The sequence below is a fragment of the Coregonus clupeaformis genome, chromosome 17, assembly GCF_020615455.1.
Source record: "Coregonus clupeaformis isolate EN_2021a chromosome 17, ASM2061545v1, whole genome shotgun sequence".
NCBI classification, from domain to species: domain Eukaryota; kingdom Metazoa; phylum Chordata; class Actinopteri; order Salmoniformes; family Salmonidae; genus Coregonus; species Coregonus clupeaformis.
The window spans coordinates 62,638,547-62,710,635 of NC_059208.1; the positions used below are offsets into that span (position 1 = coordinate 62,638,547).

The following is a 72,089-nucleotide window of genomic DNA, read 5'->3' on the forward strand; positions in this document are numbered from 1 at the left end:
CGACTTAGTTAGTGAGTGCATACATTTTCATACTGCCCCCCCGTGGGAATTACAGAGCGAATGCGGCATATGAAGTGGCTCTGTTGAGTGTAAAAGGGATCATTTGAAACAGGTCCTATACGCTAGATTTAGAGTTATTTGTTAACTTTAGTTGTGAATGATACAGACCTTAGAATGTGTTAGAAATCAAAAGATATATGGGCTGCATGATGCGGCTATAAGCTGTAATCTAAAGATATATGAGCTGCATGATGCGGCTATAAACTGTAATCTAAAGATATATGGGCTGCATGATGCGGCTATAAGCTGTAATCTAAAGATATATGGGCTGCATGATGCGGCTATAAGCTGTAATCTAAAGATATATGGGCTGCATGATGCGGCTATAAGCTGTAATCTAAAGATATATGGGCTGCATGATGCGGCTATAAGCTGTAATCTAAAGATATATGAGCTGCATGATGCGGCTATAAACTGTAATCTAAAGATATATGAGCTGCATGATGCGGCTATAAACTGTAATCTAAAGATATATGAGCTGCATGATGCGGCTATAAACTGTAATCTAAAGATATATGGGCTGCATGATGCGGCTATAAACTGTAATCTAAAGATATATGGGCTGCATGATGCGGCTATAAGCTGTAATCTAAAGATATATGGGCTGCATGATGCGGCTATAAGCTGTAATCTAAAGATATATGGGCTGCATGATGCGGCTATAAGCTGTAATCTAAAGATATATGGGCTGCATGATGCGGCTATAAATTGTAATCTAAAGATATATGGGCTGCATGATGCGGCTATAAATTGTAATCTAAAGATATATGGGCTGCATGATGCGGCTATAAACTGTAATCTAAAGATATATGGGCTGCATGATGCGGCTATAAGCTGTAATCTAAAGATATATGGGCTGCATGATGCGGCTATAAGCTGTAATCTAAAGATATATGAGCTGCATGATGCGGCTATAAGCTGTAATCTAAAGATATATGAGCTGCATGATGCGGCTATAAGCTGTAATCTAAAGATATATGAGCTGCATGATGCGGCTATAAACTGTAATCTAAAGATATATGGGCTGCATGATGCGGCTATAAGGTGTAATCTAAAGATATATGGGCTGCATGATGCGGCTATAAACTGTAATCTAAAGATATATGGGCTGCATGATGCGGCTATAAACTGTAATCTAAAGATATATGGGCTGCATGATGCGGCTATAAACTGTAATCTAAAGATATATGGGCTGCATGATGCGGCTATAAACTGTAATCTAAAGATATATGGGCTGCATGATGCGGCTATAAATTGTAATCTAAAGATATATGGGCTGCATGATGCGGCTATAAACTGTAATCTAAAGATATATGGGCTGCATGATGCGGCTATAAGCTGTAATCTAAAGATATATGGGCTGCATGATGCGGCTATAAGCTGTAATCTAAAGATATATGGGCTGCATGATGCGGCTATAAGCTGTAATCTAAAGATATATGGGCTGCATGATGCGGCTATAAGCTGTAATCTAAAGATATATGGGCTGCATGATGCGGCTATAAGCTGTTGATGATTTGAGAAAGTCGCAAAAAAAAATTCTTGTTCTCTGTTCCTCGCCTCCGGCTGCACAGCTGTTCTCTCATCAAGTGATCATACAGTGGGGGAAAAAAGTATTTAGTCAGCCACCAATTGTGCAAGTTCTCCCACTTAAAAAGATGAGAGAGGCCTGTAATTTTCATCATAGGTACACGTCAACTATGACAGACAAAATGAGAAAAAAATATCCAGAAAATCACATTGTAGGATTTTTTATGAATGTATTTGCAAATTATGGTGGTCCGTTTTTTCAATGATGCCTGGTAGGCTACTTCGGTTTTGTAGCAGAGCTGTGCTTAATATGAGCAGCTGAGAAATAAATATCAGATCACTTATTTTGCTCCACGCATTAACCACTGTTTGAGGGCACCCGAGTGGCACATCGGTCTAAGGCACTGCATCTCAATGCTTGAGGCGTCACTACAGACCCCCTGGTTCGATTCCAGGCTGTATCACAACCGGCCGTGACAGCTCACCCAGTACTCTGTATGCCATGGGCTCTCCAACCCTGTTCCTGCAGCTACCCAGTACTATGTATGCCATGGGCTCTCCAACCCTGTTCCTGCAGCTACCCAGTACTATGTATGCCATGGGCTCTCCAACCCTGTTCCTGCAGCTACCCAGTACTATGTATGCCATGGGCTCTCCAACCCTGTTCCTGCAGCTACCCAGTACTCTGTATGCCATGGGCTCTCCAACCCTGTTCCTCCAGCTACCCAGTACTCTGTATGCCATGGGCTCTCCAACCCTGTTCCTCCAGCTACCCAGTACTCTGTATGCCATGGGCTCTCCAACCCTGTTCCTCCAGCTACCCAGTACTCTGTATACCATGGGCTCTCCAACCCTGTTCCTGCAGCTACCCAGTACTCTGTATACCATGGGCTCTCCAACCCTGTTCCTGCAGCTACCCAGTACTCTGTATGCCATGGGCTCTCCAACCCTGTTCCTGTAGATACCCAGTACTCTGTATGCCATGGGCTCTCCAACCCTGTTCCTGCAGCTACCCAGTACTCTGTATGCCATGGGCTCTCCAACCCTGTTCCTCCAGCTACCCAGTACTCTGTATACCATGGGCTCTCCAACCCTGTTCCTCCAGCTACCCAGTACTCTGTATGCCATGGGCTCTCCAACCCTGTTCCTCCAGCTACCCAGTACTCTGTATGCCATGGGCTCTCCAACCCTATTCCTCCAGCTACCCAGTACTCTGCATGCCATGGGCTCTCCAACCCTGTTCCTCCAGCTACCCAGTACTCTGTATGCCATGGGCTCTCCAACCCTGTCCCTCCAGCTACCCAGTACTCTGTATGCCATGGGCTCTCAACCCTGTTCCCCCAGCTACCCAGTACTCTGCATGCCATGGGCTCTCCAACCCTGTTCCTCCAGCTACCCAGTACTCTGTATGCCATGGGCTCTCCAACCCTGTTCCCCCAGCTACCCAGTACTCTGTATACCATGGGCTCTCCAACCCTGTTCCTCCAGCTACCCAGTACTCTGTATGCCATGGGCTCTCCAACCCTGTTCCTGTATATACCCAGTACTCTGTATGCCATGGGCTCTCCAACCCTGTTCCTGCAGCTACCCAGTACTCTGTATGCCATGGGCTCTCCAACCCTGTTCCTCCAGCTACCCAGTACTCTGTATGCCATGGGCTCTCCAACCCTGTTCCTGTAGCTACCCAGTACTCTGTATGCCATGGGCTCTCCAACCCTGTCCCTCCAGCTACCCAGTACTCTGTATGCCATGGGCTCTCCAACCCTGTTCCTCCAGCTACCCAGTACTCTGTATGCCATGGGCTCTCCAACCCTGTTCCTCCAGCTACCCAGTACTCTGTATGTCATGGGCTCTCCAACCCTGTTCCTCCAGCTACCCAGTACTCTGTATGCCATGGGCTCTCCAACCCTGTTCCTGTAGCTACCCAGTACTCTGTATGCCATGGGCTCTCCAACCCTGTTCCTCCAGCTACCCAGTACTCTGTATGCCATGGGCTCTCCAACCCTGTTCCTCCAGCTACCCAGTACTCTGTATGCCATGGGCTCTCCAACCCTGTTCCTGCAGCTACCCAGTGCTTCATTTGGGAAACCGAGTGAAATCTGTTCGGGAACATCGATAGTAACATGTTTTCGCAATGAAACATACTGTCTTTGACTAAACTGTTGACAGCCTGTCTGCGCGCTAGATAAATAAATAAATAAGGGAGGGGAGGAGATGGAAACGCACAGTGGTGAGATATTCTGTATAGCTAAAGGTAATGTGTCACCCAGTTAATTATGAAAATATTAAAAATATCCCTATTACTAGGCTATTCAAAATCAAATACACATTCACTAACTGTAGCCGAACTGTAAGCTGCCCTGCACGATCAATGAACCAACATCATGGCCTAGGGCTATACGTTCTCTCTCAAGACCCATAGTTAGACATGTTGAAGAGTAGCATGAGGTATCCAGTCTATCCAGTATGCATAATAATACAGTCCACACTCAAAGGCTATTACTCGAATTTGTTTAATTTTGGAGTATAGGCTAGACCAATTATGTACCAAAGACATCTTGAATCAGTTTTGTTTTGTGTATTTCTGCCATGAGTAATATGTGGTAGGCTATGTATTGTATAACAGCACAATCATCATTTTAATTCAGTGTTTGTTTGTTTTCAGGCTTGGGCTCATAACCCTATGAATATGCATAGGGGTGTTTTGAATTAGTCATCACCTGAGAAAGCGCTGTGTCCATTTCGATGTGTTAGGCTTTGAAACAACATTCACTGTTTCAACCCGCTGTTGAACTTCTTCTTTCTTCAAATTAATAAATCACAGTGAAGTGTTTGATGTGATTTTTTGATGGTATTTGCATTGATGTCAGAGTGGTTAGAGGGACAATAGAGCCCTGAGTACCAGGCCATTAGGACCTGATGGTTAGAGGGACAATAGAGCCCTGAGCACCAGGCCATTAGGACCTGATGGTTAGAGGGACAATAGAGCCCTGAGTACCAGGCCATTAGGACCTGATGGTAGTTAGAGAGTTGGATACTACCAATGTATGTCCAGAGTGCATAACAGGAGATTACCGTTTTGCTATAGGAGGCTTTTAAAACTGAGATTGGGTTTGCCTGGGTTACAACAAGGTCGGTGTACTTAGAAATCAGATTTTCCTTTTTTCTCGCAGCCGAGCTAACATGCTTGATGGTGGTGTATTTAGGGCAGACAAATCCCTGTCCATTTTCCGGTTCCTCCTTATCTTCATCTTGTGGTTGTGTGGAAATCATCTCACACATCAAGCATTTGTGCCCAGCCGTGGATAAAAACACAGGTGGGATAGCACTGCTAGCGTTAGCCTGCTCCGTTTTCATGATGGCTAGCACTGCTAGCGTTAGCCTGCTCCGTTTTCATGATGGCTAGCACTGCTAGCGTTAGCCTGCTCCGTTTTCATGATGGCTAACACTGCTAGCGTTAGCCTGCTCCGTTTTCATGATGGCTAGCACTGCTAGCATTAGCCTGCTCCGTTTTCATGATGGCTACCACTGCTAGCGTTAGCCTGTTCCGTTGTCATGATGGTTAGCACTGCTAGCATTAGCCTGCTCCGTTTTCATGATGGCTAGCACTGCTAGCGTTAGCCTGCTCCGTTGTCATGATGGGCTAGCACTGCTAGTATTAGCCTGCTCCGTTTTTTCATGATGGGCTAGCAGCTAACTGCTACTTAACAGGAATCCGGGATACAAACTTGCGGTCCCAGCCGTAAAGGCTGACCGTGTCGCAGAACCAGTGGCAATACAAACTTTAGCTAGGATTTAAAAACAATTTAATGACAGCTATTTAATAAAAATAACAAACGGAGTGTAGACAGTACACTGTTCTGTTCAGTACCCCGTTCTGATTCAGGCTACAATCGATGGTTACCAGTCTCCAGACACAAAATAAACTTTTATTTTTTGTAATTTTATTTTACATTTTACATTTTAGTCATTTAGCAGACGCTCTTATCCAGAGCGACTTACAGTTAGTGAGTGCATACATTTTCATACTTTTACCCCCTTTTTCTCCCCAATTTTGATCTTGTCTCATCGCTGCAACTCCCCAACGGCCTTGGGTGGCGAAGGTCGAATCATGCGTCCTCCGAAACGCTTCTTAACACCCGTCTGCTTAACCCGGAAGCCAGCCGCACCAATGTGTCGGAGGAAACACCGTTCAACTGATGACCGAGGTCAGCCTGCAGGCGCCCGGCCCGCCACAAGGAGTTGCTAGAGCGTGATGAGCCAAGTAAAGCCCCCCAGCCAAACCCTTCTCTAACCCGGACGACGCTGGGCCAATTGTGCGCCGCCCTATGGAACTCCCGATCACGGCCGGTTGTGATACAACCTGGGATCGAACCCAGGTCTGTAGTGACGCCGATGCAGTGCCTTAGACCGCTGCGCCACTCGGGAGGCCCGTACAGAGAGAACCTTGATGAAAACCTGGTCCAGAGCGCTCATGACCTCAGACTGGGAAGAAGGTTTACCTTCCAACAGGACAACAACACTTAGCACACAGCCAAGTCAACGCAGGAGTGGCTTCGGGACAAGTCTCTGAATGTCCTTGAGTGGCCCAGCCAGAGCCCGGACTTGAACCCGATCGAACATCTCTGGAGAGACCTGAAAATAGCTGTGCAGCGACGCTCCCCATCCAACCTGACAGAGCTTGAGAGGATCTGCAGAGAGGAATGGGAGAAACTCCCCAAATACAGGTGTGCCAAGCTTGTAGCGTCATACACAAGAAGACTAGAGGTTTGAACCGCTGCCGAAGGTGCTTCAACAAAGTACTGAGTAAAGGGTCTGAATATTTATGTAAATGTTATATATCAATTGTTTGTTTTTTAAATACATTTGCAAAAATGTCTAAACAGTTTTTGCATTGTCATTATTGTATATTGATGACTACATTAAAAAAAATCAATTTTAGAAAAAGGCTGTAATGTAACAAAATGTAGAAAAAGTGAAGGGATCTGAATACTTTCCGAAGGCACTTTGTGTGTGTGAAGACTGCTAAGGTATTTCTGTTTTTTATTTATAATACATTAGCAAACATTTCTAAAAACCTATTTTCGCTTTGTCATTATGGGGTAGTGTGTGTATATTGCTAAGGATTTTTATTTATTTAATACATTTTAGAATAAGGCTGTAACGTAACAATGTGGAAAAATTCAAGGGGGTCTGAATAATTTCCGAAGGCACTTTGTGTATGTGTGTGTTTATACAGCTGTGGGAAAAAATTAAGAGACCACTTCACATTTTTCTTAAATCAGCATCTCTACATGTATGACAGCCATTCCATTCCAGTGTCTGTTGAATTCCAACACAGGCACACCTCATTCTACTGAATTAGGTACTGATTACGTGATCACCTGAACCAAATGTTATTTAACGAGGAAAAGTATAAAAACCACTGCTGTGGTCATCACTATCCTCTTGCAATAGGACCAGCTGGATGGCAAAAACAGTGCAGAGTATAAAAGGAACGTTTTGAGTGAGGAAAAGAAGGGTTCAATTCTGGCTTTACTGGCAGAGGGATACAGTGAGTGTCAGGTTGCTTCCATCCTTAAAATTTAAAAGACGGCGGTTCATAAGAACAAGGTCAAGCAGCAGACATTGGAGACAACAAAGCTACAGACCTACAGAGGGCGAAAACGACTCTCTACTGACCGGGATGACCGCCAATTCATTCGAATGTCACTCAACAACCGTAGGATGACATCAAGTGACCTACACAAAGAATGGCAAACGGCAGCTGGGGTGAAGTGCACGGCGAGGACGGTTCGAAACAGGCTCCAAGGGGCAGGGCTGAAGTCGTGCAAAGCTAGAAAAAAGCCCTTCATCAATGAGAAGCAAAGAAGAGCCAGGCTGAGGTTTGCAAAAGACCATAAGGATTGGACCGTAGAGGACTGGAGTAAGGTTGTCTTCTCTGATGAGTCCAATTTTCAGCTTTGCCCAACACCTGGTCGTCTAATGGTTAGAAGGAGACCTGGAGAGGCCTACAAGCCACAGTGTCTCGCACCCACTGTGAAATTTGGTGGAGGATCGGTGATGATCTGGGGTGCTTCAGCAAGGCTGGAATCGGGCAGATTTGTCTTTGTGAAGGACGCATGAATCAAGCCACATACAAGGTTGTCCTTGAATAAAACTTGCTTCCTTTTGCTCTGACATTGTTCCCCAACTCTGAGGATTGGTTTTTCCAGCAGGACAATGCGCCATGCCACACAGCCAGGTCAATCAAGGTGTGGATGGAGGACCACCAGATCAAGACTCTGTCATGGCCAGCCCAATCTCCAGACCTGAACCCCATTGAAAACTTCTGGAATGTGATCAAGAGGAAGATGGATGGTCACAAGCCATCAAACAAAGCTGAGCTGCTTGAATTTTTGCGCCAGGAGTGGCATAAAGTCACCCAACATCAATGTGAAAGACTGGTGGAGAGCATGCCAAGACATATGAAAGCTGTGATTGAAAATCAGGGTTATTCCACCAAATATTGATTTCTGAACTCTTCCTAAGTTAAAACATTATTATTGTGTTGTTTAAAAATGAACATGAACTTATTTTCTTTGCATTATTCGAGGTCTGACAACACTGTATCTTTTTTGTTATTTTGACCAGTTGTCATTTTCTGCAAATAAATGCTCTAAAAGACAATATTTGTATTTGGAATTTGGGGGAAATGTTGTCAGTAGTTTATAGAATAAAACAAAAATGTTATTTTTACCCAAACACATACCTATAAATAGTAAAACCAGAGAAACTGATAATTTTGCAGTGGTCTCTTAATTTCTTCCACAGCTGTGTTATATATATATATATATATATATATATATATATATATATATATATATATATATATATATATATATACAGTACCAGTCAAAAGTTTGGACACACCTACTCATTCCAGGGTTTTTCTTTATTTTTACTATTTTCTACATTTTAGAAAATATAGTGAAGACATCAAAACTATGAAATAGCACATATGGAATCATGTAGTAACCAAAATGTGTTAAACAAATCAAAATATATTTGATATTCTTCAAAGTAGCCACCCTTTGGCTTGATGACAGCTTTGCACACTCTTGGCATTCTCTCAACCAGCTTCATGAGGTAGTCACCTGGAATGCATTTCAATTAACAGGTGTGCCTTGTAAAAAGTTAATTTGTGGAATTTCTTTCCTTCTTAATGCGTTTGAGCCAATCAGTTGTGTTGTGACAAGGTAGGGGTGGAATACAGAAGATAGCCCTATTTAGTAAAAGACCAAGTCCATATTTTTTACATTTTTTTAAACATTTTAGTTATTTAGCAGACGCTCTTATCCAGAGTGACTTACTGTCACACCCTGGCTCGGGGACTCATTATGTTGAGCCAGGGTGTGTTCATTCTATGTTTTCTGTTTCTTTGGTGGGTGTTCTAGGTTGTCTATTTTCTATGTTTGCCGGTGTGACTCCCAATCAGAGGCAACGAGTGTCAGCTGTCGGCTGGTTGTCTCTGATTGGGAGCCATATTTAATCCGTCTGTTTTTCTTTCGGGTTGTGGGATTTTGTTCGTGTGTGTTCGTGTTGTACCATAGACGTCACGCATTCGTTGTTTATTGTTTTGTTCGTGTGAACATTTAATAAATAGAATATGTTCACTCGCAACGCTGCGCCTTGGTCTCCCTCATTAGACGATCGTGACAGAAAATCCCACCTAAACCAGACCAAGCAGCGTGAAGAGGAGAGAGGAAGGACCTGGGATCAGTGGAGTAGGAGTTTCGGCTGGGCCCCGCTAAGTGAAGAGAAGAGAGGCTGGTCTATGGAGCAATGGATCAAGAGTTTCGACTGGGTCAAGCCAATTGAGGAGCTGAATAGCGGGAGTTGGAAGCAGAAGAGTGAGAGTCTGGCGAGAGCTAGGGAGGCCTGGTCCACGGGGAGGGAGAGAACCCCAGAAATTTTTTAGGGGGGGCTCACGACGTGGGACGACGGGGCAGCAGGAGGCCGCGAGGGAGCGGTCCAGCGGGTGTGAAGAGGAGGCCGCCAGGTTAAGGGGGCCACTGGTCACAGAGGAGAGGGAAAGTATGGAGGCACGGCGAGAGGTACTGGGGTGTGTTACCAGTCCGGTCCGGCCCGTTCCTGATCCCTGCGTAGGGCCAGTGGTGTGTGTCCCCAGTACGGTCCGGCCTGTTCCTGCTCCCCGCACCAAACCTGTGGTGCGCGTCGCCAGCCCGGCCCGGCCTGTTCCTGCTCCCCGCACCAAACCTGTGGTGCGCGTCGCCAGCCCGGTCCGGCCCGTTCCTGCTCTCCGCACCAAGTCTGTGGTGCGCGTCGCCAGCCCGGCCCGGCCTGTTCCTGCTCCCCGCACCAAACCTGTGGTGCGCGTCGCCAGCCCGGTCCGGCCCGTTCCTGCTCTCCGCACCAAGTCTGTGGTGCGCGTCGCCAGCCCGGCCCGGCCTGTTCCTGCTCCCCGCACCAAACCTGTGGTGCGCGTCGCCAGCCCGGCCCGGCCTGTTCCTGCTCCCCGCACCAAGTCTGTGGTGCGTTTCGTCAGCCCTGTCCGGCCTGCTTCCTGCTCTCCGCACCAAGTCTGTGGTGCGCGTGCCAGCCCATTCCGGTCCATTCCTGCTCCACGCACCAAGCCAGGGGTGTGTATCGTCAGCCCGGTCCGGTCCGTTCCTGTTCCACGCACCAGCCAGGGCGCGTGTCGTCAGTCCGGCTCCGGCCAGCGGGCTAGACAGGACCAGGGGTACTTTGGGGGGTTGGAGAGGAAGTGGGGGATCAAGCCCGAGCCGGAGCCGCCGCCGAGGAGGAATGCCCACCCAGCCCTCCCCCTGTTTTTGCTCCGTATTTAGGCGCGGTCGCAGTCCGCGCCTTTAGGGAGTACTGTCACACCCTGGCTCGGGGACTCATTATGTTGAGCCAGGGTGTGTTCATTCTATGTTTTCTGTTTCTTTGGTGGGTGTTCTAGGTTGTCTATTTTCTATGTTTGCCGGTGTGACTCCCAATCAGAGGCAATGAGTGTCAGCTGTCGGCTGGTTGTCTCTGATTGGGAGCCATATTTAATCTGTCTGTTTTTCTTTCGGGTTGTGGGATTTTGTTCGTGTGTGTTCGTGTTGTACCATAGACGTCACGCATTCGTTGTTTATTGTTTTGTTCGTGTGAGCATTTAATAAATAGAATATGTTCACTCGCAACGCTGCGCCTTGGTCTCCCTCATTAGACGATCGTGACACTTACATTATTTATTTTTTCATACTCGCCCCCCGTGGGCAAGAAAAGCTCAAAAAAACAGAAAACGACAGTCCATCATGACTTTAAGACATGAAGGTCAGTCAATCTGGAACATTTCAAGTGCAGTTGCAAAAACCATCAAGTGCTATGATGAAACTGACTCACATGAGGACCGCCACAGGAAAGGAAGACCCAGAGTTACCTCTGATGCAGAGGATAAGTTGATTAGAGTTAACTGCACCTCAGATTGCAGCCCAAATAAATGCTTCACAGAGTTCAAGTAACAGACACATCTCAACATCAACTGTTCAGAGGGGACTGTGTGAATCAGGCCTTCATGGTCGAATTACTGCAATGAAACCACTACTAAAGGACACCAACAATATGAAGAGACTTGCTTGGGCCAAGAAACATTAACAATGGACATTAGACCGGTGGAAATCTGTCCTTTGGTCTGATGAGTCCAAATCTGAGATTTTTGGTTCCAACTGCCATGTCTTTGTGAGACGCGGAGTAGGTGAACGGATGATCTCCGCATGTGTGGTCCCACCGTGAAGCATGGAGGAGGAGGTGTGATGGTGCTTTGCTGGTGACACTGTCTGTGATTTATTTAGAATTCAAGGCACACTTAACCAACATGGCTACCACAGCATTCTGCAGCGATACGCCATCCAATCTGGTTTGCTTTTAGTGGGACAATCATTTGTTTTTCAACAGGACAATGACCCAACACACCTCCAGGCTGTGTTAGGGCTATTTGACCAATAAGGAGAGTGATGGAGTGCTGCATCAGATGACCTGGCCTCCACAATCACCCTACCTCAACCCAATTGAGATGGTTTGGGATGAGTTGGACCACAGAATGAAGGAAAAGCAGCCAACAAGTGCTCAGCATATGTGGGAACTCCTTCAAGACTGTTGAAAAAGCATTCCAGGCGAAGCTGGTTGAGAGAATGCCAAGAGTGTGCAAAGCTGTCATCAAGGCAAAGGGTGGCTACTTTTGAAGAATCTAAAATATGTTTTGATTTGTTTAACACTTTTTTTTTTACTACATGATTCCATTATTATTTCATAGTTTTGATGTTTTCACTATAATTCTACAGTGTAGAAAATAGTAAAAATAAAGAAAAACCCTTCAATGAGTAGGTGTATCCAAACTTTTGACTAGTACTGTACATATATATATATATATATATATATATATATATATATATATATATATATGAGAGAAACATACAGTTGAAGTCAGAAGTATACATACACTTAGGTTGGAGTCATTAAAACTAATTTTTCAACCACTCCACAAATTTCTTGTTAACAAACTATAGTTTTGGCAAGTCGGTTAGGACATCTACTTTGTGCGTGACACAAGTAATTTTTCCAACAATTGTTTACAGACAGATTATTTCACTTATAATTCACTGTATCACAATTTCAGTGGGTCAGAAGTTTACATACACTAAGTTGACTGTGCCTTTAAACAGCTTGGAAAATTCCAGAAAATTATGTCATGGCTTTAGAAGCTTCTGATAGGCTAAATTACATCATTTGAGTCAAGTGGAGGTGTACCTGTGGATGTATTTCAAGGCCTACCTTCAAACTCAGTGCCTCTTTGCTTGATATAATGGGAAAATCAAAGGAAATCAGCCAAGACCTCAGAAAAATAATTGTGGACCTCCACAAGTCTGGTTCATCCTTGGGAGCAATTTCCAAACGCCTGAAGGTACCACGTTCATCTGTACAAACAATACTACGCAAGTATAAACACCATGGGACCACGCAGCTGTCATACCGCTCAGGAAGGAGACGCGTTCTGTCTCCTAGAGATGAACGTACTTTGGTGCGAAAAGTGCAAATCAATCCCAGAACAACAGCAAAGGACCTTGTGAAGATGCTGGAGGAAACAGGTACAAAAATATCTATATCCACAGTAAAACGAGTCTTATATCGACATAACCTGAAAGGCCGCTCAGCAAGGAAGAAGCCACTGCTCCAAAACCACCATAAAAAAGCCAGACTACGGTTTGCAACTGCACATGGGGACAAATATCGTACTTTTTTGAGAAATGTCCTCTGGTCTGATGAAACAAAAATAGAACTGTTTGGCCATAATGACCATCGTTATGTTTGGAGGAAAAAGCGGGTACCTTGCAAGCCGAAGAACACCATCCAAACCGTGAAGCACGGGGGTGGCAGCATCATGCTGTGGGGGTGCTTTGCTGCAGGAGGGACTGGTGCACTTCACAAAATAGATGTCATCATTAGAAAGGTAAATTATGTGGATATATTGAAGCAACATCTCAAGACATTAGTCAGGAAGTTAAAGCTTGGTCGCAAATGGGTCTTCCAAATGGACAATGACCCCAAGCATACTTCCAGAGTTGTGGCAAAATGGCTTAAGGACAACAAAGTCAAGGTATTGGAGTGGCTTTCACAAAGCCCTGACCTCAATCCTATAGAACATTTGTGGGCAGAACTGAAAAGGCGTGTGCGAGCAAGGAGGCCTACATACCTGATTCAGTTACACCAGCTCTGTCAGGAGGAATGGGCCAAAATTCACCCAACTTATTGTGGGAAGCTTGTGGAAGGCTACCCAAAACGTTTGACCCAAGTTAAACAATTTAAAGGCAATGCTACCAAATACTAATTGAGTGTATGTAAACTTCTGACCCACTGTGAATGTGATGAAAGTAATATAAGTTGAAATAAATCATTCTCTCTACTATTATTCTGACATTTCACATTCTTAAAATAAAGTGGTGATCCTAACTGACCTAAGACAGTGAATTTTTACTAGGATTAAATGTCAGGAACTGTGAAAAACTGAGTTTAAATGTAGTTTGCCAAGGTGTATGTAAACTTCCAACTTCAACTGTATAACATTTTATTTGTTGCAAGAATTTCGTATAATAATTTAAATTAACGGCCGGTTGTGATACAACCTGGGATCGAACCCAGGTCTGTAGTGACGCCGATGCAGTGCCTTAGACTGCTGCGCCACTCGGGAGGCCCGTACAGAGAGATCCTTGATGAAAACCTGCTCCAGAGCGCTCATGACCTCAGACTGGGGCGAAGGTTCACCTTCCAACAGGACAACAACCCTAAGCACACAGCCAAGACAAAGCAGGAGTGGCTTCGGGACAAGTCTCTGAATGTCCTTGAGTGGCCCAGCCAGAGCCCGGACTTGAACCCGATCGAACATCTCTGGAGAGACCTGAAAATAGCTGTGCAGCGACGCTCCCCATCCAACCTGACAGAGCTTGAGAGGATCTACAGAGAGGAATGGGAGAAACTCCCCAGATACAGGTGTGCCAAGCTTGTAGCGTCATACACAAGAAGACTAGAGGTTTGAACCGCTGCCGAAGGTGCTTCAACAAAGTACTGAGTAAAGGGTCTGAATATTTATGTAAATGTTATATATCAATTGTTTGTTTTTTAAATACATTTGCAAAAATGTCTAAACAGTTTTTGCATTGTCATTATTGTATATTGATGACTACATTAAAAAAATCAATTTTAGAAAAAGGCTGTAACGTAACAAAATATAGAAAAGTGAAGGGATCTGAATACTTTCCGAAGGCACTTTGTGTGTGTGAAGACTGCTAAGGTATTTCTGTTTTTTATTTATAATAAATTAGCAAACATTTCTAAAAACCTATTTTCGCTTTGTCATTATGGGGTAGTGTGTGTATATTGCTAAGGATTTTTATTTATTTAATACATTTTAGAATAAGGCTGTAACGTAACAATGTGGAAAATTCAAGGGGGTCTGAATAATTTCAAGGCACTTTGTGTATGTGTGTGTTTATACAGCTGTGGGAAAAAATTAAGAGACCACTTCACATTTTTCTTAAATCAGCATCTCTACATGTATGACAGCCATTCCATTCCAGTGTCTGTTGAATTCCAACACAGGCACACCTCATTCTACTGAATTAGGTACTGATTACGTGATCACCTGAACCAAATGTTATTTAACGAGGAAAAGTATAAAAACCATTGCTGTGGTCATCACTATCCTCTTGCAATAGGACCAGCTGGATGGCAAAAACAGTGCAGAGTATAAAAGGAACGTTTTGAGTGAGGAAAAGAAGGGTTCAATTCTGGCTTTACTGGCAGAGGGATACAGTGAGTGTCAGGTTGCTTCCATCCTTAAAATTTCAAAGACGGCGGTTCATAAGAACAAGGTCAAGCAGCAGACATTGGAGACAACAAAGCTACAGACCTACAGAGGGCGAAAACGACTCTCTACTGACCGGGATGACCGCCAATTCATTTGAATGTCACTCAACAACCGTAGGATGACATCAAGTGACCTACAAAAAGAATGGCAAACGGCAGCTGGGGTGAAGTGCACGGCGAGGACGGTTCGAAACAGGCTCCAAGGGGCAGGGCTGAAGTCGTGCAAAGCTAGAAAAAAGCCCTTCATCAATGAGAAGCAAAGAAGAGCCAGGCTGAGGTTTGCAAAAGACCATAAGGATTGGACCATAGAGGACTGGAGTAAGGTTGTCTTCTCTGATGAGCCCAATTTTCAGCTTTGCCCAACACCTGGTCGTCTAATGGTTAGAAGGAGACCTGGAGAGGCCTACAAGCCACAGTGTCTCGCACCCACTGTGAAATTTGGTGGAGGATCGGTGATGATCTGGGGTGCTTCAGCAAGGCTGGAATCGGGCAGATTTGTCTTTGTGAAGTCGCATGAATCAAGCCACATACAAGGTTGTCCTTGAATAAAACTTGCTTCCTTTTGCTCTGACATTGTTCCCCAACTCTGAGGATTGGTTTTTCCAGCAGGACAATGCGCCATGCCACACAGCCAGGTCAATCAAGGTGTGGATGGAGGACCACCAGATCAAGACTCTGTCATGGCCAGCCCAATCTCCAGACCTGAACCCCATTAAAAACTTCTGGAATGTGATCAAGAGGAAGATGGATGGTCACAAGCCATCAAACAAAGCTGAGCTGCTTGAATTTTTGCACCAGGAGTGGCATAAAGTCACCCAACATCAATGTAAAAGACTGGTGGAGAGCATGCCAAAACGCATGAAAGCTGTGATTGAAAATCAGGGTTATTCCACCAAATATTGATTTCTGAACTCTTCCTAAGTTAAAACATTAGTATTGTGTTGTTTAAAAATGAACATGAACTTATTTTCTTTGCATTATTCGAGGTCTGACAACACTGTATCTTTTTTGTTATTTTGACCAGTTGTCATTTTCTGCAAATAAATGCTCTAAAAGACAATATTTGTATTTGGAATTTGGGGGAAATGTTGTCAGTAGTTTATAGAATAAAACAAAAATGTTAATTTTACCCAAACACATACCTATAAATAGTAAAACCAGAGAAACTGATAATTTTGCAGTGGTCTCTTAATTTTTTCCACAGCTGTGTGTATATATATATATATATATATATATATATATATATATATATATATATATATATATATCCACTACCAGTCAAAAGTTTGGACACACCTACTCATTCCAGGGTTTTTCTTTATTTTTACTATTTTCTACATTTTAGAAAATATAGTGAAGACATCAAAACTATGAAATAGCACATATGGAATCATGTAGTAACCAAAATGTGTTAAACAAATCAAAATATATTTGATATTCTTCAAAGTAGCCACCCTTTGGCTTGATGACAGCTTTGCACACTCTTGGCATTCTCTCAACCAGCTTCATGAGGTAGTCACCTGGAATGTATTTCAATTAACAGGTGTGCCTTGTAAAAAGTTAATTTGTGGAATTTCTTTCCTTCTTAATGCGTTTGAGCCAATCAGTTGAGTTGTGACAAGGTAGGGGTGGAATACAGAAGATAGCCCTATTTAGTAAAAGACCAAGTCCATATTATTTACATTTTTTTTACATTTTAGTTATTTAGCAGACGCTCTTATCCAGAGTGACTTACATTATTTATTTTTTCATACTCGCCCCCCGTGGGCAAGAAAAGCTCAAATAAGCAGAAAACGACAGTCCATCATGACTTTAAGACATGAAGGTCAGTCAATCTGGAACATTTCAAGTGCAGTTGCAAAAACCATCAAGTGCTATGATGAAACTGACTCACATGAGGACCGCCACAGGAAAGGAAGACCCAGAGTTACCTCTGATGCAGAGGATAAGTTGATTAGAGTTAACTGCACCTCAGATTGCAGCCCAAATAAATGCTTCACAGAGTTCAAGTAACAGACACATCTCAACATCAACTGTTCAGAGGGGACTGTGTGAATCAGGCCTTCATGGTCGAATTACTGCAATGAAACCACTACTAAAGGACACCAACAATATGAAGAGACTTGCTTGGGCCAAGAAACATTAACAATGGACATTAGACCGGTGGAAATCTGTCCTTTGGTCTGATGAGTCCAAATCTGAGATTTTTGGTTCCAACTGCCATGTCTTTGTGAGACGCGGAGTAGGTGAACGGATGATCTCCGCATGTGTGGTTCCCACCGTGAAGCATGGAGGAGGAGGTGTGATGGTGCTATGCTGGTGACACTGTCTGTGATTTATTTAGAATTCAAGGCACACTTAACCAACATGGCTACCACAGCATTCTGCAGCGATACGCCATCCAATCTGGTTTGCTTTTAGTGGGACAATCATTTGTTTTTCAACAGGACAATGACCCAACACACCTCCAGACTGTGTTAGGGCTATTTGACCAAGAAGGAGAGTGATGGAGTGCTGCATCAGATGACCTGGCCTCCACAATCACCCTACCTCAACCCAATTGAGATGGTTTGGGATGAGTTGGACCACAGAATGAAGGAAAAGCAGCCAACAAGTGCTCAGCATATGTGGGAACTCCTTCAAGACTGTTGGAAAAGCATTCCAGGCTAAGCTGGTTGAGAGAATGCCAAGAGTGTGCAAAGCTGTCATCAAGGCAAAGGGTGGCTACTTTTGAAGAATCTAAAATATGTTTTGATTTGTTTAACACTTTTTTTTTACTACATGATTCCATTATTATTTCATAGTTTTGATGTTTTCACTATAATTCTACAGTGTAGAAAATAATAAAAATAAAAATAAACCTTCAATGAGTAGGTGTATCCAAACTTTTGACTAGTACTGTATATATATATATATATATATATATATATATATATATATATATATATATGAGAGAAACATACAGTTGAAGTCAGAAGTATACATACACTTAGGTTGGAGTCATTCAAACTCATTTTTCAACCACTCCACAAATTTCTTGTTAACAAACTGTAGTTTTGGCAAGTCGGTTAGGACATCTACTTTGTGCGTGACACAAGTAATTTTTCCAACAATTGTTTACAGACAGATTATTTCACTTATAATTCACTGTATCACAATTCCAGTGGGTCAGAAGTTTACATCCACTAAGTTGACTGTGCCTTTAAACAGCTTGGAAAATTCCAGAAAATGATGTCATGGCTTTAGAAGCTTCTGATAGGGTAATTGACATCATTTGAGTCAATTGGAGGTGTACCTGTGGATGTATTTCAAGGCCTACCTTCAAACTCAGTGCCTCTTTGCTTGACATCATGGGGAAATCAAAAGAAATCAGCCAAGACCTCAGAAAAAAAATTGTAGACCTCCACAAGTCTGGTTCATCCTTGGGAGCAATTTCCAAACGCCTGATGGTACCACGTTCATCTGTACAAACAATAGTACGCAAGTATAAACACCATGGGACCACACAGCCGTCAGGAAGGAGACGCGTTCTGTCTCCTAGAGATGAACGTACTTTGGTGCGAAAAGTGCAAATCAATCCCAGAACAACAGCAAAGGACCTTGTGAAGATGCTGGAGGAAACACGTACAAAAGTATCTATATCCACAGTAAAACAAGTCCTATATCGACATAACCTGAAAGGCAGCTCAGCAAGGAAGAAGCCACTGCTCCAAAACTGCCATAAAAAAACCTGACTACGGTTTGCAACTGCACATGGGGACAAAGATCGTACTTTTTGGAGAAATGTCCTCTGGTCTGATGAAACAAAAATAGAACTGTTTGGCCATAATGACCATCGTTATGTTTGGAGGAAAAAGCGGGTACCTTGCAAGCCGAAGAACACCATCCAAACCGTGTGGGGGTGCTTTGCTGCAGGAGGGACTGGTGCACTTCACAAAGTAGATGGCATCATGAGGAAGGAAAATTATGTGGATATATTGAAGCAACATCTCAAGATATCAGTCAGGAAGTTAAAGCTTGGTCGCAAATGGGTCTTCCAAATGGACAATGACCCCAAGCATACTTCCAGAGTTGTGGCAAAATGGCTTAAGGACAACAAAGTCAAGGTATTGGAGTGGCCTTCACAAAGCCCTGACCTCAATCCTATAGAAAATGTGTGGGCAGAACTTAAAAAGCGTGTGCGAGCAAGGAGGCCTACAAACCTGACTCAGTTACACCAGCTCTGTCAGGAGGAATGGGCCAAAATTCACCCAACTTATTATGGGAAGCTTGTGGAAACAATTTAAAGCCAATGCTACCAAATATTAATTTAATGTACAGTGAGGGGAAAAAAGTATTTGATCCCCTGCTGATTTTGTACGTTTGCCCACTGACAAAGACATGATCAGTCTATAATTTTAATGGTAGGTTTATTTGAACAGTGAGAGACAGAATAACAACAACAAAATCCAGAAAAATGCATGTCAAAAATGTTATAAATTGATTTGCATTTTAATGAGGGAAATAAGTATTTGACCCCTCTGCAAAACATGACTTAGTACTTGGTGGCAAAACCCTTGTTGGCAATCACAGAGGTCAGACTTTTCTTGTAGTTGGCCACCAGGTTTGCACACATCTCAGGAGGGATTTTGTCCCACTCCTCTTTGCAGATCTTCTCCAAGTCATTAAGGTTTCGAGGCTGACGTTTGGCAACTCGAACCTTCAGCTCCCTCCACAGATTTTCTATGTGATTAAGGTCTGAAGACTGGCTAGGCCACTCCAGGACCTTAATGTGCTTCCTCTTGAGCCACTCCTTTGTTGCCTTGGCCGTGTGTTTTGGGTCATTGTCATACTGGAATACCCATCCACGACCCATTTTCAATGCCCTGGCTGAGGGAAGGAGGTTAACACCCAAGATTTGACGGTACATGGCCCCGTCCTTCGTCCCTTTGATGCGGTGAAGTTGTCCTGTCCCCTTAGCAGAAAAACACCCCCAAAGCATAATGTTTCCACCTCCATGTTTGACGGTGGGGATGGTGTTCTTGGGGTCATAGACAGCATTCCTCCTCCTCCAAACACGGCGAGTTGAGTTGATGCCAAAGAAATCGATTTTAGTCTCATCTGACCACAACACTTTCACCCAGTTCTCCTCTGAATCATTCAGATGTTCATTGGCAAACTTCAGACGGGCCTGTATATGTGCTTTCTTGAGCAGGGGGACCTTGCGGGCGCTGCAGGATTTCAATTGTTTTCTTGGTGACTGTGGTCCCAGCTTCCTTGAGATCATTGACAAGATCCTCCCGTGTAGTTCTGGGCTGATTCCTCACCGTTCTCATGATCATTGCAACTCCACGAGGTGAGATCTTGCATGGAGCGCCAGGCCGAGGGAGATTGACATTTCTTTTGTGTTTCTTCCATTTGCGAATAATCGCACCAACTGTTGTCACCTTCTCACCAAGCTGCTAGGCGATGGTCTTGTAGCCCATTCCAGCCTTGTGTAGGTCTACAATCTTGTCCCTGACATCCTTGGAGAGTTCTTTGGTCTTGGCCATGGTGGAGAGTTTGGAATCTGATTGATTGATTGATTGCTTCTGTGGACAGGTGTCTTTTATACAGGTAACAAACTGAGATTAGGAGCACTCCCTTTAAGAGTGTGCTCCTAATCTCAGCTCGTTACCTGTATAAAAGACACGTGGGAGCCAAAAATCTTTCTGATTGAGAGGGGGTGAAATACTTATTTCCCTCATTAAAATGCAAATCAATTGATAACATTTTTGACATGCGTTTTTCTGGATTTTTTTGTTGTTATTCTGTCTCTGACTGTTCAAATAAACCTACCGTTAAAATGATAGACTGATCATTTTTTTGTCAGTGGGCAAACGAGCAGGGGATCAAATACTTTTTTCCTTCACTGTATGTAAACTTCTGACCCACTGGGAATGTGATGAAAGAAATAAAAGCTGAAAGAAATAATTCTGTCTACTATTATTCTGACATTTCACATTCTTAAAATAAAGTGGTGATCCTAACTCACCTAAGACAGGGAATTTTTACTAGGAATTAAATGTCAGGAATTGTGAAAAACTGAGTTTAAATGTAGTTGGCCAAGGTGTATGTAAACTGCCGACTTCAATTGTAAGCATTTCGCTACACCTGCGATGACATCTACAAAATATGTCTACACGAACAATAAACTTTGATTTGGGACGTCCCTAACCTTAACCTTAAACTTAAACCCTACCCTAACCATAACACTTACCCAAACCTAACCTTAAACCTTACTTTAACTGTTTTAAATGTAAACTTCAATGGGGTTGGGACGTCCCAAGGACCCCATTTAGACTTTTCACATTTGATGTCAACAGGGTTAGGGAGTTTTGCGTAATCCAAAAGTTACATTACTGATTACAATTTTCGACCTTGTAACTGTAATAGATTCCATTTATAATGTAACCTACCCAACCCTGGACGTCAATATTCATCATAGTATGGTGTCAATTATCAATATAAAGAAAACCTCATTTAAAACCGATTGTGCTACAATGTTGTGTTGAGATGTCGTAATACCTAATGATGATGTCGTCATTAAGTGATGTCAGCCTTCATTCCAACTCTTATCTCTCTATTGCGAACACCATTGTGTCGCTGTCATGTATGAATGCTTCACACAGCACATATTAATAGGATGATTGTAGCTTCAAAAATATAAAGGTCTTCACTGCTTTCAGACTGACAATACAGAAGCTGAATCAAAAAAACTACTAGACCTAGACACAAGACATTCTGAGACGTGAATGTACACGCACAATTAATCTGGGGTCACTTGGGGGATCGGGGCCTATCCTTTCACTCTTCTCTCTCTCTCTCTCTCTCTCTCTCTCCCTCTCCCTCTCTCTCTCTCTCTCTCTCTCTCTCTCTCTCTCTCTCTCTCTCTCTCTCTCTCTCTCTCTCTCTCTCTCTCTCTCTCTCTCTCTCTCTCTCTCTCTCTCTCTCTCTCTCTCTCTCTCTCACTCTCACTCTCTCGCTCACGCGCACACACACACAGCATGCCCTTTGAATGTTCTCACAGGTGCTAACAATGGCACCAGCCAGTGGCGGACCGCAGTGTCACTTTCACAGGCTCCCACACACACAGCAACGGCAGCGTCACTTTCACAGGCTCCAGGCAACGGAATGCGTGTTAATTTCTGATAGATTTTGTGTGAATTAATTCAGCGGCACTTTGATAACTAAGTATGTGTCCCAAATACCACCCTATTCCCTACATTCCCTATGGGCCCTGGTCTAAAGTAGTGCACTATGTAGGGAATAGGGTGTTATTTGGGATGTAGCCTAAGACTTAATGCTATTCAGACGTCAGTGTCAGGATGCAATTAGATGTCTCGTTCTTGCCCTATAAGGCATGTTTGATATTTTAGAACATTGTCTGAGCTGCTCTGAATGTATTAACTTTGGTGTACTACAGATGGATTGTGACTGGTTGTTCACTCCAGTCTAATTATTTTAGCGCCAATGCTCCAATGCCTTGGAGTATCCTAGAGTGACACTGGAGGTATAGAAGTTTCCAATATGCACAGATCTAAGATCAGAATAACCTACCCACCATCATATCTTTAACCCTCCCGTTTTCCTAGGGTCAAATGTCCGCACACTGTGTTGAACCAACTTTATTTAATTTTTATATTTTTGGATCATTTGGAGAAGGAGGCAGTGATACTTTCTTTAAAGTCTCACTGCCTCCTTCTCTAAATGTCCCAAAATATAAAAATTAAATAAAGTTGATTACACACGAGTGATGGATCATTTTGACCCTAGGGTGTCAACGGGAGGGTTAAACATTAGGGAGAATAAATCATATTGTTAATTAGGTGCACCTTCTATCCAGTACTGTATCACCAGGATGTTTCAGCACCATGGACAGTACTAATCTATCACCCTGAGGTTTCAGCACCATGGACAGTACTAATCTATCACCCTGAGGTTTCAGCACCATGGACAGGACTAATGTATCACCCTGAGGTTTCAGCCCCATGGACAGGACTACAGCATCACCCTGAGGTTTCAGCACCATGGACAGTACTACAGCATCACCCTGAGGTTTCAGCCCCATGGACAGGACTAATGTATCACCCTGAGGTTTCAGCACCATGGACAGTACTAATGTATCACCCTGAGGTTTCAGCACCATGGACAGTACTAATGTATCACCCTAAGGTTTCAGCCCCATGGACAGTACTAATGTATCACCCTGAGGTTTCAGCCCCATGGACAGTACTAATGTATCACCCTGAGGTTTCATCACCATGGACAGTACTAATGTATCACCCTGAGGTTTCAGCCCCATGGACAGTACTAATGTATCACCCTGAGGTTTCAGCACCATGGACAGTACTAATGTATCACCCTGAGGTTTCAGCACCATGGACAGGACTAATGTATCACCCTGAGGTTTCAGCACCATGGACAGTACTAATGTATCACCCTGAGGTTTCAGCACCATGGACAGTACTAATGTATCACCCTGAGGTTTCAGCACCATGGACAGTACTAATGTATCACCCTGAGGTTTCAGCCCCATGGACAGTACTAATGTATCACCCTGAGGTTTCAGCCCCATGGACAGTACTAATGGATCACCCTGAGGTTTCAGCACCATGGACAGTACTAATGGATCACCCTGAGGTTTCAGCCCCATGGACAGTACTAAATAAAATAAAATCAAATGTTATTTGTCACATAAGCCGAATACAACAGGTGTAGACCTTACAGTGAAATGCTTACTTACAAGCCCTTAACCAACAATGCAGTTTCAAGAAAGAAAACCAAAAAAATAAAATCACACAAAAAAAGACAGTATAAAATAACACTAAATAAAAGTAACAAATCATGTAAGAGCAGCAGTAAAAATAACAGTAGCGAGGCTATATACAGGGGGTACCGGTACCGAGTCAATGTGGGGGGGCACCGGTTAGTCGAGGTAATTGAGGTAATATGTACATGTAGGTAGAGTTATTAAAGTGACTATGCATAGATAATAAACAGAGAGTAGCAGCAGTGTAAAGGGGGGGGTTCACCCTGAAGTTTCAGCACCATGGACAGTACTAATGTATCACCCTGAAGTTTCAGCACCATGGACAGTACTAATGTATCACCCTGAGGTTTCAGCACCATGGACAGTACAATGGATAACGGTGAGGAGTGGGCATACCATCTAGATCAAGTGTCAAACTCATTCCACGGAGGGCCGAGTGTCTGCGAGTTTTCACTCCTCCCTTGTACTTGATTGATGAATTAAGGACACTAATTAGTAAGGAGCTCCCCTCACCTGGTTGTCTAGGTCTCAATTGAAAGAAAAAACCTGCAGACACTTGGCCCTCCGTGGAATGAGTTTTGACACCCCTGATCTAGACTAAGAAGGCAAAGGCGTCATTCCAGTGCTGTGTGCTAGTAAGTATTTATGTATGTGCAATTGGACATGTGAACGTAAATCAAGTCAAGGCCTATAGCAGTGGCCTAACTGTGATGCTAATGTAGCGTTCCAGGCTAAAGCATTGTAGCATGTAAACATAGCTAGCAATACAAGCTAGCATTCAAACGTAGCTAGCTATACATGTGGTCACCTCCACCCTCGAATACATTGCCTTTAGCATCACTATAGGGGACACTGGAACTACACATGGAAACCTCTGTGCCTTATTTCTCTGTTCTACTACACTCGTTACCGTTAAACACTGATCTTAGATCTGTTTTGTGATTTCCCAAACAATGGTTAAAGGCCCAAAGCAGCCGTTTTTATCTCAGTATCAAATCATTTCTGGGTAACAATGAAGTACATTAATGTGATTGTTTTCAATCGAAATGGTCAAAAGCTAAACAAAAATAGCTTCTTAGCAAGAACAATTCCTCAAGCAAAGAATGTAGCCAAGACTGTCTGGGAGTGGTCTGAGTGGGGGAGGGGAAAACTAGCTGTTATTGGTTTCTTATTGGTCCATTGACTAATTTACTGCCTGAGTTTTTAACGCCACGATTTTGACTGCAATAGGCCTTTTAATATTACAAATAAAAACTGATCCTAGATCTGTGCCTAAGGGTAACTTCTACCTTCATTACTGTTCCCTAATAACCTTCTTCTGTCTCATGATCAGTCGGACCTCGGATGCTGGCTTAATTTTTTCCTGTTGCAACCCTATCCCAAACCTTAACCCTTAACTTAACCATTAGGAATGAATGCCTAAACTTAACCGTTGAGTTGTTTCTGTTGTAACCATAACGATAACCATCCCGAACTTAACTGTCGAAATGTTATGTTTGGAGAAACCTCAAAATGCGTTGTTTGGAGAAATGTGGAGAAGCGTCGGAATCTTAAGTGAAATTGGTAAAACCGTGAGATCTTGTTGATGTGCGTGTGTGTGTGTGTGTCTGCATGTGTGTGTGTGTGTGTGTCTGCATGTGTGTGTGTGTGTCTGCATGTGTGCATGTGTGTGTTTGTACAATATCAATCTGTGGTGATGTGAGGCTAATGTGAACCTCCATAAAGATATTCATAGGACAAAAAAACTCACAGCTGAGCGATATAGATTGCGAAATAGTTGGGAAGAGATTTTCGATGTACTGATTCCATGGCACAGGGTTTATGAACTGATACACAAAACGACGCTGGATTCAAAACTTAGTTTTTTAATTTAAATTATTATACGAAATTCTTGCAACAAATAAAATGTTATACAGTTGAAGTTGGAAGTTTACATACACCTTGGCCAAATACATTTAAACTCAGTTTTTCACAGTTCCTGACATTTAATCCTAGTAAAAATTCACTGTCTTAGGTCAGTTAGGATCACCACTTTATTTTAAGAATGTGAAATGTCAGAATAATAGTAGAGAGAATTATTTATTTCAACTTTTATTACTTTCATCACATTCCCAGTGGGTCAGAAGTTTACATACACTCAATTAGTATTTGGTAGCATTGGCTTTAAATTGTTTAACTTGGGTCAAACGTTTCGGGTAGCCTTCCACAAGCTTCCCACAATAAGTTGGGTGAATTTTGGCCCATTCCTCCTGACAGAGCTGGTGTAACTGAGTCAGGTTTGTAGGCCTCCTTGCTCGCACACGCCTTTTCAGCTCTGCCCACAGATTTTCTATAGGATTGAGGTCAGGGCTTTGTGATGGCCACTCCAATATCTTGACTTTGTTGTCCTTAAGCCATTTTGCCACAACTTTGGAAGTATGCTTGGGGTCATTGTCCATTTGGAAGACCCCATTTGCGACCAAGCTTTAACTTCCTGACTAATGTCTTGAGATGTTGCTTCAATATATCCACATAATTTACCTTTCTAATGATGACATCTATTTTGTGAAGTGCACCAGTCCCTCCTGCAGCAAAGCACCCCCACAGCATGATGCTGCCACCCCCGTGCTTCACGGTTGGGATGGTGTTCTTCGGCTTGCAAGCGACCCCGTTTTTCCTCCAAACATAACGATGGTCATTATGGCCAAACAATTCTATTTTTGTTTCATCAGACCAGAGGAGTACGATCTTTGTCCCCATGTGCAGTTGCAAACCGTAGTCTGGCTTTTTTATGGCGGTTTTGGAGCAGTGGCTTCTTCCTTGCTGAGCGGCCTTTCAGGTTATGTCGATATAAGACTCGTTTTACTGTGGATATAGATACATTTGTACCTGTTTCCTCCAGCATCTTCACAAGGTCCTTTGCTGTTGTTCTGGGATTGATTTGCACTTTTCGCACCAAAGTACGTTCATCTCTAGGAGACAGAACGCGTCTCCTTCCTGAGCGGTATGACAGCTGCGTGGTCCCATGGTGTTTATACTTGCGTAGTATTGTTTGTACAGATGAACGTGGTACCTTCAGGCGTTTGGAAATTGCTCCCAAGGATGAACCAGACTTGTGGAGGTCCACAATTTTTTTTCTGAGGTCTTGGCTGATTTCCTTTGATTTTCCCATTATATCAAGCAAAGAGGCACTGAGTTTGAAGGTAGGCCTTGAAATACATCCACAGGTACACCTCCACTTGACTCAAATGATGTCATTTAGCCTATCAGAAGCTTCTAAAGCCATGACATCATTTTCTGGAATTTTCCAAGCTGTTTAAAGGCACAGTCAACTTAGTGTATGTAAACTCAGCAAGGAAGAAGACACTGCTCCAAAAACGCCATAAAAAAGCCAGACTACAGTTTGCAACTGCGCATGGGGACAAAGATCTTACTTTTTGGAGAAATGACCATCGTTATGTTTGGAGGAAAAAGGGGGTTACTTGCAAGCCAAAGAACACCATCCCAACCGTGAAGCATGGGGGTGGCAGCATCATGCTGTGGGGGTGCTTTGCTGCAGGAGGGACTGGTGCACTTCACAAAATAGATGTCATCATGAGGAAGGAAAATGATGTGGGTATATTGAAGCAACATCTCAAGACATTAGTCAGAAAGTTAAAGCTTGGTCGCAAATGGGGTCTTCCAGATGGACAATGACCCCAAGCATACTTCCAAAGTTGTGGCAAAAATGGCTTAAGTGATGTGTTTCGGGTCCCTGCTATTGGGACTGTTTTGAGTACAAGCTAGGACCCAGTATCTCTATTCCTGTGTTGATTAGAAATAGAAGGAATTGTGAGCACCCTATAAAGTAAACTTGTATAATCTGTTAACTGTAACACGTCAACCTACTAGTCCAGGAACCCCTATTATATCTATTAAGCTGGTTTTACTTAATATCAGATCTCTCGCCAACAAATCATTCTTGGTAAATGACATTATAATATCCTACAACCTAGATTTTATGTTTCTCACTGAAACGTGGCTAACAGAAGACTGCAGTGCTGCCATTCTTTAACGAGACAGCACCTGAAACATGTGGCTATATGAATATGTGTCGAAATGGTAGGAAAGGAGGAGGAGTGGCTGCCCTATTCAAAGATACATTCCAGTGCAAAGAAAATACACTAGGTCATTTAATTTCTTTTGAATAACTCTGTTTTACATTGAAGGGTACCCCCAAAATTTTGTTTTTAACCATTTACAGACCTCCACGATATTCTGCAAATTTGATTGATGATTTTGCTGAACTACTCTCTGTTATATCAGTTGATTATAACTTGTTTATTATTGCAGGGGATTTTAACATCCACATAGATAATAGTACAGATAATAATGCCAAATAACTTTTTGCACTACTTGACACTTTTGTTCTCACTCAACATGTGAAAGAGCGCACACACACTCAAGGCCACATTCTAGATCTGTTTATCTCTAAAGGTCTCGATATTTCCTCTGTCATGGTTAAAGACTTGGCCCTGTCTGATCATTTCTGTGTCTTTTTTGAATCACTTATCACCCCGAATGTTCCAGTAAACTCAGTTTCTGTTAAGAAAAGGTACATTAATGAGAGTACCAATGCTCAGTTCATGGAAGCCATAGCTATCTCTCCAATAAACAAGTGCCGAGTCAGTTGATGTACTCCAGGATAATTTTAATGCCAAAATATTGAAAGTCATGGATCGTGTTGCACCGGTAAAGGTAAAGAAAACTATGAGCAAACAGAAAACACCATGGAGAACCACCATGATGGTGAAGCGCCCTGAAGAGAGAATATAGGAACAATACCCGCACTCTATTTGTCATGGTCGACAAGCTTGTCCACTGTGAAATGTAATGAATTTGCGTATTTCTTTAGTGAAAAAAATGATAAGTATAAGACGGACCATCAAAACTGCTCAGTCTAAAAAGGACTCTGTACCGTCGCCACGACCACCAAGACATAACTTGGTTATTATGTCACATTTTTAATACAATTGATCAAAAAATCCCTAGAAGAAACAGTTCGACATCTTAAAGCTTCCACTTGCTGTCTCGACACACTGCCATCAGACTTTTTAAAAACAATTTTAAACTCTATAACAATGGATCTACAGTAAATAGTTAATAGCTCTCTGCAATCAGGCATTTTCCCAACGTCTCTAAAAACAGCTGCCATTAAACCCCTATTAAAAAAGAGAACACTGGATGCATCTATAATGAACTATAGACCTGTATCAAATCTCCCTTTTATAGCCAAGATCATTGAGAAGGTTGTCTTCAATGAACTCAGCAATTTTGTGACCTCATGCGGTCTCTTAGACAGATTTCAGTCAGGTTTCCGACCTCACCACAGTACTGAAACGGCCCTGATTAAAGTTTTAAATGATATACGGCTGAATACTGATTCTGATAAAGTAACAGTTCTGGTTCTATTAGATCTCAGTGCATCATTTGACACTGTCGATCATGGAACACTTATAGATAGGCTGGAAAAGTGGGTAGGACTCTCTGGGACAGTCCTTGATTGGTTCAGATCTTATCTAGATGGCCGGAGTTACTTTGTCACCATTGGTAATCATGAATCTGATAGGGTGGCTATGACATGCGGAGTTCCACAGGGATCAGTTCTCGGACCGATTCTGTTTAATCTCTATGCTACCTCTGGGCCAAATTTTACAGAACAACAACATGAACTACCGCAGCTATGCTGATGATACTCAAATATATATGGCTCTCGAACCGTATGACAACAGCTCAATAGACTCTCTGTGTCACTGTATAGAGCACATAAATACCTGGATGAACCAAAATTGTCTACAATTAAACCAAGATAAAACAGAGATTATTGTGTTTGGCAACAAAAATAAAAGAACACGTATTAGTAAAGAGCTGGATTCTCAGGTCCTTAAAACCAGCGATCAAGTGCGTAATTGTCACTCCCTGGCTCTGGGGACTCTAGTATGTTGAGCCAGGGTGTGAGTTTTCATTTGTTTTTGTTCTAGTTTTGTATTTCTATGTTGGCCAGTGTGATTCTCAATCAGAGGCAACGTGTATCAGCTGTTGCTTGTTGTCTCTGATTGGGCACCATACTTAAGCAGCCAGTTTTCCCACAGTGTTTGTGCGATCTTGTTCCAGTGTGGTTTGTGTTAGACCGAGGACCTCGCGTTATCGTTTGTTGTTTTTGTTCGTGTTATCATTATTTAATAAATATGTTCACCTTTCACGCTGCGCCTTGGTCCTCTGTACCCGACGATCGTGACAGTAATCTTGGTGTTCCGATAGACTCAGACCTCACATTTAACAGTCATATCAAAGCGGTCACCAAAACAGCATTCTATCATCTAAAAAATATAGCCAGAATCAAAGGCTTGGTGTCCCAAAAAGATCAATAGAAGCTCATCCATGCTTTTATCTCCAGTAGGGTTGACTACTGTAATGGCCTCTTAACAGGACTCCAGAAAAAGACTGTAAAACAGCTGCAGCTCATTCAGAATGCAGCTGTTAGAATGTTAACCAGGACCAAGAGAACACGGAGCACATCACTCCGGTTCTTAAATCTTTACATTTTTTTATTATTTATTTTTTATTTATTTCACCTTTATTTAACCAGGTACGCCAGTTGAGAACAAGTTCTCATTTACAACTGCGACCTGGCCAAGATAAAGCAAAGCAGTGCGATAAAAACAACAATACAGAGTTACATGTGGGGTAAACAAAACATAAAGTCAAAATTACAACAGAAAATCTATATACAGTGTGTGCAAATGTAGCAAGTTATGGAGGTAAGGCAATAAATAGGCCATAGTGCAAAATAGTTACAATTAGTATTAACACTGCAAGAGATGATGTGCAAATAGAGATACTGGGGTACAAATTAGCAAAATAAATAACAATATAGGGATGAGGTAGTTGGGCGGGCTAATTTCAGATGGGCTGTGTACAGGTGCAGTGATCGGTAAGGTGCTCTGACAACTGATGCTTAAAGTTAGTGAGGGAGATAAGTGTCTCCAGCTTCAGAGATTTTTGCAATTTGTTCCAGTCATTGGCAGCAGAGAACTGGAAGGAATGCGGACAAAGGAGGTGTTGGCTTTGGGGATGACCAGTGAGATATACCTGCTGGAGCGCATACTACGGGTGGGTGTTGCTATGGTGATCAATGAGCTAAGATAAGGCGGGATTTGCCTAGCAGTGATTTATAGATGGCCTGGAGCCAGTGGGTTTGGCTGACGAATATGTAGTGAGGACCAGCCAACAAGAGCGTACAGGTCACAGTGGTGGGTAGTATATGGGGCTTTGGAGACAAAACGGATGGCACTGTGATAGACTACATCCAATTTGCTGAGTAGAGTGTTGGAGGCTATTTTGTAAATGACATCGTCGAAGTCAAGGATCGGTAGGATAGTCAGTTTTACGAGGGCATGTTTGGCAGCATGAGTGAAGGAGGCTTTGTTGCGAAATAGGAAACCGATTCTAGATTTAACTTTGGATTGGAGATTCTTAATGTGAGTCTGGAAGGAGAGTTTACAGTCTAACCAGACACCTAGGTATTTGTAGTTGTCCACATACTCTAGGTCAGACCCGTCGAGAGTAGTGATTCTAGTCGGGTGGGCGGGTGCAAGCAGCGTTCGGTTGAAGAGCATGCATTTAGTTTTACTAGTGTTTAAGAGCAGTTGGAGGCTACTGAAGGAGTGTTGTATGGCATTGAAGCTCGTTTGGAGGTTTGTTAACACAGTGTCCAATGAAGGGCCAGATGTCGAGAGTAGTGATTCTAGTCGGGTGGGCGGGTGCCAGCAGCGTTCAATTGAAGAGCATGCATTTAGTTTTACTAAAGAGCAGTTGGAGGCTACTGAAGGAGTGTTGTATGGCATTGAAGCGGGTTTGTTAACACAGTGTCCAATGAAGGGCCAGATGTATACAAAATGGTGTCATCTGTGTAGAGGTGGATCTGAGAGTCCAGACCAGCAGCAAGAGCGACATCACTGATATACACGGAGAAAAGAGTCGGCCCAAGAATTGAACCCTGTGGCACCCCCATAGAGACTGCCATAGGTCCAGACAACAGGCCCTCCGATTTGACACATTGAACTCTATCTGAGAAGTAGTTGGTGAACCAGGCGAGGCAGTCATTTGAGAAACCAAGGCTATTTAGTCTGCCAATAAGAATGCGGTGGTTGACAGAGTCGAAAGCCTTGGCCAGGTTGATGAAAACGGCTGCACAGTACTGTCTATTATCGATCGCGGTTATAATATCGTTTAGGACCTTGAGCGTGGCTGAAGTGCACTCATGACCAGCTCGGAAACCGGATTGCATAACGGAGAAGGTACGGTGGGATTCGAAATGGTCGGTGATCTGTTTGTTAACTTGGCTTTCAAAAACTTTCGAAAGGCAGGGCAAGATGGATATGGGTCTGTAACAGTTTGGATCTAGAGTGTCACCCCCTTTGAAGAGGGGGATGACCGCGGCAGCTTTCCAATCTCTGGGGATCTCAGACGTTACGAAAGAGAGGTTGAACAGGCTAGTAATAGGGGTTGCGACAATTTCGGCGCTAGTTTTAGAAAGAAAGGGTCCAGATTGTCTAGCCCAGATGATTTGTAGGGGTCCAGATTTTGCAGCTCTTTCAGAACATCAGCTGTCTGGATTTGTGTGAAGGAGAAGCGGGGGCATGGGCAAGTTGCAGCGGAGGGTGCAGAGCTGGTGGCCGGGGTAGAGGTAGCCAGGTGGAAAGCATGGCCAGCCGTAGCAAAATGCTTGTTGAAATTCTCGATTATTGTAGATTTATCGGTGGTGATAGTGTTTCCTAGCCTCAGTGCAGTGGGCAGCTGGGAGGAAGTGCTCTTATTCTCCATGGACTTTACAGTGTCCCAAAACTTTTTGGAGTTAGTGCTACAGGATGCAAATTTCTGTTTGAAAAAGTTAGCCTTTGCTTTCCTAACTGCTTGTGTATATTGGTTCCTAACTTCCCTGAAAAGTTGCATATCGCGGGGGCTATTTGATGCTAATGCAGTATGCCACAGGATGTTTTTTTGCTGGTCAAGGGCAGTCAAGTCTGAGGAGAACCAAGGGCTATATCTGTTCTTAGTTCTGTATTTTTTGAATGGGGCATGTTTATTTAAGATTGAGAGGAAATTACTTTTAAAGAACAACCAGGCATCCTCTACTGACGGAATGAGATCTATATCCATCCAGGATACCTGGGCCAGGTCAATTAGGAAGGCCTGCTCGCTGAAGGGTTTTTGGGAGCGTTTGACAGTGATGAGGGGTGGTCGTTTGACCGCGGACCCGTTACGGACTTAGGCAATAAGGCAGTGATCGCTGAGATCCTGGTTGAAGACAGCGGAGGTGTATTTAGAGGGTACGTTAGTCAGGATGATATCTATGAGGGTGCCCATGTTTATGGATTTAGGGTTGTACCTGGTAGGTTCCTTGATCATTTGTGTGAGATTGAGAGCATCTAGTTTAGATTGTAGGATGGCCGGGGTGTTAAGCATATCCCAATTTAGGTCACCAAGCAGTACGAACTCTGAGGATAGATGGGGGGCAATCAATTCACATATGGTGTCCAGGGCACAGCTGGGGGCTGAGGGGGGTCTGTAGCAAGCGGCAACAGTGAGAGATGTATTTATGGAAAGGTGGATTTTTAGAAGTAGAAGCTCAAACTGTTTGGGCACAGACCTGGATAGTATGATAGAGCTCTGCAGGCTATCTCTACAGTAGATTGCAACTCCACCCCCTTTGGCAGTTCTATCTAGACGGAAAATGTTATCGTTGGGGATGGAAATTTCAGAGTTTTTGGTGGCCTTCCTAAGCCAGGATTCAGACACTGCTGGAACATCAGGGTTGGCGGAGTGTGCTAACGCAGTGAATAACTCAAACTTAGGAAGGAGGCTTCTGATATTTACATGCAGAAAACCAAGGCTTTTACGGTTACAGAAGTCAACAAATGATAGCTCCTGGGGAGTAGGAGTGATACTGGGGGCTGCAGGGCCTGGGTTAGCCTCTACATCACCAGAGGAACAGAGGAGGACTAGAATAAGGATACGACTAAAGGCTTTAAGAACTGGTCTTCTAGTGCGTTGGGTACATAGAATAAACATTGGCTTCCAGTCAGTTACAGAATTGATTTCAAAGTGGTGCTTTTAGTTTATAAATCTTTGAATGGTTTAGGACCCGAGTACTTGTCTGATATGTTTGAAGAATATAAACCGAGCAGGGCTCTTAGATCCATGAACACAGGTCAGCTAGTAGAGCACAGAGCCCAAACTAAACATGGAGAAGCTGCGTTTAGCACTTATGCTGTACACAACTGGAATAAACTACCAGAAGATCTTAGATGTGCCCCAAACGTATCCATTTTTAAATCCAGGTTAAAAACACTTCTCTTTTCACGTGCCTACGACTGAGCACTTAAACATAACCACACTGTTGAGCCTTATAGCTTCCTATGTTTTTATCCCATTTTTAATTTTTTATATAATAATAATAATATGCCATTTAGCAGACGCTTTTATCCAAAGCGACTTACAGTCATGCGTGCATAATTTTTTTTTGTGTATGGGTGGGTCCCGGGATCGAACCCACTACCCTAGCGTTACAAGCACCGTGCTCTACCAGCTGAGCTACAGAGGACCACAATCTTTATATATATTTTGTATTTATTTATTTATTATTATTGTATTTTTATTATTATGATGTTTTCATTATTTTTTATAAACATCTTTGTAAAGCACATTGAATTGCTTCGATGTATGAATTGTGCTATATAAATAAACTTGCTTGCTTAAGGACAACAAAGTCAAGGTATTGGAGTGGCCATCACAAAGCCCTGACCTCAATCCTATAGAACATTTGTGGGCAGAACTGAAAAAGCGTGTGCGAGCAAGGAGGCCTACAAACCTGACTCAGTTACACCAGCACTGTCAGGAGGAATGGGCCAAAATTCACCCAACTTATTGTGGGAAGCTTGTGGAAGGTTACCCGAAACGTTTGACCCAAGTTAAACAATTTAAAGGCAATGCTACCAAATACTAATTGAGTGTATGTCAACTTCTGACCCACTGGGAATGTGATGAAAGAAATAAAAGCTGAAATAAATAATTCTCTCTACTATTATTCTGACATTTCACATTCTTAAAATAAAGTGGTGATCCTAACTGACCTAAGACAGTGAATTCTTACTAGGATTAAATGTCAGGAATTGTGAAAAACTGAGTTTAAATGTATTTGGCTAAGATGTATGTAAACTTCAGACTTCAACTGTATATACATTATATATATATATATATATATATATATATATATATATATATATATATATATATATATACTGTGTATATATACTGTGTATATATATTTACCAAAAATATATTGGGGATTGGAAATAATGCAGACAATTACACTGATGGAAGCCACAATCTATCTGCAAATATTAAAGCTGATCTTCCCAATCTACCTTGATTTAAATAAATAACATAAAATAAATGTAAAAAAATATATATTCATAGCCAGTGCTTAGCATGTGTGTGAATGCGTCGGGTCAGCAGCAATTAATATTTAACGGCTGCTTGGGTCAGAGTGTCCAAGACCCTCACCTCGTTCACACACACGTTCACACACACGTTCACACACACGTTCACACACACGTTCACACACACACACGCTCGGAGCAGCATGCTACTGCATACATCATAATGGCAGAGCCATTTATGGGTTGGCCTCACACCACCTGCCTACACAACTAGACCGTGTTTGTGTGTGTTGCTAATGTCTAAATCAGCACACTGGAGAGGCGGAGAGATGAGTGAGACTGTGTAGCTGTGATTTTCATTAAAAGTGTAGAAGAAGAGGAGCCTTCAAGCCCTAGTGCTCCACATTGGATTTGCCCTACATCCTCAGTAATAATCTTCCTGGTTTCTATTCTCTTTCCATGTTTATGAAAAAAAAACAGAAAGAGCCTCTGAATCCACTGGCTGGCTAAATCTGTTGAACATACAGTGTTCTGGTACCTCCCAAATGGCATAATATTCCCTAGCTATATAGTTGAAAGTAGTGCACAACATTTTGGAAACGCATAATCTTCAACGTGTCATTGCACTGCAGTAAGGGAAGTATACTTTATTATTTGTGACAACTGGAAGTAATTATAGGTTACAGAGACATCTGGGTCTATAAGGTTAGAGACATCTAGGTCTATAGTGTTACAGAGACATCTAGGTCTATAGCGTTAGAGACATCTAGGTCTATAGTGTTACAGAGACATCTAGGTCTATAGTGTTAGAGAGACATCTAGGTCTATAGCGTTACAGAGACATCTAGGTCTATAGTGTTAGAGACATCTAGGTCTATAGCGTTACAGAGACATCTAGGTCTATAGTGTTAGAGACATCTAGGTCTATAGCGTTACAGAGACATCTAGGTCTATAGTGTTAGAGACATCTAGGTCTATAGCGTTAGAGACATCTAGGTCTATAGCGTTAGAGACATCTAGGTCTATAGTGTTAGAGACATCTAGGTCTATAGTGTTAGAGACATCTAGGTCTATAGTGTTAGAGACATCTAGGTCTATAGCGTTAGAGACATCTAGGTCTATAGTGTTACAGAGACATCTAGGTCTATAGCGTTAGAGACATCTAGGTCTATAGTGTTAGAGACATCTAGGTCTATAGCGTTAGAGACATCTAGGTCTATAGTGTTAGAGACATCTGGGTCTATAGCGTTACAGAGACATCTAGGTCTATAGTGTTAGAGACATCTAGGTCTATAGTGTTAGAGACATCTAGGTCTATAGTGTTAGAGACATCTAGGTCTATAGCGTTAGAGACATCTAGGTCTATAGTGTTACAGAGACATCTAGGTCTATAGCGTTAGAGACATCTAGGTCTATAGTGTTAGAGACATCTAGGTCTATAGTGTTAGAGACATCTAGGTCTATAGTGTTAGAGACATCTAGGTCTATAGTGTTACAGAGACATCTAGGTCTATAGTGTTACAGAGACATCTAGGTCTATAGTGTTAGAGACATCTAGGTCTATAGTGTTAGAGACATCTAGGTCTATAGCGTTAGAGACATCTAGGTCTATAGCGTTACAGAGACATCTAGGTCTATAGTGTTAGAGACATCTAGGTCTATAGTGTTAGAGACATCTAGGTCTATAGCGTTAGAGACATCTAGGTCTATAGTGTTACAGAGACATCTAGGTCTATAGTGTTACAGAGACATCTAGGTCTATAGTGTTAGAGACATCTAGGTCTATAGTGTTAGAGACATCTAGGTCTATAGCGTTAGAGACATCTAGGTCTATAGTGTTACAGAGACATCTAGGTCTATAGTGTTACAGAGACATCTAGGTCTATAGCGTTAGAGACATCTAGGTCTATAGTGTTAGAGACATCTAGGTCTATAGTGTTAGAGACATCTAGGTCTATAGTGTTAGAGACATCTAGGTCTATAGCGTTAGAGACATCTAGGTCTATAGTGTTACAGAGACCTCTAGGTCTATAGCGTTAGAGACATCTAGGTCTATAGTTCTAGAGACATCTAGGTCTATAGTGTTACAGAGACATCTAGGTCTATAGTGTTACAGAGACATCTAGGTCTATAGCGTTAGAGACATCTAGGTCTATAGTGTTAGAGACATCTAGGTCTATATCGTTACAGAGACATCTAGGTCTATAGTGTTAGAGACATCTAGGTCTATAGTGTTAGAGACATCTAGGTCTATAGTGTTACAGAGACATCTAGGTCTATAGTGTCAGAGACATCTAGGTCTATAGTGTTAGAGACATCTAGGTCTATAGTGTTAGAGACATCTAGGTCTATAGTGTTAGAGACATCTAGGTCTATAGTGTTAGAGACATCTAGGTCTATAGTGTTACAGAGACATCTAGGTCTATAGTGTTAGAGACATCTAGGTCTATAGTGTTAGAGACATCTAGGTCTATAGTGTTACAGAGACATCTAGGTCTATAGTGTTAGAGACATCTAGGTCTATAGCGTTACAGAGACATCTAGGTCTATAGCGTTAGAGACATCTAGGTCTATAGTGTTACAGAGACATCTAGGTCTATAGTGTTAGAGACATCTAGGTCTATAGTGTTACAGAGACATCTAGGTCTATAGTGTTACAGAGACATCTAGGTCTATAGCGTTAGAGACATCTAGGTCTATAGCGTTACAGAGACATCTAGGTCTATAGCGTTAAAGACATCTAGGTCTATAGTGTTACAGAGACATCTAGGTCTATATCGTTACAGAGACATCTAGGTCTATAGCGTTAGAGACATCTAGGTCTATAGTGTTACAGAGACATCTAGGTCTATATCGTTACAGAGACATCTAGGTCTATAGTGTTACAGAGACATCTAGGTCTATAGTGTTAGAGACATCTAGGTCTATAGTGTTAGAGACATCTAGGTCTATAGTGTTAGAGACATCTAGGTCTATAGTGTTAGAGACATCTAGGTCTATAGCGTTACAGAGACATCTAGGTCTATAGTGTTAGAGACATCTAGGTCTATAGCGTTACAGAGACATCTAGGTCTATAGTGTTAGAGACATCTAGGTCTATAGCGTTAGAGACATCTAGGTCTATAGTGTTAGAGACATCTAGGTCTATAGCGTTAGAGACATCTAGGTCTATAGCGTTAGAGACATCTAGGTCTATAGTGTTAGAGACATCTAGGTCTATAGTGTTACAGAGACATCTAGGTCTATAGCGTTAGAGACATCTAGGTCTATAGCGTTAGAGACATCTAGGTCTATAGTGTTAGAGACATCTAGGTCTATAGCGTTAGAGACATCTAGGTCTATAGCGTTAGAGACATCTAGGTCTATAGTGTTAGAGACATCTAGGTCTATAGTGTTACAGAGACATCTAGGTCTATAGCGTTAGAGACATCTAGGTCTATAGTGTTAGAGACATCTAGGTCTATAGCGTTAGAGACATCTAGGTCTATAGCGTTACAGAGACATCTAGGTCTATAGTGTTAGAGACATCTAGGTCTATAGCGTTAGAGACATCTAGGTCTATAGTGTTAGAGACATCTAGGTCTATAGTGTTACAGAGACATCTAGGTCTATAGTGTTAGAGACATCTAGGTCTATATCGTTAGAGACATCTAGGTCTATAGTGTTAGAGACATCTAGGTCTATAGTGTTACAGAGACATCTAGGTCTATAGTGTTACAGAGACATCTAGGTCTATAGTGTTACAGAGACATCTAGGTCTATAGCGTTAGAGACATCTAGGTCTATAGTGTTACAGAGACATCTAGGTCTATAGTGTTACAGAGACATCTAGGTCTATAGCGTTAGAGACATCTAGGTCTATAGTGTTAGAGACATCTAGGTCTATAGTGTTAGAGACATCTAGGTCTATAGCGTTAGAGACATCTAGGTCTATAGTGTTAGAGACATCTAGGTCTATAGCGTTAGAGACATCTATGTCTATAGTGTTAGAGACATCTAGGTCTATAGCGTTACAGAGACATCTAGGTCTATAGCGTTAGAGACATCTAGGTCTCTAGTGTTAGAGACATCTAGGTCTATAGTGTTACAGAGACATCTAGGTCTATAGTGTTAGAGACATCTAGGTCTATAGTGTTACAGAGACATCTAGGTCTATAGCGTTACAGAGACATCTAGGTCTATAGTGTTATAGACATCTAGGTCTATAGCGTTAGAGACATCTAGGTCTATAGTGTTAGAGACATCTAGGTCTATAGCGTTAGAGACATCTAGGTCTATAGTGTTACAGAGACATCTAGGTCTATAGTGTTAGAGACATCTAGGTCTATAGTGTTAGAGACATCTAGGTCTATAGTGTTAGAGACATCTAGGTCTATAGTGTTACAGAGACATCTAGGTCTATAGCGTTACAGAGACATCTAGGTCTATAGCGTTAGAGACATCTAGGTCTATAGCGTTAGAGACATCTAGGTCTATAGTGTTAGAGACATCTAGGTCTATAGTGTTACAGAGACATCTAGGTCTATAGTGTTAGAGACATCTAGGTCTATAGCGTTAGAGACATCTAGGTCTATAGTGTTAGAGACATCTAGGTCTATAGTGTTAGAGACATCTAGGTCTATAGCGTTACAGAGACATCTAGGTCTATAGTGTTACAGAGACATCTAGGTCTATAGTGTTACAGAGACATCTAGGTCTATAGCGTTAGAGACATCTAGGGTCTATAGTGTTACAGAGACATCTAGGTCTATAGCGTTACAGAGACATCTAGGTCTATAGCGTTCAGAGACATCTAGGTCTATAGTGTTAGAGACATCTAGGTCTATAGTGTTAGAGACATCTAGGTCTATAGTGTTAGAGACATCTAGGTCTATAGTGTTAGAGACATCTAGGTCTATAGTGTTACAGAGACATCTAGGTCTATAGTGTTAGAGACATCTAGGTCTATAGCGTTAGAGACATCTAGGTCTATAGTGTTAGAGACATCTAGGTCTTAGGGTTAGAGACATCTAGGTCTATAGTGTTAGAGACATCTAGGTCTATAGCGTTAGAGACATCTAGGTCTATAGTGTTAGAGACATCTAGGTCTATAGTGTTCAGAGACATCTAGGTCTATAGTGTTACAGAGACATCTAGGTCTATAGCGTTAGAGACATCTAGGTCTATAGCGTTACAGAGACATCTAGGTCTATAGTGTTAGAGACATCTAGGTCTATAGCGTTAAGAGACATCTAGGTCTATAGTGTTAAGAGACATCTAGGTCTATAGCGTTAGAGACATCTAGGTCTATAGTGTTAGAGACATCTAGGTCTATAGCGTTAGAGACATCTAGGTCTATAGTGTTAGAGACATCTAGGTCTATAGTGTTACAGAGACATCTAGGTCTATAGCGTTAGAGACATCTAGGTCTATAGTGTTCAGAGACATCTAGGTCTATAGTGTTAGAGACATCTAGGTCTATAGCGTTAGAGACATCTAGGTCTATAGTGTTAGAGACATCTAGGTCTATAGTGTTACAGAGACATCTAGGTCTATAGCGTTAGAGACATCTAGGGTCTATAGTGTTAGAGACATCTAGGTCTATAGCGTTAAGAGACATCTAGGTCTATAGTGTTCAGAGACATCTAGGTCTATAGTGTTCAGAGACATCTAGGTCTATAGTGTTAGAGACATCTAGGTCTATAGTGTTACAGAGACATCTAGGTCTATAGTGTTACAGAGACATCTAGGTCTATAGTGTTAGAGACATCTAGGTCTATAGTGTTAGAGACATCTAGGTCTATAGTGTTAGAGACATCTAGGTCTATAGTGTTAGAGACATCTAGGTCTATAGCGTTAGAGACATCTAGGTCTATAGTGTTAGAGACATCTAGGTCTATAGTGTTAGAGACATCTAGGTCTATAGTGTTACAGAGACATCTAGGTCTATAGCGTTAGAGACATCTAGGTCTATAGTGTTACAGAGACATCTAGGTCTATAGCGTTCAGAGACATCTAGGTCTATAGCGTTAGAGACATCTAGGTCTATAGTGTTAGAGACATCTAGGTCTATAGTGTTACAGAGACATCTAGGTCTATAGTGTTAGAGACATCTAGGTCTATAGTGCAGGTCTAGCTAGAGACATCTAGGTCTATAGTGTTAGAGACATCTAGGGTCTATAGCGTTAGAGACATCTAGGTCTATAGTGTTACAGAGACATCTAGGTCTATAGTGTTAGAGACATCTAGGTCTATAGCGTTAGAGACATCTAGGTCTATAGTGTTAGAGACATCTAGGTCTATAGCGTTACAGAGACATCTAGGTCTATAGTGTTAGAGACATCTAGGTCTATAGCGTTAGAGACATCTAGGTCTATAGTGTTAGAGACATCTAGGTCTATAGTGTTAGAGACATCTAGGTCTATAGCGTTAGAGACATCTAGGTCTATAGTGTTAGAGACATCTAGGTCTATAGTGTTAGAGACATCTAGGTCTATAGTGTTACAGAGACATCTAGGTCTATAGCGTTAGAGACATCTAGGTCTATAGCGTTAGAGACATCTAGGTCTATAGTGTTAGAGACATCTAGGTCTATAGTGTTAGAGACATCTAGGTCTATAGTGTTACAGAGACATCTAGGGTCTATAGTGTTAGAGACATCTAGGTCTATAGTGTTACAGAGACATCTAGGTCTATAGTGTTAGAGACATCTAGGTCTATAGTGTTAGAGACATCTAGGTCTATAGTGTTAGAGACATCTAGGTCTATAGTGTTACAGAGACATCTAGGTCTATAGTGTTACAGAGACATCTAGGTCTATAGCGTTAGAGACATCTAGGTCTATAGCGTTAGAGACATCTAGGTCTATAGTGTTACAGAGACATCTAGGTCTATAGCGTTACAGAGACATCTAGGTCTATAGTGTTACAGAGACATCTAGGTCTATAGCGTTACAGAGACATCTAGGTCTATAGTGTTAGAGACATCTAGGTCTATAGTGTTAGAGACATCTAGGTCTATAGCGTTAGAGACATCTAGGTCTATAGCGTTACAGAGACATCTAGGTCTATAGTGTTAGAGACATCTAGGTCTATAGCGTTAGAGACATCTAGGTCTATAGTGTTAGAGACATCTAGGTCTATAGCGTTAGAGACATCTAGGTCTATAGTGTTACAGAGACATCTAGGTCTATAGCGTTAGAGACATCTAGGTCTATAGCGTTAGAGACATCTAGGTCTATAGTGTTAGAGACATCTAGGTCTATAGTGTTACAGAGACATCTAGGTCTATAGCGTTACAGAGACATCTAGGTCTATAGCGTTAGAGACATCTAGGTCTATAGCGTTAGAGACATCTAGGTCTATAGCGTTAGAGACATCTAGGTCTATAGTGTTAGAGACATCTAGGTCTATAGTGTTACAGAGACATCTAGGTCTATAGCGTTAGAGACATCTAGGTCTATAGTGTTACAGAGACATCTAGGTCTATAGCGTTAGAGACATCTAGGGTCTATAGTGTTAGAGACATCTAGGTCTATAGTGTTACAGAGACATCTAGGTCTATAGTGTTAGAGACATCTAGGTCTATAGTGTTACAGAGACATCTAGGTCTATAGCGTTAGAGACATCTAGGTCTATAGCGTTACAGAGACATCTAGGGTCTATAGTGTTAAGAGACATCTAGGTCTATAGCGTTAGAGACATCTAGGTCTATAGTGTTAGAGACATCTAGGTCTATAGCGTTACAGAGACATCTAGGTCTATAGCGTTAGAGACATCTAGGTCTATAGCGTTAGAGACATCTAGGTCTATAGCGTTAGAGACATCTAGGTCTATAGCGTTAGAGACATCTAGGTCTATAGTGTTAGAGACATCTAGGTCTATAGTGTTAGAGACATCTAGGTCTATAGTGTTAGAGACATCTAGGTCTATAGTGTTCAGAGACATCTAGGTCTATAGTGTTAAGAGACATCTAGGTCTATAGTGTTACAGAGACATCTAGGTCTATAGTGTTCAGAGACATCTAGGTCTATAGCGTTAGAGACATCTAGGTCTATAGTGTTAGAGACATCTAGGTCTATAGTGTTACAGAGACATCTAGGTCTATAGCGTTAGAGACATCTAGGGTCTATAGTGTTACAGAGACATCTAGGGTCTATAGTGTTACAGAGACATCTAGGTCTATAGTGTTAGAGACATCTAGGTCTATAGTAGTGTTAGAGACATCTAGGTCTATAGTGTTAGAGACATCTAGGTCTATAGTGTTAGAGACATCTAGGTCTATAGTGTTCAGAGACATCTAGGTCTATAGTGTTAGAGACATCTAGGTCTATAGTGTTCAGAGACATCTAGGTCTATAGTGTTAGAGACATCTAGGTCTATAGTGTTAGAGACATCTAGGTCTATAGTGTTAGAGACATCTAGGTCTATAGTGTTAGAGACATCTAGGTCTATAGTGTTACAGAGACATCTAGGTCTATAGTGTTAGAGACATCTAGGTCTATAGTGTTACAGAGACATCTAGGTCTATAGCGTTAGAGACATCTAGGTCTATAGTGTTACAGAGACATCTAGGTCTATAGTGTTAGAGACATCTAGGTCTATAGCGTTAGAGACATCTAGGTCTATAGTGTTACAGAGACATCTAGGTCTATAGTGTTCAGAGACATCTAGGTCTATAGTAGAGACAGGTCTACAGAGACATCTAGGTCTATAGTGTTAGAGACATCTAGGTCTATAGTGTTAAGAGACATCTAGGGTCTATAGTGTTACAGAGACATCTAGGTCTATAGCGTTAGAGACATCTAGGTCTATAGTGTTACAGAGACATCTAGGTCTATAGTGTTAGAGACATCTAGGTCTATAGTGTTAAGAGACATCTAGGTCTATAGTGTTAGAGACATCTGGGTCTATAGTGTTAGAGACATCTAGGTCTATAGTGTTAGAGACATCTAGGTCTATAGCGTTAGAGACATCTAGGTCTATAGTGTTAGAGACATCTAGGTCTATAGTGTTACAGAGACATCTAGGTCTATAGCGTTAGAGACATCTAGGGTCTATAGTGTTAGAGACATCTAGGTCTATAGTGTTACAGAGACATCTAGGGTCTATAGTGTTAGAGACATCTAGGTCTATAGCGTTAGAGACATCTAGGTCTATAGTGTTAGGAGACATCTAGGTCTATAGTGTTAGAGACATCTAGGTCTATAGTGTTAGAGACATCTAGGTCTATAGTGTTAGAGACATCTAGGTCTATAGTGTTAGAGACATCTAGGTCTATAGTGTTACAGAGACATCTAGGTCTATAGTGTTAGAGACATCTAGGTCTATAGTGTTAGAGACATCTAGGTCTATAGTGTTCAGAGACATCTAGGGTCTATAGTGTTACAGAGACATCTAGGTCTATAGTGTTAGAGACATCTAGGTCTATAGTGTTAGAGACATCTAGGTCTATAGTGTTAGAGACATCTAGGTCTATAGCGTTAGAGACATCTAGGTCTATAGCGTTAGAGACATCTAGGTCTATAGTGTTAGAGACATCTAGGTCTATAGCGTTAGAGACATCTAGGTCTATAGTGTTAGAGACATCTAGGTCTATAGTGTTAGAGACATCTAGGTCTATAGTGTTACAGAGACATCTAGGTCTATAGTGTTACAGAGACATCTAGGTCTATAGTGTTAGAGACATCTAGGTCTATAGTGTTAGAGACATCTAGGGTCTATAGCGTTACAGAGACATCTAGGTCTATAGTGTTAGGAGACATCTGGGTCTATAGCGTTAGAGACATCTAGGTCTATAGTGTTAGAGACATCTAGGTCTATAGTGTTACAGAGACATCTAGGTCTATAGTGTTCAGAGACATCTAGGTCTATAGTGTTACAGAGACATCTAGGGTCTATAGTGTTAGAGACATCTAGGTCTATAGTGTTAGAGACATCTAGGTCTATAGTGTTAGAGACATCTAGGTCTATAGTGTTAGAGACATCTAGGTCTATAGCGTTAAGAGACATCTAGGGTCTATAGCGTTAGAGACATCTAGGTCTATAGTGTTAGAGACATCTAGGTCTATAGTGTTACAGAGACATCTAGGTCTATAGTGTTACAGAGACATCTAGGTCTATAGCGTTAGAGACATCTAGGTCTATAGTGTTGGAGACATCTAGGTCTATAGCGTTACAGAGACATCTAGGTCTATAGTGTTACAGAGACATCTAGGTCTATATCGTTACAGAGACATCTAGGTCTATAGCGTTAGAGACATCTAGGTCTATAGTGTTACAGAGACATCTAGGTCTATAGTGTTACAGAGACATCTAGGTCTATAGTGTTAGAGACATCTAGGTCTATAGTGTTAGAGACATCTAGGTCTATAGTGTTAGAGACATCTAGGTCTATAGCGTTAGAGACATCTAGGTCTATAGTGTTACAGAGACATCTAGGTCTATAGCGTTAGAGACATCTAGGTCTATAGTGTTAGAGACATCTAGGTCTATAGCGTTAGAGACATCTAGGTCTATAGTGTTAGAGACATCTAGGTCTATAGCGTTAGAGACATCTAGGTCTATAGCGTTAGAGACATCTAGGTCTATAGTGTTAGAGACATCTAGGTCTATAGCGTTACAGAGACATCTAGGTCTATAGCGTTAGAGACATCTAGGTCTATAGCGTTAGAGACATCTAGGTCTATAGCGTTAGAGACATCTAGGTCTATAGTGTTAGAGACATCTAGGTCTATAGCGTTAGAGACATCTAGGTCTATAGCGTGCAGAGACATCTGGGTCTACAGAGACATCTAGGTCTATAGCGTTAGAGACATCTAGGTCTATAGTGTTAGAGACATCTAGGTCTATAGTGTTACAGAGACATCTAGGTCTATAGTGTTAGAGACATCTAGGTCTATAGTGTTAGAGACATCTAGGTCTATAGTGTTAGAGACATCTAGGTCTATAGTGTTACAGAGACATCTAGGTCTATAGTGTTACAGAGACATCTAGGTCTATAGCGTTAGAGACATCTAGGTCTATAGTGTTACAGAGACATCTAGGTCTATAGTGTTACAGAGACATCTAGGTCTATAGCGTTAGAGACATCTAGGTCTATAGTGTTAGAGACATCTAGGTCTATAGTGTTAGAGACATCTAGGTCTATAGCGTTAGAGACATCTAGGTCTATAGCGTTAGAGACATCTAGGTCTATAGCGTTAGAGACATCTATGTCTATAGTGTTAGAGACATCTAGGTCTATAGCGTTACAGAGACATCTAGGTCTATAGCGTTAGAGACATCTAGGTCTATAGTGTTAGAGACATCTAGGTCTATAGTGTTACAGAGACATCTAGGTCTATAGTGTTAGAGACATCTAGGTCTATAGTGTTAGAGACATCTAGGTCTATAGCGTTAGAGACATCTAGGTCTATAGTGTTAGAGACATCTAGGGTCTATAGTGTTACAGAGACATCTAGGTCTATAGTGTTAGAGACATCTAGGTCTATAGTGTTACAGAGACATCTAGGTCTATAGCGTTAGAGACATCTAGGTCTATAGCGTTAGAGACATCTAGGTCTATAGTGTTAGAGACATCTAGGTCTATAGTGTTACAGAGACATCTAGGTCTATAGCGTTAGAGACATCTAGGTCTATAGTGTTACAGAGACATCTAGGTCTATAGTGTTACAGAGACATCTAGGTCTATAGCGTTAGAGACATCTAGGTCTATAGTGTTGGAGACATCTAGGTCTATAGCGTTACAGAGACATCTAGGTCTATAGCGTTAGAGACATCTAGGTCTATAGCGTTAGAGACATCTAGGTCTATAGTGTTAGAGACATCTAGGTCTATAGCGTTAGAGACATCTAGGTCTATAGTGTTACAGAGACATCTAGGTCTATAGTGTTAGAGACATCTAGGTCTATAGTGTTAGAGACATCTAGGTCTATAGTGTTAGAGACATCTAGGTCTATAGTGTTACAGAGACATCTAGGTCTATAGCGTTAGAGACATCTAGGTCTATAGCGTTAGAGACATCTAGGTCTATAGTGTTAGAGACATCTAGGTCTATAGTGTTACAGAGACATCTAGGTCTATAGCGTTAGAGACATCTAGGTCTATAGTGTTACAGAGACATCTAGGTCTATAGTGTTACAGAGACATCTAGGTCTATAGCGTTAGAGACATCTAGGTCTATAGTGTTGGAGACATCTAGGTCTATAGCGTTACAGAGACATCTAGGTCTATAGCGTTAGAGACATCTAGGTCTATAGCGTTAGAGACATCTAGGTCTATAGTGTTACAGAGACATCTAGGTCTATAGTGTTAGAGACATCTAGGTCTATAGTGTTAGAGACATCTAGGTCTATAGTGTTAGAGACATCTAGGTCTATAGTGTTACAGAGACATCTAGGTCTATAGTGTTACAGAGACATCTAGGTCTATAGTGTTACAGAGACATCTAGGTCTATAGTGTTAGAGACATCTAGGTCTATAGTGTTAGAGACATCTAGGTCTATAGTGTTACAGAGACATCTAGGTCTATAGTGTTACAGAGACATCTAGGTCTATAGCGTTAGAGACATCTAGGTCTATAGTGTTACAGAGACATCTAGGTCTATAGTGTTAGAGACATCTAGGTCTATAGTGTTAGAGACATCTAGGTCTATATTGTTAGAGACATCTAGGTCTATAGTGTTACAGAGACATCTAGGTCTATAGTGTTAGAGACATCTAGGTCTATAGTGTTACAGAGACATCTAGGTCTATAGCGTTAGAGACATCTAGGTCTATAGTGTTAGAGACATCTAGGTCTATAGTGTTACAGAGACATCTAGGTCTATAGTGTTAGAGACATCTAGGTCTATAGTGTTACAGAGACATCTAGGTCTATAGTGTTACAGAGACATCTAGGTCTATAGCGTTAGAGACATCTAGGTCTATAGCATTAGAGACATCTAGGTCTATAGCGTTAGAGACATCTAGGTCTATAGTGTTACAGAGACATCTAGGTCTATAGCGTTACAGAGACATCTAGGTCTATAGTGTTACAGAGACATCTAGGTCTATAGCAGAATTAGTCTAGAGACATCTAGGTCTATAGCGTTAGAGACATCTAGGTCTATAGTGTTAGAGACATCTAGGTCTATAGTGTTAGAGACATCTAGGTCTATAGCGTTAGAGACATCTAGGTCTATAGTGTTAGAGACATCTAGGTCTATAGTGTTAGAGACATCTAGGTCTATAGTGTTACAGAGACATCTAGGTCTATAGCGTTAGAGACATCTAGGTCTATAGTGTTAGAGACATCTAGGTCTATAGCGTTACAGAGACATCTAGGTCTATAGTGTTAGAGACATCTAGGTCTATAGTGTTAGAGACATCTAGGTCTATAGCGTTAGAGACATCTAGGTCTATAGCGTTAGAGACATCTAGGTCTATAGCGTTACAGAGACATCTAGGTCTATAGTGTTAGAGACATCTAGGTCTATAGCGTTAGAGACATCTAGGTCTATAGTGTTAGAGACATCTAGGTCTATAGTGTTAGAGACATCTAGGTCTATAGTGTTAGAGACATCTAGGTCTATAGCGTTACAGAGACATCTAGGTCTATAGTGTTAGAGACATCTAGGTCTATAGTGTTAGAGACATCTAGGTCTATAGCGTTAGAGACATCTAGGTCTATAGTGTTAGAGACATCTAGGTCTATAGTGTTAGAGACATCTAGGTCTATAGTGTTAGAGACATCTAGGTCTATAGCGTTACAGAGACATCTAGGTCTATAGTGTTAGAGACATCTAGGTCTATAGTGTTAGAGACATCTAGGTCTATAGTGTTAGAGACATCTAGGTCTATAGTGTTAGAGACATCTAGGTCTATATCGTTACAGAGACATCTAGGTCTATAGCGTTAGAGACATCTAGGTCTATAGCGTTAGAGACATCTAGGTCTATAGCGTTACAGAGACATCTAGGTCTATAGTGTTAGAGATATCTAGGTCTATAGTGTTAGAGACATCTAGGTCTATAGTGTTACAGAGACATCTAGGTCTATAGTGTTACAGAGACATCTAGGTCTATAGTGTTAGAGACATCTAGGGTCTATAGGCCGGGCGTTACAGAGACATCTAGGGTCTATAGTGTTAGAGACATCTAGGTCTATAGCGTTAGAGACATCTAGGTCTATAGTGTTAGAGACATCTAGGTCTATAGTGTTAGAGACATCTAGGTCTATAGTGTTAGAGACATCTAGGTCTATAGTGTTACAGAGACATCTAGGTCTATAGTGTTAGAGACATCTAGGTCTATAGTTTTAGAGACATCTAGGTCTATAGTGTTACAGAGACATCTAGGTCTATAGTGTTAGAGACATCTAGGTCTATAGTGTTAGAGACATCTAGGTCTATAGCGTTAGAGACATCTAGGTCTATAGCGTTAGAGACATCTAGGTCTATAGCGTTAGAGACATCTAGGTCTATAGTGTTAGAGACATCTAGGTCTATAGTGTTAGAGACATCTAGGTCTATAGTGTTACAGAGACATCTAGGACTATAGCGTTAGAGACATCTAGGTCTATACTAGGTCTATAGCGTTAGAGACATCTAGGTCTATAGTGTTACAGAGACATCTAGGTCTATAGCGTTACAGAGACATCTAGGTCTATAGTGTTAGAGACATCTAGGTCTATAGTGAAAACAATTATTTGCACTTAATATTTGTGTCCGAAAATAGCACCCTATTCCCTATCATCCCTGGTCTAAAGTAGTGCACTATCAAGGGAATAGGGTGCCATTTGGGATGCAGTCTACGTTTTTAATGGCCACTTCCTAGTATAAGCGTTTGTGTGACAACATGAACACATCTCTGCTAACATTCAGACGGTCAGTGCTCCATTGTCACCCAGCATCTCTGCTAACATTCAGACGGTCAGTGCTCCATTGTCACCCAGCATCTCTGCTAACATTCAGACGGTCAGTGCTCCATTGTCACCCAGCATCTCTGCTAACATTCAGACGGTCAGTGCTCCATTGTCACCCAGCATCTCTGCTAACATTCAGACGGTCAGTGCTCCATTGTCTCCCAGCAGATCTGCTAACATTCAGACGGTCAGTGCTCCATGGTCACCCAGCATCTCTGCTAACATTCAGACGGTCAGTGCTCCATTGGGGGGGGATACGTATCAGCAAAGCTTGGTCTGAGAGGGGAGGGTGGTTATGTATCTATACATGCCAAGCTATGGAAAGTGGTAGGGAGGTGTGTGTGAGTCTGTACCTAAACCCAGTCAGAAAGGAGGATGCAGACAGGTACTCCTATGCTTTGAAAGGCTTCGACACACACACATACACACACACACACACACACACACACACACACACACACACACACACACACACACACACACACACACACACACACAAGAAAATCTGTGCGTAGTCTTGCCCTTGCACTACCACATACCCCAGTTATCAGACCATCACAGATAAAAACTGGTTAAAACCTGTGAATGGTCAATTCTATGAGGCTTGTGGGAAGAACCTTGGAGATGAGATGAAAAAACTGCACCCTAATCATCACAGATCTAGGAGTGAGTGACTCGGGAAAGTACACATTCACATTCATATTGTTTTACTTCTGTACTGGAGATGGGGTCTGTCCTGTCTACTGTCCTGGAGATGGGGTCTGTCCTGTCTACTGTACTGGAGATGGGGTCTGTCCTGTCTACTGTACTGGAGATGGGGTCTGTCCTGTCTACTGTACTGGAGATGGGGTCTGTCCTGGCTACTGTACTGGAGAAGGGGTCTGTCCTGTCTACTGTACTGGAGATGGGGTCTGTCCTGTCTACTGTACTGGAGATGGGGGCTGTCCTGGCTACTGTACTGGAGATGGGGTCTGTCCTGTCTACTGTACTGGAGATGGGGTCTGTCCTGTCTACTGTACTGGAGATGGGGTATGTCCTGGCTACTGTACTGGAGATGGGGTCTGTCCTGTCTACTGTACTGGAGATGGGGGCTGTCCTGTCTACTGTACTGGAGATGGGGGCTGTCCTGTCTACTGTACTGGAGATGGGGTCTGTCCTGTCTACTGTACTGGAGATGGGGTCTGTCCTGTCTACTGTACTGGAGATGGGGTCTGTCCTGGCTACTGTACTGGAGATGGGGTCTGTCCTGGCTACTGTCTGGAGATGGGGTCTGTCCTGTCTACTGTACTGCAGATGGGGTCTGTCCTGTCTACTGTACAGGAGATGGGGTCTGTCCTGTCTACTGTACTGGAGATGGGGTCTGTCCTGGCTACTGTACTGGAGATGGGGTCTGTCCTGTCTACTGTACTGGATATGGGGTCTGTCCTGTCTACTGTACTGGAGATGGGGTCTGTCCTGTCTACTGTACTGGAGATGGGGTCTGTCCTGTCTACTGTACTGGAGATGGGGTCTGTCCTGTCTACTGTACTGGAGATGGGGTCTGTCCTGTCTACTGTACTGGAGATGGGGGTTGTCCTGTCTATTGTACTGGAGATGGGGGCTGTCCTGTCTACTGTACTGGAGATGGGGTCTGTCCTGTCTACTGTACTGGAGATGGGGTCTGTCCTGTCTACTGTACTGGAGATGGGGTCTGTCCTGTCTACTGTACTGGAGATGTGGTCTGTCCTGTCTACTGTACTGGAGATGGGGTCTGTCCTGGCTACTGTACTGGAGATGGGGTCTGTCCTGTCTACTGTACTGGAGATGGGGTCTGTCCTGTCTACTGTACTGGAGATGGGGTCTGTCCTGTCTACTGTACTGGAGATGGGGTCTGTCCTGTCTACTGTACTGGAGATGGGGCCTGTCCTGTCTACTGTACTGGAGATGGGGTCTGTCCTGTCTACTGTACTGGAGATGGGGTCTGTCCTGTCTACTGTACTGGAGATGGGGTCTGTCCTGTCTACTGTACTGGAGATGGGGTCTGTCCTGTCTACTGTACTGGAGATGGGGGTCTGTCCTGTCTACTGTACTGGAGATGGGGCCTGTCCTGTCTACTGTACTGGAGATGGGGTCTGTCCTGTCTACTGTACTGGAGATGGGGTCTGTCCTGTCTACTGTACTGGAGATGGGGGCTGTCCTGTCTACTGTACTGGAGATGGGGGCTGTCCTGTCTACTGTACTGGAGATGGGGGCTGTCCTGTCTACTGTACTGGAGATGGGGGCTGTCCTGTCTTCTGTACTGGAGATGGGGTCTGTCCTGGCTACTGTACTGGAGATGGGGTCTGTCCTGGCTACTGTACTGGAGATGGGGTCTGTCCTGGCTACTGTACTGGAGATGGGGGCTGTCCTGTCTACTGTACTGGAGATGGGGTCTGTCCTGTCTACTGTACTGGAGATGGGGACTGTCCTGTCTACTGTACTGGAGATGGGGTCTGTCCTGTCTACTGTACTGGAGATGGGGTCTGTCCTGCCTACTGTACTGGAGATGGGGTCTGTCCTGTCTACTGTACTGGAGATGGGGTCTGTCCTGTCTACTGTACTGGAGATGGGGTCTGTCCTGTCTACTGTACTTGAGATGGGGTCTGTCCTGTCTACTGTACTGGAGATGGGGTCTGTCCTGTCTACTGTACTGGAGATGGGGTCTGTCCTGTCTACTGTACTGGAGATGGGGTCTGTCCTGGCTACTGTACTGGAGATGGGGTCTGTCCTGTCTACTGTACTGGAGATGGGGTCTGTCCTGTCTACTGTACTGGAGATGGGGTCTGTCCTGGCTACTGTACTGGAGATGGGGTCTGTCCTGTCTACTGTACTGGAGATGGGGTCTGTCCTGTCTACTGTACTGGAGATGGGGTCTGTCCTGGCTACTGTACTGGAGATGGGGTCTGTCCTGTCTACTGTACTGGAGATGGGGTCTGTCCTGTCTACTGTACTGGAGATGGGGTCTGTCCTGTCTACTGTACTGGAGATGGGGTCTGTCCTGGCTACTGTACTGGAGATGGGGTCTGTCCTGGCTACTGTCTGGAGATGGGGTCTGTCCTGTCTACTGTACTGGAGATGGGGTCTGTCCTGTCTACTGTACTGGAGATGGGGTCTGTCCTGTCTACTGTACAGGAGATGGGGTCTGTCCTGTCTACTGTACTGGAGATGGGGTCTGTCCTGGCTACTGTACTGGAGATGGGGTCTGTCCTGTCTACTGTACTGGATATGGGGTCTGTCCTGGCTACTGTACTGGAGATGGGGTCTGTCCTGTCTACTGTACTGGAGATGGGGTCTGTCCTGTCTACTGTCTGGAGATGGGGTCTGTCCTGTCTACTGTACTGGAGATGGGGTCTGTCCTGTCTACTGTACTGGAGATGGGGTCTGTCCTTTCTACTGTACTGGAGATGGGGTCTGTCCTGTCTACTGTACTGGAGATGGGGTCTGTCCTGGCTACTGTACAGAGATGGGGTCTGTCCTGTCTACTGTACTGGAGATGGGGTCTGTCCTGTCTACTGTACTGGAGATGGGGTCTGTCCTGTCTACTGTACTGGGGATGGGGTCTGTCCTGTCTACTGTACTGGAGATGGGGGCTGTCCTGTCTACTGTACTGGAGATGGGGTCTGTCCTGTCTACTGTACTGGAGATGGGGGCTGTCCTGTCTACTGTACTGGAGATGGGGGCTGTCCTGTCTACTGTACTGGAGATGGGGTCTGTCCTGGCTACTGTACTGGAGATGGGGTCTGTCCTGTCTACTGTACTGGAGATGGGGTCTGTCCTGTCTACTGTACTGGAGATGGGGTCTGTCCTGTCTACTGTACTGGAGATGGGGTCTGTCCTGTCTACTGTACTGGAGATGGGGTCTGTCCTGTCTACTGTACTGGAGATGGGGTCTGTCCTGTCTACTGTCCTGGAGATGGGGTCTGTCCTGTCTACTGTACTGGAGATGGGGTCTGTCCTGTCTACTGTACTGGAGATGGGGTCTGTCCTGTCTACTGTACTGGAGATGGGGTCTGTCCTGTCTACTGTACTGGAGATGGGGTCTGTCCTGTCTACTGTCCTGGAGATGGGGGTCTGTCCTGTCTACTGTACTGGAGATGGGGTCTGTCCTGTCTACTGTACTGGAGATGGGGGTCTGTCCTGTCTACTGTACTGGAGATGGGGTCTGTCCTGGCTACTGTACTGGAGATGGGGGCTGTCCTGTCTACTGTACTGGAGATGGGGTCTGTCCTGTCTACTGTACTGGAGATGGGGTCTGTCCTGGCTACTGTACTGGAGATGGGGGCTGTCCTGGCTCTGTACTGGAGATGGGGTCTGTCCTGGCTACTGTACTGGAGATGGGGTCTGTCCTGTCTACTGTCTGGAGATGGGGTCTGTCCTGTCTACTGTACTGGAGATGGGGGCTGTCCTGTCTACTGTACTGGAGATGGGGTCTGTCCTGGCTACTGTACTGGAGATGGGGTCTGTCCTGTCTACCGTACTGGAGATGGGGTCTGTCCTGTCTACTGTACTGGAGATGGGGTCTGTCCTGGCTACTGTACTGGAGATTGGGGCTGTCCTGGCTACTGTACTGGAGATGGGGTCTGTCCTGGCTACTGTACTGGAGATGGGGTCTGTCCTGTCTACTGTACTGGAGATGGGGTCTGTCCTGTCTACTGTACTGGAGATGGGGTCTGTCCTGTCTACTGTACTGGAGATGGGGTCTGTCCTGGCTACTGTACTGGAGATGGGGTCTGTCCTGTCTACTGTACTGGAGATGGGTGCTGTCCTGTCTACTGTACTGGAGATGGGGGCTGTCCTGTCTACTGTACTGGAGATGGGGTCTGTCCTGTCTACTGTACTGGAGATGGGGTCTGTCCTGGCTACTGTACTGGAGATGGGGTCTGTCCTGGCTACTGTACTGGAGATGGGGTCTGTCCTGTCTACTGTCTGGAGATGGGGTCTGTCCTGTCTACTGTACTGGAGATGGGGTCTGTCCTGGCTACTGTACTGGAGATGGGGTCTGTCCTGGCTACTGTACTGGAGATGGGGTCTGTCCTGTCTACTGTACTGGAGATGGGGTCTGTCCTGTCTACTGTACTGGAGATGGGGTCTGTCCTGTCTACTGTACTGGAGATGGGGTCTGTCCTGTCTACTGTACTGGAGATGGGGGCTGTCCTGTCTACTGTACTGGAGATGGGGTCTGTCCTGTCTACTGTACTGGAGATGGGGTCTGTCCTGTCTACTGTACTGGAGATGGGGTCTGTCCTGTCTACTGTACTGGAGATGGGGTCTGTCCTGTCTACTGTACTGGAGATGGGGTCTGTCCTGTCTACTGTACTGGAGATGGGGTCTGTCCTGGCTACTGTACTGGAGATGAGGGCTGTCCTGTCTACTGTACTGGAGATGGGGTCTGTCCTGTCTACTGTACTGGAGATGGGGGCTGTCCTGGCTACTGTACTGGAGATGGGGTCTGTCCTGGCTACTGTACTGGAGATGGGGTCTGTCCTGTCTACTGTCTGGAGATGGGGTCTGTCCTGTCTACTGTACTGGAGATGGGGGCTGTCCTGTCTACTGTACTGGAGATGGGGTCTGTCCTGGCTACCGTACTGGAGATGGGGTCTGTCCTGTCTACCGTACTGGAGATGGGGTCTGTCCTGTCTACCGTACTGGAGATGGGGTCTGTCCTGGCTACCGTACTGGAGATTGGGGCTGTCCTGGCTACTGTACTGGAGATGGGGTCTGTCCTGGCTACTGTACTGGAGATGGGGTCTGTCCTGTCTACTGTACTGGAGATGGGGTCTGTCCTGTCTACTGTACTGGAGATGGGGTCTGTCCTGTCTACTGTACTGGAGATGGGGTCTGTCCTGTCTACTGTACTGGAGATGGGGTCTGTCCTGTCTACTGTACTGGAGATGGGGTCTGTCCTGGCTACTGTACTGGAGATGGGGTCTGTCCTGTCTACTGTACTGGAGATGGGGTCTGTCCTGTCTACTGTACTGGAGATGGGGTCTGTCCTGTCTACTGTACTGGAGATGGGGGGCTGTCCTGTCTACTGTACTGGAGATGGGGGGCTGTCCTGTCTACTGTACTGGAGATGGGGTCTGTCCTGTCTACTGTACTGGAGATGGGGTCTGTCCTGTCTACTGTACTGGAGATGGGGTCTGTCCTGTCTACTGTACTGGAGATGGGGTCTGTCCTGTCTACTGTACTGGAGATGGGGTCTGTCCTGTCTACTGTACTGGAGATGGGGTCTGTCCTGGCTACTGTACTGGAGATGGGGTCTGTCCTGTCTACTGTACTGGAGATGGGGTCTGTCCTGGCTACTGTACTGGAGATGGGGGCTGTCCTGTCTACTGTACTGGAGATGGGGTCTGTCCTGTCTACTGTACTGGAGATGGGGACTGTCCTGTCTACTGTACTGGAGATGGGGGCTGTCCTGGCTACTGTACTGGAGATGGGGTCTGTCCTGCCTACTGTACTGGAGATGGGGTCTGTCCTGTCTACTGTACTGGAGATGGGGTCTGTCCTGTCTACTGTACTGGAGATGGTGTCTGTCCTGTCTACTGTACTGGAGATGGGGGCTGTCCTGTCTACTGTACTGGAGATGGGGGCTGTCCTGTCTACTGTACTGGAGATGGGGGCTGTCCTGTCTACTGTACTGGAGATGGGGTCTGTCCTGTCTACTGTACTGGAGATGGGGTCTGTCCTGTCTACTGTACTGGAGATGGGGTCTGTCCTGTCTACTGTACTGGAGATGGGGTCTGTCCTGTCTACTGTACTGGAGATGGGGTCTGTCCTGGCTACTGTACTGGAGATGGGGTCTGTCCTGTCTACTGTACTGGAGATGGGGTCTGTCCTGGCTACTGTACTGGAGATGGGGTCTGTCCTGTCTACTGTACTGGAGATGGGGTCTGTCCTGTCTACTGTACTGGAGATGGGGGCTGTCCTGTCTACTGTACTGGAGATGGGGTCTGTCCTGTCTACTGTACTGGAGATGGGGTCTGTCCTGGCTACTGTACTGGAGATGGGGTCTGTCCTGTCTACTGTACTGGAGATGGGGGCTGTCCTATCTACTGTACTGGAGATGGGGGCTGTCCTGTCTACTGTACTGGAGATGGGGTCTGTCCTGTCTACTGTACTGGAGATGGGGTCTGTCCTGTCTACTGTACTGGAGATGGGGTCTGTCCTGTCTACTGTACTGGAGATGGGGTCTGTCCTGTCTACTGTACTGGAGATGGGGGCTGTCCTGGCTACTGTACTGGAGATGGGGGCTGTCCTGTCTACTGTACTGGAGATGGGGTCTGTCCTGTCTACTGTACTGGAGATGGGGGCTGTCCTGGCTACTGTACTGGAGATGGGGGCTGTCCTGGCTACTGTACTGGAGATGGGGTATGTCCTGTCTACTGTACTGGAGATGGGGGCTGTCCTGGCTACTGTACTGGAGATGGGGTCTGTCCTGTCTACTGTACTGGAGATGGGGTCTGTCCTGGCTACTGTACTGGAGATGGGGTCTGTCCTGTCTACTGTACTGGAGATGGGGTCTGTCCTGTCTACTGTACTGGAGATGGGGTCTGTCCTGTCTACTGTACTGGAGATGGGGGCTGTCCTGTCTACTGTACTGGAGATGGGGTCTGTCCTGTCTACTGTACTGGAGATGGGGTCTGTCCTGGCTACTGTACTGGAGATGGGGTCTGTCCTGTCTACTGTACTGGAGATGGGGTCTGTCCTGTCTACTGTACTGGAGATGGGGTCTGTCCTGTCTACTGTACTGGAGATGGGGTCTGTCCTGGCTACTGTACTGGAGATGGGGTCTGTCCTGTCTACTGTACTGGAGATGGGGTCTGTCCTGTCTACTGTACTGGAGAGGAGACGTATAGGAGGAAGTGATGTCAGAGGAGGAAGTGCTTCCTATCTGCCATGTCTTACAGGACATTGAGCTTTACAGCAGCATACGAACCCAGCATCACACTGCTGTCTTGCCCCTAAAGCTAAGCAGGGTCGGTCCCTGGCTGGGAGACCAGATGCCCCTAAAGCTAAGCAAGGTCGGTCCCTGGCTGGGAGACCAGATGCCCCTAAAGCTAAGCAGGGTCGGTCCCTGGCTGGGAGACCAGATGCCCCTAAAGCTAAGCAGGGTCGGTCCCTGGCTGGGAGACCGGATGCTGCTAGAAGAGGTGTTGGAGGGCCAGCAGGGGGCACTCTTCCCTCTGGTCTAAGGAGATCCTAATGCCCCAGGGCAGTGAGGGGGACATTGCCCTGTGTAGGGTGTCTTCTGTCGGATGGGACGTTAAACGGGTGCCCTGACTTTCTGTGTTTTTTTAAAGATAACATGGCACTTCCCGTAAGAGTAGGGGTGTTAACCCCCGGTGTCCTGGCTAAATTCCCAATCTGGCCCTCATACCATCATGGCCGCCTAATCATCCCCAGCTTCCGATTGGCTCATTGATCCTGTAACTATTCCCCAGGTTGTTATGTGTTGTCAGTCAACTGACCTGGTAAAATAGAGTATAAGGGTTAGAATAGTCTTTTGGACGCTTCACGTGGTTCTGAGTGAACTACATCATATATTATATGTAGTAGGTTTTTAAATATATGACTAATTATTAGTTTTTTTCTTAATCATGGATTACATTAAATATACTGACAAAAATATAAACGCAACAATTTCATTGATTTTACTGAGTTACAGTTCATATAAGGAAATCAGTCAATTCAAATCAATTAATTAGGCTGTAATCTATGGATTTCACATGACTGGGAATACAGATATGCATCTGTTGGTCACAGATACCGTAAAAAAAAAAAGCCTCACAATGGACCTCAGGATCTCTTCACGGTATTTTTGTGCATTCAAATTGCCATCGATAAAATGCAGTTGTGTTCAGTTGTCTGTAGTTTATGCCTGCCCGTACCATAACCCCACTGCCACCAGGGGGCACTCTGTTCACAACGTTGACATCAGCAAACCGCTCGTCCACACGACGCCATACATGTGGTCCACAGTTGTGAGGCCAGTTGGACGTACTGCCAAATTCTCTAAAAGGACGTTGGATGCGGCTTATGGTAGAGAAATTAACATTAAATTCTCTGGCAACAGCTCTGGTGGACATTCCTGCAGTCAGCATGCCAATTGCATGCTCCCTCAAAACTTGAGACATCTGTGGCATTGTGTTGTGTGACAAAACTGCACATTTTATTGTCCCCAGTACAAGGTGCACCTTCATAATGATCATGCTGTTTAATTAGCTTCTTGATATGCCACACCTGTCAGGTGGATGGATTATCTTGGCAAAGGAGAAATGCTCACTAACAGGGATGTAAACAAATTTGTGCACATTTGAGAGAAATAAGCTGTTTGTGCGTATGGAACATCTCTGGGATCTTTTATTTCAGCTCATGAAACATGCGACCAACACTTTACATGTTGCATCTATATTTTTGTTCAGTATATATTCCACTTCATCAGAACTTCTGAAAAGCTACATTTATATCTCATGGTAGCCCACCATGAAAGACTTTACCACCAGAAAGTTGCTCTTGCAAGTTAGGAATTAGGAAAATGAATCAATCCAGTGATATTTAAGTGACAAGTGGATTTTAAAACACAGCCTCCTATGCTTCCTGGTAATCCACGTGCTGACACTTTTTACAATGCATTGGGGACGTATGTGAGGAGATGGTTGTCATCATGGTCCATAGACCACCAAGATGGTTGTCATCACGGTCCTTAGACCACCAAGATGGTTGTCATCACGGTCCTTAGACCACCAAGATGGTTGTCATCACGGTCCTTAGACCACCAAGATGGTTGTCATCACGGTCCTTAGACCACCAAGATGGTTGTCATCACGGTCCATAGAGAAGGCTAGAGCCACCAAGATGGTGACCTGCGAGCTGGAGGGGAATTACTGATGTGAACAACTGTTAAGGGACATATGTATGGAGTGTCAGTGAGTGGTACACTGCCATTATAGCCTCCCGAGTGGCGCAGTGGTCTAAGGCACTGCATCGCAGTGCTAGCTGTGCCACTAGAGATCCTGGTTCGAATCCAGGCTCTGCTGTAGCCGGCCGCAACCGGGAGACCAATGGGGCGGCGCACAATTGGCCCAGCGTCGTCCAGGGTAGGGGAGGGAATGGCAGGCAGGGAGGTAGCTCAGTTGGTAGAGCATGGCGTTTGCAACGCCAGGGTTGTGGGTTCGATTCCCAAAAAGAATAATGTATGCACTAACTGTAAGTCGCTCTGGATAAGAGCGTCTACTAAATGACGTAAAATGTAAAAAAAATTATAGGGTCTGATGGCACAGTGTAAGCATGGAACCATACAAATAGAATCTCATTCTAGTTCTGCACGGAAGTCCTGTGTCAGTGAATATAGGTAATAACCTGGTTAATGATGCGTTTCTGTTAACCTTAATAACCTGGTTAATGATGCGTTTCTGTTAACCTTAATAACCTGGTTAATGATGCGTTTCTGTTAACCGTAATAACCTGGTTAATGATGCGTTTCTGTTAACCTTAATAACCTGGTTAATGATGCGTTTCTGTTAACCGTAATAACCTGGTTAATGATGCGTTTCTGTTAACCGTAATAACCTGGTTAATGATGCATTTCTGTTAACCTTAATAACCTGGTTAATGATGCGTTTCTGTTAACCTTAATAACCTGGTTAATGACGCGTTTCTGTTAACCTTAATAACCTGGTTAATGATGCGTTTCTGTTAACCTTAATAACCTGGTTAATGATGCGTTTCTGTTAACCTTAATAACCTGGTTAATGATGCGTTTCTGTTAACCTTAATAACCTGGTTAATTATGCATTTCTGTTAACCTTAATAACCTGGTTAATGATGCGTTTCTGTTAACCGTAATAACCTGGTTAATGATGCGTTTCTGTTAACCTTAATAACCTGGTTAATGATGCGTTTCTGTTAACCTTAATAACCTGGTAAATGATGCGTTTCTGTTAACCTTAATAACCTGGTTAATGATGTGTTTCTGTTAACCTTAATAACCTGGTTAATGATGCGTTTCTGTTAACCGTAATAACCTGGTTAATGATGCGTTTCTGTTAACCGTAATAACCTGGTTAATGATGCGTTTCTGTTAACCTTAATAACCTGGTTAATGATGCGTTTCTGTTAACCGTAATAACCTGGTTAATGATGCGTTTCTGTTAACCTTAATAACCTGGTTAATGATGCGTTTCTGTTAACCTTAATAACCTGGTTAATGATGCGTTTCTGTTAACCTTAATAACCTGGTTAATGATGCGTTTCTGTTAACCGTAATAACCTGGTTAATGATGCGTTTCTGTTAACCTTAATAACCTGGTTAATGATGCGTTTCTGTTAACCGTAATAACCTGGTTAATGATGCGTTTCTGTTAACCTTAATAACCTGGTTAATGATGCGTTTCTGTCAACCTTAATAACCTGGTTAATGATGCGTTTCTGTTAACCGTAATAACCTGGTTAATGATGCGTTTCTGTTAACCTTAATAACCTGGTTAATGATGCGTTTCTGTTAACCGTAATAACCTGGTTAATGATGCGTTTCTGTTAACCTTAATAACCTGGTTAATGATGCGTTTCTGTTAACCTTAATAACCTGGTTAATGATGCGTTTCTGTTAACCTTAATAACCTGGTTAATGATGCGTTTCTGTTAACCTTAATAACCTGGTTAATGATGCGTTTCTGTTAACCGTAATAACCTGGTTAATGATGCGTTTCTGTTAACCTTAATAACCTGGTTAATGATGCGTTTCTGTTAACCTTAATAACCTGGTAAATGATGCTTTCTGTTAACCTTAATAACCTGGTTAATGATGCGTTTCTGTTAACCGTAATAACCTGGTTAATGATGCGTTTCTGTTAACCGTAATAACCTGGTTAATGATGCGTTTCTGTTAACCTTAATAACCTGGTTAATGATGCGTTTCTGTTAACCGTAATATCCTGGTTAATGATGAGTTTCTGTTAACCTTAATAACCTGGTTAATGATGCGTTTCTGTTAACCTTAATAACCTGGTTAATGATGCGTTTCTGTTAACCGTAATAACCTGGTTAATGATGCGTTTCTGTTAACCTTAATAACCTGGTTAATGATGCGTTTCTGTTAACCGTAATAACCTGGTTAATGATGCGTTTCTGTTAACCTTAATAACCTGGTTAATGATGCGTTTCTGTTAACCTTAATAACCTGGTTAATGATGCGTTTCTGTTAACCGTAATAACCTGGTTAATGATGCGTTTCTGTTAACCTTAATAACCTGGTTAATGATGCGTTTCTGTTAACCGTAATAACCTGGTTAATGATGCGTTTCTGTTAACCTTAATAACCTGGTTAATGATGCGTTTCTGTTAACCTTAATAACCTGGTTAATGATGCGTTTCTGTTAACCTTAATAACCTGGTTAATGATGCGTTTCTGTTAACCTTAATAACCTGGTTAATGATGCGTTTCTGTTAACCGTAATAACCTGGTTAATGATGCGTTTCTGTTAACCTTAATAACCTGGTTAATGATGCGTTTCTGTTAACCTTAATAACCTGGTAAATGATGCGTTTCTGTTAACCTTAATAACCTGGTTAATGATGCGTTTCTGTTAACCGTAATAACCTGGTTAATGATGCGTTTCTGTTAACCGTAATAACCTGGTTAATGATGCGTTTCTGTTAACCTTAATAACCTGGTTAATGATGCGTTTCTGTTAACCGTAATATCCTGGTTAATGATGAGTTTCTGTTAACCTTAATAACCTGGTTAATGATGCGTTTCTGTTAACCTTAATAACCTGGTTAATGATGCGTTTCTGTTAACCTTAATAACCTGGTTAATGATGCGTTTCTGTTAACCTTAATAACCTGGTTAATGATGCGTTTCTGTTAACCGTAATAACCTGGTTAATGATGCGTTTCTGTTAACCGTAATAACCTGGTTAATGATGCGTTTCTGTTAACCTTAATAACCTGGTTAATGATGCGTTTCTGTTAACCTTAATAACCTGGTTAATGATGCGTTTCTGTTAACCGTAATAACCTGGTTAATGATGCGTTTCTGTTAACCGTAATAACCTGGTTAATGACGCATCTCTGTTAACCTTAATAACCTGGTTAATGATGCGTTTCTGTTAACCTTAATAACCTGGTTAATGATGCGTTTCTGTTAACCGTAATAACCTGGTTAATGATGCGTTTCTGTTAACCTTAATAACCTGGTTAATGATGCGTTTCTGTTAACCATAATAACCTGGTTAATGATGCGTTTCTGTTAACCGTAATAACCTGGTTAATGATGCATTTCTGTTAACCGTAATAACCTGGTTAATGATGCGTTTCTGTTAACCGTAATAACCTGGTTAATGATGCGTTTCTGTTAACCGTAATAACCTGGTTAATGATGCGTTTCTGTTAACCTTAATAACCTGGTTAATGATGCGTTTCTGTTAACCTTAATAACCTGGTTAATGATGCGTTTCTGTTAACCGTAATAACCTGGTTAATGATGCGTTTCTGTTAACCTTAATAACCTGGTTAATGATGCGTTTCTGTTAACCTTAATAACCTGGTTAATGACGCGTTTCTGTTAACCGTAATAACCTGGTTAATGATGCGTTTCTGTTAACCGTAATAACCTGGTTAATGATGCGTTTCTGTTAACCTTAATAACCTGGTTAATGATGCGTTTCTGTTAACCTTAATAACCTGGTTAATGATGCGTTTCGTTAACCTTAATAACCTGGTTAATGATGCGTTTCTGTTAACCTTAATAACCTGGTTAATGATGCGTTTCTGTTAACCGTAATAACCTGGTTAATGATGCGTTTCTGTTAACCGTAATAACCTGGTTAATGATGCGTTTCTGTTAACCTTAATAACCTGGTTAATGATGCGTTTCTGTTAACCTTAATAACCTGGTTAATGATGCGTTTCTGTTAACCGTAATAACCTGGTTAATGATGCGTTTCTGTTAACCGTAATAACCTGGTTAATGATGCATTTCTGTTAACCGTAATATCCTGGTTAATGATGAGTTTCTGTTAACCTTAATAACCTGGTTAATGATGCGTTTCTGTTAACCTTAATAACCTGGTTAATGATGCGTTTCTGTTAACCTTAATAACCTGGTTAATGATGCGTTTCTGTTAACCTTAATAACCTGGTTAATGATGCGTTTCTGTTAACCGTAATAACCTGGTTAATGATGCGTTTCTGTTAACCGTAATAACCTGGTTAATGATGCGTTTCTGTTAACCTTAATAACCTGGTTAATGATGCGTTTCTGTTAACCTTAATAACCTGGTTAATGATGCGTTTCTGTTAACCGTAATAACCTGGTTAATGATGCGTTTCTGTTAACCGTAATAACCTGGTTAATGACGCATCTCTGTTAACCTTAATAACCTGGTTAATGATGCGTTTCTGTTAACCTTAATAACCTGGTTAATGATGCGTTTCTGTTAACCGTAATAACCTGGTTAATGATGCGTTTCTGTTAACCTTAATAACCTGGTTAATGATGCGTTTCTGTTAACCATAATAACCTGGTTAATGATGCGTTTCTGTTAACCGTAATAACCTGGTTAATGATGCATTTCGTTAACCGTAATAACCTGGTTAATGATGCGTTTCTGTTAACCGTAATAACCTGGTTAATGATGCGTTTCTGTTAACCGTAATAACCTGGTTAATGATGCGTTTCTGTTAACCTTAATAACCTGGTTAATGATGCGTTTCTGTTAACCTTAATAACCTGGTTAATGATGCGTTTCTGTTAACCGTAATAACCTGGTTAATGATGCGTTTCTGTTAACCTTAATAACCTGGTTAATGATGCGTTTCTGTTAACCTTAATAACCTGGTTAATGACGCGTTTCTGTTAACCGTAATAACCTGGTTAATGATGCGTTTCTGTTAACCGTAATAACCTGGTTAATGATGCGTTTCTGTTAACCTTAATAACCTGGTTAATGATGCGTTTCTGTTAACCTTAATAACCTGGTTAATGATGCGTTTCTGTTAACCTTAATAACCTGGTTAATGATGCGTTTCTGTTAACCGTAATAACCTGGTTAATGATGCGTTTCTGTTAACCTTAATAACCTGGTTAATGATGCGTTTCTTTTAACCTTAATAACCTGGTTAATGATGCGTTTCTGTTAACCGTAATAACCTGGTTAATGATGCGTTTCTGTTAACCGTAATAACCTGGTTAATGATGCGTTTCTGTTAACCTTAATAACCTGGTTAATGATGCGTTTCTGTTAACCGTAATAACCTGGTTAATGCCATCAAGGTGCTAAAGAAACAGAACACTAATGGTAGGTCTATAGTCCCTCTTTCTGAAATAATACTTAACGTCCACAGAATAAACCTCATTAAAAGGCCTGATGGTACACTATGGGCCAACCTGCTAAGCATGGGCTAATTGAGTGAACACCGTTAACAAGGTGTTCCAATTCCCTGTGTCATGCCATCCAGGTATCAACGAAAGAGAACATTAAATGGTTCCGATTCCCTCATAGTGAATGAAGAAGCCTGCTTTAAATCAATGGATTCGAGAAACCTCACGATGGTATCCAGTCACGCCCTTTCTGGTTGAAGTCAGTTGAGAACACTGTGACCTAACAGCAACACAACAGGAGGATGAAGCACATTATCAGTGATATTCAGATGTTCGTGAGGGTATGATGCATTATTAAAACACATTATCAGTGAAACATCTTCAGATGTTCATGAGGGTATGATGCATTATTAAAACACATTATCAGTGAAACATCTTCAGATGTTCATGAGGGTATGATGCATTATTAAAACACATTATCAGTGAAACATCTTCAGATGTTCGTGAGGGTATGATGCATTATTAAAACACATTATCAGTGAAACATCTTCAGATGTTCGTGAGGGTATGATGCATTATTAAAACACATTATCAGTGAAACATCTTCAGATGTTCATGAGGGTATGATGCATTATTAAAACACATTATCAGTGAAACATCTTCAGATGTTCGCGAGGGTATGATGCATTATTAAAACACATTATCAGTGAAACATCTTCAGATGTTCATGAGGGTATGATGCATTATTAAAACACATTATCAGTGAAACATCTTCAGATGTTCATGAGGGTATGATGCATATTAAAACACATTATCAGTGAAACATCTTCAGATGTTCATGAGGGTATGATGCATTATTAAAACACATTATCAGTGAAACATCTTCAGATGTTCATGAGGGTATGATGCATTATTAAAACACATTATCAGTGAAACATCTTCAGATGTTCATGAGGGTATGATGCATTATTAAAACACATTATCAGTGAAACATCTTCAGATGTTCATGAGGGTATGATGCATATTAAAACACATTATCAGTGAAACATCTTCAGATGTTCATGAGGGTATGATGCATATTAAAACACATTATCAGTGAAACATCTTCAGATGTTCATGAGGGTATGATGCATTATTAAAACACATTATCAGTGAAACATCTTCAGATGTTCATGAGGGTATGATGCATATTAAAACACATTATCAGTGAAACATCTTCAGATGTTCATGAGGAGTATGATGCATTATTAAAACACATTATCAGTGAAACATCTTCAGATGTTCATGAGGGTATGATGCATTATTAAAACACATTATCAGTGAAACATCTTCAGATGTTCGTGAGGGTATGATGCATTATTAAAACACATTATCAGTGAAACATCTTCAGATGTTCATGAGGGTATGATGCATTATTAAAACACATTATCAGTGAAACATCTTCAGATGTTCGTGAGGGTATGATGCATTATTAAAACACATTATCAGTGAAACATCTTCAGATGTTCGTGAGGGTATGATGCATTATTAAAACACATTATCAGTGAAACATCTTCAGATGTTCATGAGGGTATGATGCATTATTAAAACACATTATCAGTGAAACATCTTCAGATGTTCGTGAGGGTATGATGCATTATTAAAACACATTATCAGTGAAACATCTTCAGATGTTCGTGAGGGTATGATGCATTATTAAAACACATTATCAGTGAAACATCTTCAGATGTTCGTGAGGGTATGATGCATTATTAAAACTATTTCACAGAGTTCTAATGCATCAGATGATACGTGCCTGAGTTTTCAAATACTAAATCGTTCTCTCTGTTTCTCTCCCACCCCCCTCTCTCTCCTTCTCGCTCACACACTCCCCCCCACCCCCCCCCCACCTTCCCTCTCTCGCCTACACACACAAACACACACACTTAACAACCTTTGATTCAGACCATCAAACGATTCAGACCACCACACGATTCAGACCACCACACAATTCAGACCACCACACAATTCAGACCACCACACGATTCAGACCACCACATGATTCAGACCACCATACGATTCAGACCACCACACAATTCAGACCACCACACGATTCAGACCACCACACGATTCAGACCACCACCCAATTCAGACCATCACACGATTCAGACCACCACACGATTCAGACCACCACACGATTCAGACCATCAAACGATTCAGACCATCAAACGATTCAGACCATCAAACGATTCAGACCATCACACGATTCAGACCACCACACGATTCAGACCACCATACGATTCAGACCATCACACGATTCAGACCATCGCACGATTCAGACCATCACACGATTCAGACCATCACACGATTCAGACATCAAACGATTCAGACCACCACATGATTCAGACCACCATACGATTCAGACCACCACACGATTCAGCCCATCAAACGATTCAGACCACCACACCATTCAGACCACCACACCATTCAGACCACCACACCATTCAGACCACCACACCATTCAGACCACCACACGATTCAGACCATCACACGATTCAGACCACCACACGATTCAGACCACCACACGTTTCAGACCACCACACAATTCAGACCATGCACGATTCAGACCACCACACGATTCAGACCATCAAGCGATTCAGACCATCGCACGATTCAGACCATCACACGATTCAGACCATCACACGATTCAGACCATCACACGATTCAGACCACCACACGATTCAGACCATCAAACGATTCAGACCACCACACGATTCAGACCACCACACGATTCAGCCCATCAAACGATTCAGACCACCACACCATTCAGACCACCACACGATTCAGACCACCACACCATTCAGACCACCACACCATTCAGACCACCACACGATTCAGACCATCACACGATTCAGACCACCACACGATTCAGACCACCACATGTTTCAGACCACCACACAATTCAGACCATGCACGATTCAGACCACCACACGATTCAGACCATCAAGCGATTCAGACCATCGCACGATTCAGACCATCACACGATTCAGACCATCACACGATTCAGACCATCACACGATTCAGACCATCACACGATTCAGACCACCACACGATTCAGACCATCAAACGATTCAGACCACCACACGATTCAGACCACCACACGATTCAGACCACCACACCATTCAGACCACCACACCATTCAGACCACCACACCATTCAGACCATCACACCATTCAGACCACCACACCATTCAGACCACCACACCATTCAGACCACCACACCATTCAGACCACCACACCATTCAGACCATCACACGATTCAGACCATCACACGATTCAGACCATCACACGATTCAGACCACCACACGATTCAGACCATCAAACGATTCAGACCACCACACGATTCAGACCACCACACGATTCAGACCACCACACCATTCAGACCACCACACCATTCAGACCACCACACCATTCAGACCACCACACCATTCAGACCACCACACCATTCAGACCACCACATGATTCAGACCACCACACCATTCAGACCACCACACTAACTCTAAATAATAGCATAATATTCTCGTTTAGAATGCAAGGCATTCACAGCTTTATGACTTCGTTCCAAATGCCACCCTTTTCCCTATGTAATGTAGTGCCCTACATTTGACCAGGACCCTGGTTTAAACTAGTGCACTACACAGGGAACAGGGTGGCATTTGAGACATCTATTTCACCGTCTGATCAAAGCCAATGCCCCCAGTAGCCTTATGGTGTGAGAGCGCCTCACTTCTGTAGAATATTCTACATCCTCGACATCATCTGCTTTCTATTCATTCATTTACAGACTGTTACATCAGAAGAAGTCAATTATATTTGATGTGTTAGCAGCTAGCGATAGACTCCCCTTCTGTTCACAAGCAGCGCTGAATGACAGTCTGCCACAATAGCCTAATGAAAGGGGTATATTGCAATGCTTCATCATCAATTAGAGAAACTAATACTAGGCCTATGGAAAATAATATGGATATATATTTTCATCTCACGATTCTTGCTCTCCTTTTAAATTCGGCTGCAGGGCCATTTATCTTTCAAAATGCAAACACTGACCGCATCTCTCACTTCGTCTGGTCTTTATCATGGCCAAAATAGATGCTTAGATTCATTATATATACTACCACACCAAGGGCGTGTGTTTATGTTAGTAATTCTAAGTAATCAATTTGCTAATTAAGATGAGGCTGTAGTTTATATCAATGTTAAGCATGCAGAGTGGAGGCTGTGCCTCCTCTGCATTTGGCCTTGCGCCAATTCCTGATTGTGTTGTAAATGTTTTTCCTTAGGCTACAGCTAGCGATATTAAACTCAGAGAGATCATTGGTTTCTTTAACCCAAAAAGGGTCTAAACCCTGTCGAAGCTGGGTTTATCTAAAGGAAGTTTGTTCTGAAGTGCCTGTCCTATATCTGAGAGATATAAGAAAGATCAGGATATTTATATATATATATATTTTTTCATGTACACTATATATTCACAAGTATGTGGACACCCCTTCAAATGAGTGGATTCGTCTATTTCAGCCACACCCGTTGCTGACAGATGTATAAAATTCAGCACACAGCCATGCAATCTCCATAGACAAACATTGGCAGTAGAATGGCCTTATTGAAGAGCCCAGTGACTTTCAACGTGGCACCGTCATAGGATGCCGCCTCTCCAACAAGTCAGTTCGTCACATTTTGGTGGAGGAGGAATAATGGTCTGGGGCTGTTTCTCATGGTTCGGGCCGCTTAGTTCCAGCGAAGGGAAATCTTAACGCTACAGCAGACAATGACATTCTAGACGATTCTGTGCTTCCTACTTTGTAGCAACAGTTTGGGGATGGTTTTGTCGAGATCGGTGTGAAAGAACTTGACTGGCCTGCACAGAGCCCTGACCTCAACCCCATCGAACACCTTTGGGATGAATTGGAACGCCGACTGTGAGCCAGGCCTAATCGAATGGAAGCAAGTCCCCGCAGCAATGTTCCAACATCTAGTGGAAAGCCTTCCCAGAAGAGTGGAGGCTGTTATAGCAGCAAAGGGGGACCAACTCCATATGAATGCCTATGATTTTGGAATGAGATGTTCGACGAGCAGGTGTCCACATACTATTGGTCATGTAGTGTATTTAACCCCTTATTTTTTTGTCACTAAACAGTCTCCATATAGGGGGTTTTAATAGTCTGATATCTTATCCAAAGAAAATAAATATCGTCCTAGGCTCTGTCTGATGATGTTGATCTATTTTCTGGACTGATTTCGTGTCTCTCCTTGTCAGCATCAATGGTTCAACCGCTCATTGAACCATATCAATGGAGCAATCAGATCATTCCGCTCGTGCGTCATCTTCTTAGAAAAAGCGGTGGCTGGCGCCATTTTGTGGATTTACGGGAAACTGCACGAAACGAGTTGATAACTCTTAACTTCATAGGTATTGAATAAATTAATAAACTTAAATGAAAATACAATAATATGTGTCCAATCTACTGTTGAACAGACCGTTTTGAAAGCTTTATACCTGTTCCTCAACTTTGATAAGATAGGCCTACAAGTTGATATCTTTAGCACTGTCACTTATTCTAGCTGAGTACTTCCAACAAATAAACCCTTCATTATCGACAGTCCATCTAGGAGGTCGGTGGTGGTGTGCAGCGCAGCGCAGCGAACAGATAAATGTTTTAGAATTCATCCATTCCCTTTCCTGGACCAAGTTCCTGTGGGCAGGCCAATAAAATGCATTGGGAAATTCTCCCCACTTTTTCCGACTGGGGTGCTGGTTAAAGAAGCGCACCCCACCGCCTGCGGAACAGACCACTTAACTACGGAGTAGGAGTACTGAGGAGAAGTCAACAAAGAGAACAACCCAACTTTACGACTGAAAGGTAAGAATGGATCGCTTTTATTCCAAACTGGTCTTTTTTTTATGTATTCTTATGGCATTGTGGGCACATGACGGTCGTGTTGATTTACATTTGGTTGAGTTGTCAACTAAAAATTTTCCATGTTGATTCAAAGTCATCACATAGATTTCACAATTTCATGTGTACAACATCTAAAGACCTGCACGCAATTAAGAAATATAGGAATTTTTTATCAAATCAATATGATATAACAGTATGAAAAAAGTATGAAAATGTATGCATTTCCTACTGTAAGTCGCTCTGGATAAGAGCGTCTGCTAAATGACCCAAACATATAACACTAATGAAATTCATACGTTGAAACACAGCTGTGTTGCGTAATATGATCCAGACAGAAAGACTAAAGTAACATATTTTTGTTTATTCTATTGCTGGGGTTTCATTGTTTATTGTATGATATCAGACCTTAAGACCAAACACCGTACATGGGTTGCGTGGTGAGTGAGAAGGTTAGTAAGGGGTGTTACGTTGTGTTCTGTCTGTCACACATCATCTCTAGTAAAACCTTATATTATTCTACAAACCTTCAGAGTTAGAAGTTAGATCACTCAAGGCATGTTCTTACGAAATAACATGTTTTTAAAATCACAACGAGATGTCAGTTCAGTCACAAACCGAGTTAGAAAAAAAGCAAAGGTGTTTAAAAATTGAAAGAGGTGTTATTACATTGTATAATGTA

At 42.9% G+C, this 72,089-nt stretch overlaps 1 protein-coding gene across 1 annotated transcript in view; it reads left to right on the forward strand.

Moving 5' to 3' along the window:
* Window positions 1–71,303: 71,303 nt before the first annotated feature.
* Window positions 71,304–72,089, forward strand: part of LOC121585692 (gap junction alpha-6 protein-like) — a 2,619-nt gene continuing 1,833 nt past the window's right edge. The window contains exon 1 of the mRNA XM_041902018.1: window positions 71,304–71,371. The gene's annotated coding sequence lies outside the window, so the exon portion shown is untranslated. The remainder of the gene's footprint in view (window positions 71,372–72,089) is intronic.